Raw genomic sequence first — 72,089 nt, forward strand, 5'->3', positions numbered from 1 at the left:
TCAAAAAATGAGAGATTGTAAGTACCCGTTGGTAGTTTTAAGTGCTCAACCAAGTTAAGTTAGGTCTTGTGTATTTGATCCTTGTATTTAAGTATGCAAGAACTTAGAAACACAAGAAGTCGAGTGGAAGACATAGCTAGCGAGAAGGATGGCACAGAAAAATAACCGACAGGCTCGATGCATCCTAGGGAGGAGGTGCTGCGGAAGAGTACATCGATGAACGAGAAGGACGTGTGCGGTATTCGAGGGACGAGAAACCAGGGAGGAAGCCTAGTCAAGGAGAAGGACGGAATTGGATTTGGGTGAGCTCAACTCCGGATAATCGGAACATCACCCACGCGAAGGAGACCTGGTCTCCCTTGTGGAAGGCACCTTCAATGCTTCATGGAAAGCGCCTTCCAGCCTATGGAAGGTGTCTTCACTAGCCGTTACCCGAGGATAAAGTTTTATCCTTGGCGGATAAATTCTATCCGATGGAAGGTGCCTTGGACCATTTTGAAGGCGCCTTTAAGTTGTGGATAATATTTTTCCAGGGGTTATAACCCCTGGAGTTAGGAAATATTCAACAACTTGAACAACAAGTCTTGTATTATTTCCTAGTCTTTCTTTTGAGCTGTCAAATTCTATAAGAGGTTTCTCCGCCTGCAACGAAGGTGAATTCTAGTGGAACACTTTCAGAGCCTTGGAATAACAACCACTTAGGTGTAACCAAGTTAATTTTTGACCTTCTTACTTCTTTCTTTTGGTTGTTCATTTTTATGTTTAATTTAATTATGCTACTAATCTGAGTTGAAAGATCGAGAAAGATTTAGTTTTATTTTTTACAGACAATTCACCCCCCTTTTGTCTGCCTACCTGCGCCAACAAGCTATATTTTCAAATTTAAGTAGGTGATCCTTTAAATCGGTTGTCCCGTTGTATTCCCCTATCGTCAAGGGTAAGAAGTGGCTTGACAATTTATCCTTTAGTATTTCTTAGGAGAATGATATGCTTATCCATTTGGAAGAACTACTAAGGATCTGAGCCTTTCTTTTTCGTAGATCCCGAATGGTGACATCTCTAGAAGATGATGTTTGAGGCATTTTTGCTAGGCCCATCTCCTTGAATAGCATGCAAAATAGTGCCCGATGATACGAGACCGGTGATGGAGGCATAGGCGGAAGGCTAATTGGTTATGGAGATGCATGCATGAAGCCAGCCATTGGAGGAGGAGGAACCGGTTAAAATACAGTTGGGCCTTCTACTCGAGTCTCTCGTTCGGTGTGAGGGTTTGTCATCGATACAGCCGGGTCATTTGATAAAGGACCCCCGACCTATTGCTACTGTTGTTGCACTAACTTCTGCACTCGGGCAGTTATTAACAACTCCAAATCCTCTTGAGACAAGGTGATTATAGTGAATTATTCAATCTCATCCATCTTTACGTTTCAGATTCAGGTGAACTTCCCATAAACGACACCAAATTTGATCCTGTCTAAAAGCAGTGGAGATGACGTATTGGCAGATGGTTCTGTCATTGATTGGGAGAAGACTCTGAGATGGAGAAAAGATGATAGTTGGCACTCCTTCCTGCGCATACCTCAAAGAGAGTAAAGGGAAATGTTAGAGCGAGAACTAGGGAGGATGTCCCTCCTGACACAGACACTCCAACATTTAAGTCAGTACAGTAACTGAGTGAAAAGTAAAGAATATGAACAGTAGCCTCTATATGTGCATGTAAAAATGTGTAGTAAAATGTTGCCAAGCGTACCTGGTCAACAGAGAGAACCCCTATTTTTATACTGGCCCTCAGAACCTCCGTAATAATGAGGAGTCAAAGAATGTCTAGTGTCAGAATATGCCAGTAATAGAATATATACGACCACCCTTTAAGGAAGGTTCCATTTCATGTATATGAACCGTCTTTTGTAACCTCCGTATTAATGAGGCAGCTAAGAATGTTTGATGTCAAAATATGCCAAGTAATGTCAGACAATGGAAGTTATATGGTCATCCTTAAAGGAAGTTTCTGTTTCATGTATATGCCTTAGTGACGGAATATTCTCTGACGAGTAGCTGTTATTCTCTGATAGGTTGTTGTAATTTCCTGACAATGTTATCTCCTAGAGGATGTCCGATTGGCCTAGTAGTCGACTGGTTGTATGATGAGAGACTATCATGAGAAGTAGGGAACTAAGTCTCTTAAGTATGACCAGCTCTTTGACCGACCGACCATATCCTGAGAGTTAACTTAGCGTTGAGAGATGGGGAGCTACACCCTGTAAGTTCGACCAGTGCTAGAGCCAACCAGCTATATGCTAAGTGCCTCAATGTTAAGAAATGGGGAGTTGAGCCCTGTAAGTCTGAGCTGCTCTTGGGCCGACCGGCTATATGCTGAGAGTTGTATTGTAGGAGCAAGGAGATGTGCCCCATATGCCCAACCATTGTTGGAGCCAACCGATTATATGTTGAGTGCCTCGACGTTAAGAAATGGGGAGTTGAGCCTTGTAAGTCCGACCAACTCTTGGGTTAACCGACTATATGCGAGGAGTTATATTGTTGGAGTGGGGAGTTGGGCCCCATATGCCCGATCATTGTAGGAGCCGACCAGCTACTTGTTGAGTGCCTTGACGTTAAGAAATGAGGAGTTAAGCTCTGTAAGTCTGACCAGCTCTTGAGCTGATCGGCTATATGCTGGGAGTTGTATTATAGGAGTAGGGAGTTGGGCCCATATGCTCGACCATTGTTGGAGCTGACCGATTACATGCTGAGTGCCTCGACGTTAAGAAATGGGGAGTTGAGTCTCATAAGTCTGACTAACTCTTGGGCCAACTGACTATATGCTAGGAGTTGTATTGTAGGAATGAGGAGTTGTCCCCATATGCCCGACCGTTACTAGAGTCGACCGAGTATACTTTGTGTATCTTGGCACTGAGGAGTGGAGCAGTAAGTCCCTTAAGTCCGATCGGCTCTAGGGCCGACCAGCTTCATACGGAGTGCCTTAGCGTTGAGAAGTGTGAAGCTGAGCCCCAATAAGAGTGACTCGTTTAGCTGCATATACTCTGACTTTGACTGCTACCTCACCCTAACTTTGACCGCTACCTCACCTTGACTTTGAGTGTCAGATTATTTTGACTATCAATCTCATATTACCCTTGGGGTCACTCACAACACAACATATCATCTATATCGTATGCACCCTTTTGAATATTAGCTATCGCTAATAGTAACGACATAAATAAAGGGTTGCTAAAGCAGCTTTTCTTGGAGCGGGGACTACTAGCTAGTTTAGGCATGGCTCGGCAAATGTGTAACTTCATTTCGATTTTCTTTTTGCCAAAAATTTCGATGGATGATCAGGTAAACAAAGAAAAACCCTTGTTAATTATTGTGATTAATAATTTATCTTCGGGACGGTCTAGTGGCTAGCGCATGAGGTGTTTCCACCATGAGATTGGGATTCAAATCTTGACAAATGTCTACCTGATGTGCTAGTCATTATTCCAAAGGCTAGTAGTCGCCCGTGATTTATCTGTTGCCCTGGGACGGGTCACGAGTGTATTCACCTTTATGCCACCGTGATTAATAATTTACCAAAAATCCGATCCAACTATCCAAATTTGCAATCTCGATTCTTGATATTGTTCCATCTTTATTGAAAGAATTTCGATGGATGATTTGGTAAACAAAGAAAACACATTGATAATCGTGATTAATTTGCCAAAAATCCGATACAACTATACAAATTTGCAATATCGATTCTTGATTTCTTTACATCTTTATCGAACATAGTTTTGTCAATAATCAAACTAAACAAGGAATCAATGCCCGACTTATTGAAAAACATGAACAATCAATCAATCAATCCATAATCAAATCATTCGTTTCCTAAAACCGGAATTCAAAGTCGAGGAATATTAATGCCTCATCGAACACTATTCATTCGACCTCCAAGAAGTTTCTCCGTCGAGCCTGAGCCTGCGAGAAATTAAAAATGAGTAAAAGATCGACCAAGGAGAAAGCGCCCGGAGGCCTCGGGCTGCCGAATCTGAAGACGCTCCTGTTTTCTTCCAAGAAGGGGAAGCAAAAGAAGGGCGATAATGAGCCCGATGCAAGTGAAGGCTACGAGGAGGAAGCCGTGCATGGTGGCGGGTGGTCGCAGCCGGCGTCGGAGACGATGTGGACGGGGAGATACAACCCGTACGTGTATACTAGCAGTTCTACGGCCGAACATGACGACGCGATGCAGCAGCCGAGGAGAATGATGACGGACAAGCAGGGATACGAGCCGCAGTGCAACATGTTTGAGAGCACCCAGGATTGCTCTGTGATGTGAGAGAAGAACTACGGAAGCTTCTTTATTGAGTTTTTTTCTTTCCTTTGCATGAATTTCGAGGTCATTTATCGGTAGATGTGTTTTAATTATTGGTCAAAAATAAACTTTTTTTAACGAATCGTCAGAAAATTCCCCTTTTTTTTATAATTTATGATCAAAAGCATATATTTATCCTTTTATCCCTAATTTATTGTTGGTCCAAATTTATTTAGTTTGCATACTGATTGATATTAAATTCTATAGATGGTCGGGGCCGGATGGTCGGGGCAAGGCTCTCTCAAGATTTTTCGAGGTCCTAAGTAAAAAAATAAAATTTTAAAAAAATTAATATATATTTTTTATAAAAAAATAATTTTTTTCATTTGAATTTGAGATTGTGAATGACTGATTTAAAAAAATTGATTTATTTTTTAAAAATAAAATATTATTTTTATATAAAATTTAATTTTCTCACTAATATTTAGATAATTTTTTTTAACATGTTAAATTATTTAATCTTTTTGAGACATTGAATGTAAATAAAATTTTATTAATTTTAATTTTATTTTTTTATGTAGCATTTTACTTTACATGATATGATAAAAAAATCTCTATTCATGTTATTATCGAGGAAAAAAAAGAATGAGTTTTTGAGAGTATAATCGTAATTGGTGAAAGAATAATTAAGATTTTTTTTAGAGATATTAAGAAAGAAAAAGTTTATTAGTTTTATAAGATATATAATTAAATAGAATAAAATCTTGACTAAGTGCAATTATGAGGAAATAAGATTAAATAAAATAAAAGTTGACTAATTGTAATTATGAGGAAACAAGGATACTATTTAATGTGTAAATAGGAATAATGAATTAATTAATAAGATGTCATTAATGGATTAACATGGTATTTATTAATATGTGTGCTATCATTAATTAATTAATATTAATGACTCAATTTATTTTTTTTAATATCTATGAGTCAGACTCAATAGAATTTGATCAATCCTTTTTTCTTTTTCGGTCGTTAAGGTGGAGAACTGAACCAAGAATTCTCTTTCTTCATCATCAACCAAATCACTGTTCGCGACCCAGGATTCTATTTTCTCATCAATCTAATCACCGTTCACCCCTTTTCTTTTTCTTATCAATGAATAGATCTCTTTACTTGTACGACTTAGATGTCTCGTATTTCTCGAAAAAGCGATTCGATTGATGGGATTTTGTATGATACTTCTGAGATCGATGAGATTGATATTCAAATATTTCTTCTTAGAACGTATTGATTTGACCTCATAAGCGGAACCACCAACCAATAGCATGTTGCCACCAGAAGCAGAAACCCGTATTTCTTCCAGAAAATCTCCTAATTTTCTAGGCATAGGTCAGGGGTAGGGGCAGGTGGATCTGTGTTTCTTTAAAAAAAAAATCAAATATTTTGAACCTTCCTAGGGATGGATCCATGATTTAAGATTTGGAGACAACATACTTAGTAACGAAAATAATTATTATACGTTGTATTCGAATGTTGCATCCTAAGATGGCGGGAGAGGAGGCAGAAGGTGCCTACAAGCAGGCGGACGAAGTTGATGATGGAGTTGGGGTCTTGGGGAGGTTTCTGTGTAACGACCCGCCTTCTACTGACTAGGCTGTAAGGTCGATCGCTACATTATGCTGTGCTAAATTACTATTGCGGAAATCTGGATTGATTAAAATTTTACTAAACTGATTACTGTAAAATCTGAACTTAATATTCTAGGTGTACCTAGGAGTTGTACACATGCTAGGGAAGATAATCTATGCCTCTCGGATGTCCTGCTAGCTGTAATCAGACATTTCAATCGATCCATGAATCGATTGGGTTGTCGGATCGATCTAGTGATCGATCCAGCTTGATACTGGCACGGAGAAAAACCCTGGATCGGTCGGCTGACCGATCCACAAGCGATCACTGCAGGTGGATCGGTCTCCGACCGATCCAGCCTGATCGGTCGGTAGACCAATCCGATGTCTCACCGATCGGTCGGTGGACCGATCGGTGAGCTTCTTCTGTTGCATCGGATCGGTCGGTGGCCGATCCATAACAGACGCTAACTCTCTTTGGATCGGTCAGCTGACCGATCCAGTGGCACAACCCAACTCTGATCGATCTGTAGATTGATCTGGGTTTCTGATTTCGAACCAGAACCCCTGATTTCAGCACTATTTCGTGCCTCAATCATATTACATGTTCTAAGATGGCTGGGAAACACTCTAACAACCACAACTAACATTCTAACATCATAAAGAACAATGTTCTAAGCATAATAGAGTGCATGGTTAACTAATTCATAGCGGTCAACATACTAAAGTGCAAATTGCTAAAACACTAAAAAGTACTAATGTTTAAACAAAGCTTGCTAGAGTTCCCTAAGATCTTCTTTCCAAGTTCCTGCCCACACACATCCTCGTAGCATTGTCCTCCAGCCTCCGCTAGTCCATCTTTCCTTTACCTTTATCTGCAGTATAAGGAAAAGAAAGTATCTATAAGCTTTCGCTTAGTAAGAAACCATCTACTTCACTAAAACATGCATTCGATGCAATATGCTTTTAAAACAAATGCTATTTAAAAACATGCACTGAATTTGTTAAAGCATGGCATACTGAAGTTACATGACATAAATACTGAAACATGGCATGCATAATAAAATCTAAGCATGGAGCTATTTCATGGTATCAACTAGGAGAACTAAACTGAAACTGAAACTAAAACTGAGCTAACACTATATTCACATAACTAGATTACGAGTTTGAAAGCTATTATCATAATAAGTGAAAATAATAATCATACTGCTGTTTGGGCCCGACAACTGTACTTGCTGTGCGCGCATCCCTAGCTAGACCCGGGTTTGCAAGTCCCGTATTTAGTAGGGTTTACTAGGTTATCTAAACCTAGGGACCGACTATGGGAGCCCATCCCAATGGATATCTAATCCTTTACAGTGCCCCTACTGAAAATAAAATACTGAATCATAGCTAATTAATTTATCTTACTTTTACTAGGCTATCTGAACCTAGAGGCGACTGTGGGTGCCCACCCATTGGACCGTAGCCCCATATAAGCTGTAGCAAGACTAACTAAACTATTTAAATGCTTCTATTGCATTTACTGAGCTATTAGAAATGTCTACTGTAGCATTTTACTGAGCTAAGCATTTTATCGAACACTTGGTGTGCTCCAACTCTCCTCTCTATTAGGGAGACCACCTCTAGGCACCCGACAACGTCTAGAATCTCCAACTGAAAGGAGAAAACGTGTCTGGCCCATCTAGAGGTGCTCAACTAGATCCCTAAACCTGAAAAGGAGGGTTAAATACACCCTATGCGTCGAAAACCCTACATATAGCTAATTTAAAAACATTCAATCGTACGAAAAGCTACTTATACTGCAGGTGAGAGGTTTCTTACCTCGTACGCTAATTTTCTTACAACTCTATTCGCTAGAATTCCGGTGGAGAAGATCCCTTCGACGATCTCCTTGCCTCTATGTGTTCCTCCCGCGGAGGGGAGCTTCCTCGTGTCGAAGTCGTCGCCGGAAAGTGTCCTTGGGCCGAACCTCAGCCTTCCTTGTGGTTGGCGCCGAGAGAGGGAGAGGAGAAGTGGGCGGCGGAATTAGGTTGGGGTGGAGAAAGCTACGATCCAAGAAAAATAACTCTTCACCTAATTATTTCCTATTTATATTAAGTGATAATTCCGGCCCAACTCCAACTTAAATAAAATTGTTTCCCTTTCCTTTCAGCATGGCCTTGCTGGGTTCACTTGGTTACCATGGTTCACCATAAGTCGTAGGACCCAATAGGTCTCGGGTTCAATTCTCACTTAAGCTATTTTCGTTTTCTATTTATTTTTGCTACCTCCGCTACTCTAAAAATATCATAAAAATATTCTAAAATTCCAGAAAATTCATAGAATATTTCTAAAATAGTTTTGAGAATTTTCGGGCGTTACAATCCCCCATACCTTATAAAAAGTTCGTCCTCGAACTTAGAATAATTCTGGGTACTTCTGTCTCATGCTGGCTTTTGTCTCCCAAGTTGCCTCTTCTGCTGTGTGACTGTGCCAAATAACCTTGACTAATGGTACTTCCTTGTTCCGCAATTTCTTAACTGCTTGATCTATTATCTGAATAGGTCGACTGTCATAGCTGAGCTCTTCGCGGATCTGTACCGACTGGGGCTCAATCACCTGGGTGGCATCTGGGGTATGCTTCTTCAGCATAGAGACATGAAATACATTGTGGACAGCTGACATTTCCTGGGGTAGCTCTAGCTCATATACTACCTTGCCCACTCTCCTGCTGATAAGGTATGGTCCCACATATCTGGGACTTAGCTTGCCCTTTTTCCCAAAACGCATTACTCCCTTCATGGGAGCTACTCTAAGGAACACTGAATCCCCAATTGAAAACTCTAAGGGTCTGCGCCGTGTATCAGCATAGCTTTTCTGGCGGCTCTGAGCTGTCTCTATCCTCTGGCGGATCTGCTGTATAGCTGCGGTGGTATCTCTGAAGTTCTAGTTCTTTCTGCTCACCACTCTCATACCAGCAGACTGGAGATCTACACCTCCGCCCATAGAGAGCCTCGTAAGGTGTCATGCTGATAGTGGCCTGATAGCTGTTGTTGTATGCAAATTCTGCTAGGCTCAGATATTTGCACCAACTTCCCTTGAAATCTAAGGCACATGCTCGGAGCATATCTTCGAGTACCTGATTTACTCGCTCCATTTGACCATCTGTCTGAGGATGGAAAGCTGTGCTGAACTTTAACTTTGTGCCCAAAGCTGACTGTACACACTCCCAGAAGTGTGATGTGAATCTACTATCTCTGTCTGAAATAATGGTTCGTGGGACTCCATGTAATCTAACGATCTCCTTAAGATACAACTGAGCTAGCTGTTCCATGGAGTAGGATATCCTGATAGCTAAGAAGTGGACTGATTTAGTCAATCTGTCGACTATTACCCAGATGGTATCAAAATCATTCGTGGTTCTGGGTAATCCCACTATAAAATCCATAGAAATGTCTTCCCACTTCCATTCTGGTATCTTTATGGGCTGCAAAACTCCCCCTGGTCTCTGATGTTCTGCCTTAACCCTCTGACAGGTTAGGCAGGTGCTGACATATCGAGCGATGTCTCTCTTCATCCCAGGCCACCAAAAACGTTTCTTCATGTCCTGATACATTTTGGTGGAGCCAGGATGCATCGCATAGGGAGTCTTGTGAGCCTCGTCTAGGATTTTCCTCTGTAGTTCCTTCTGATCCGGAACACATAGCCTGTCACCAAAATACAACACCCCGCTATCTGATATTCTGAATTCTCCACTTTCTGTTCCTGCTAATCCTTACTTGATTTTCTGTATTTCAGGATCCTGCTCCTGAGCTGTCTGGATGTCACCAAGCAAGGTAGACTCTAATGTCATAGTAGAGAGTTGTCCGACTATGAGCTCGAGACCGAAATATGAGATCTCCTTCTGTAAGGGCGGTGACATGGCTGCTAGAGATAATAGGGTAGCGCTGGACTTCCTGCTGAAGGCGTCTGCTACCCTATTTGCTTTTCCTGGGTGGTAGAGGATATCTATGTCGTAGTCTTTGACCGGTTCTAGCCATCTGTGCTGTCGCATATTCAGATCCTTCTGAGTGAAGAAGTACTTCAGACTCTGATGATCTGTATACACTCTGCACTGAGCTCCATACAAGTAATGTCTCCAAATCTTGAGAGCGAACACCATTGCTGCAAGCTCAAGGTCATGAGTAGGATAGTTCTTCTCATAATCCTTAAGTTGTCTGGAGGCATAGGCGATCACCTTGCCATCTTGCATCAGCACTGCTCCTAGTCCCAACTTCGAGGCATCACTATATATGTCAAAGCTATCTGCGTTCTCTGGTAGAGTCAGAATAGGTGCACTGGTCAATCTCCTCTTCAGCTCGTTGAAACTGTTCTCACAGTCCTCTGTCCACTGAAATTTTCTGTTCTTTCTGGTAAGAGATGTCAGTGGGGAGGCTATCCTGGAGAAGTCCTCTACGAATTTCCTGTAGTAACCTGCTAATCCCAGAAAGCTTCTGACCTCACTGGCGTTCTTGAGTCTTTTCCAGTTGCTCACAGCTTCTATCTTACTGGGGTCTACCATGATACCATCCTTTGAGATGATGTGACCCAGGAAGGACACCTGATCTAGCCAAAATTCACATTTGGTGAACTTGGCGTACAGCTGATTCTGTTGAAGGGCCTGCAATACTGTTTTCAGGTGCTCTACGTGTTCTTCCTGAGTTCCTGAATAGATAAGAATATCATCGATGAACACGATGACAAACTTATCTAAATATTCCCTGAATACTCTGTTTATGAGGTCCATGAAAGTAGCTGGAGCATTGGTCACACCAAAAGGCATGACTACGAACTCGTAATGTCCGTATCTAGTCCTGAATGTTGTCTTAGGTATATCCCCTTCTTTGACCTTCACCTGATGATAACCCGATCTGAGGTCTATCTTAGAGAACACTGCTGCTCCCTTTAGCTGATCAAACAGGTCATCTATTCTGGGAAGAGGATACCTGTTCTTGATTGTGACTTGGTTCAGTGCCCGGTAGTCTATACACAGGCGCATGCTCCCGTCTTTCTTCTTCACGAACAATACAGGTGCTCCCCATGGTGAGTGACTAGGACGGATGAAGCCCTTGTCAAGCAGCTCCTGTAGTTGCTCATGAAGTTCCTTTAGTTCTGCTGGAGCCATGCGGTAAGGTGCTTTGGAGATAGGATTTGTACCGGGAATGAGCTCTATCTCAAATTCGATCTCCCTATCTGGTGCTAAGCCTGGTAACTCTTCAGGGAAAACAGCTGGGTAGTCACATACGACTCGGACCTCTGCTAGCTGTTGGTCCTTGTCCTGACTGGTATTGACTACATGTGCCAAAAATCCCGTACATCCTGAATCCATTAACCTCTGTGCCTTCATAGCTGAGAGAACTTCTTGGCCTTTATCTTGGGTTCTCCGATGAACTCGAACTGTGCTTCTGCTTCGGGTTGGAATGTGACTTTCTGCTTACGGCACTCGATGGAGGCACCGTATTTGATCAGGAAGTCCATCCCGAAGATGACGTCGTAGTCGGTCATATTAATCACTATCAGATCGCAAAAGAGCTCTCTGTCTGCTATAGTGACCGACACTGCTCTGAGCCAGTGCGTAGACGCCATGATTTCTCCTGAGTGTAACGTCGTAAGGAACTGGCTACTCAGTACCTCTGGAGGTACTGCTAACTTCTCAGCAAATGCCCTGGATATGTATGAATGAGTTGCCCCAGTATTGAATAAGACAGTTGTACTTTGCTGTAAAATACTAATCTGACCTGTAACAACTGTCGAGGCATTTGCTACGTCCTCTCTGGTGAGTGAGTAGATCCTCGCATTGGTCGTAGCTGGAGGGGCTTCTAATCTGCCCTGGCTGATATGTGGACCATCTAAAGCGGCCTGCATCTGATGTAACTGAGCTGGCTGGCCTCCATACTGAATTTGCTGTGGCTGAGGAAGACTGGTCTTGTTTGGACACTGCTTGGCCATATGCCCTTCCTGTCCGCATTCAAAGCATTCTCGTGTGCCCTTACGACAAACTCCAGGATGGAATTTCCCACAAGTAGCACACTTTTGATAACTGGGTTGCTTGCTAGCTGGCCCTCCTTTTGGGCAACTCCCTGGTTTGCGCTTGTTGCTGGAGTTCCCTTTCCAGTTAGAGCCATGGGAGCTGTGGCCCTGCTGTTTCTGAGTGCCTGAGCCTCCTTGACCTTTAGCTTCTGAGAGGACTTGCTTCTGCTGCTTGATGCTATTCTGGTAATGCTCAGTGATTAGAGCACTGCTCACTAATTCTTCTGTGGTCCGTGGCCTATGAACGCCACCAGCCACGTTCATTGCTATTTCCGGCCTTAGCATCTTGAGCATCAACCGGATTCGTTCCCTTTCTGTGCTGACTAATTCAGGGCATAGACGAGCCAACCTGTTGAATTTCTTCACGACTTCCTCAACTGATAGGTTGCCCTGACGAAACTCAGTGAACTCATCGTAGTGACGGTTGGTGACCCACATGTGAAAGAACTCCTCAAAGAATTCCTTCTCGAAGTCAGCCCATGTCATCTGGTTCACTGGGCGCTTCGCTCTGATTCTCTCCCACCACATACGTGCATCTCCTGTCAGACAGAAGGAGGCGCACTTCACCTTCTTATGTTCTGGCCAGCCCAGAAGTTCCATCGTACTTTCCAGTGTTTTGAACCATGCATGAGCATCCCATGGTTCACTAGTGCCTGAGAAGTTCTCGGGCTTGACTCTCTGCCACTGGATCAGATAGGCTTCTCTCTGCGTTCCTGCTGCTGGGGCTACTGGTGTCGTAGGCTGGACTGGTGGAACCTCTAAGACCACTGGTGTCGCTAAGTTAGGCTCCGGGGTGACAGTGGGAGTGTTCTGCTGACTAGCCTTTAAGGTGACTATTTCCTGTTGCTATTCAGCCAGCTGCTGCTGTAAGGTCTGGGGGAGGCACTGAACTGCCTGCCTCATGCTGGGGCTCAGTGGATGGTGCCCTTCTAGCTGGGCGTCCTCGTGCCATTTCTAAAAACATGCAGGACATACATGACTAACACAAACATAATAGAGAAACTATTGTTATCATGTTAACTACTATCATAAACAAGCATGCTTTAGTTATCCATAACAGAAAAACAATAAACATACAAAGTGAGAGGTATTCTTACTTGGAAGCTGCAGGTACAATGCTGATGTGTGTGTAGGAAGTATGGAAACTTGGCTCTGATACCACTCTGTAACGACCCACCTTCTACTGACTAGGCTGTAAGGCCGATCGCTATATTATGCTGTGCTAAATTACTATTGCGGAAATCTGGATTGATTAAAATTTTACTAAACTGATTACTGTAAAATCTGAACTTAATATTCTAGGTGTACCTAGGAGTTGTACACATGCTAGGGAAGATAATCTATGCCTCTCGGATGTCCTGCTAGCTGTAATCATGCATTTCAATCGATCCATGAATCGATTGGGCTGTCGGATCGATCCAGTGATCGATCCAGCTTGATACTGGCACGGAGAAAAACCCTGGATCGGTCGGCTGACCGATCCACAAGCTTGATCGCTTCTGTATGCGGCTGGATCGGTCTACCGACCGATAAACCGATCCAGTGTCTCACTGATCGGTCGGTAAACCGATCCAGTGTCTCACTGATCGGTCGGCTGACCGATCAGTGAGCTTTGTACTTCTCTGTTCGCATCTGGATCGGTCGGCTGACCGATCCATAACAGACGCTAACTCTCTGTTCGCGACTGGATCGGTCAGCTGACCGATCCAGTGGCACAACCCAACTCTGATCGATCTGTAGATCGATCTGGGTTTCTGATTTCGAACCAGAACCCCTGATTTCAGCACTATTTCGTGCCTCAATCACATTACATGTTCTAAGATGGCTAGGAAACACTCTAACAACCACAACTAACATTCTAACATCATAAAGAACAATGTTCTAAGCATAATAGAGTGCATGGTTAACTAATTCATAGCGATCAACATACTAAAGTGCAAATTGCTAAAACACTAAAAAGTACTAATGTTTAAACAAAGCTTGCTAGAGTTCCCTAAGATCTTCTTTCCAAGTTCCTGCCCACACACATCCTCGTAGCATTGTCCTCCAGCCTCCGCTAGTCCATCTTTCCTTTACCTTTATCTGCAGTATAAGGAAAAGAAAGTATCTATAAGCTTTCGCTTAGTAAGAAACCATCTACCTCACTAAAACATGCATTCGATACAATATGCTTTTAAAACAAATGCTATTTAAAAACATGCACTGAATTTGTTAAAGCATGACATACTGAAGTTACATGACATAAATACTGAAACATGGCATGTATAATAAAATCTAAGCATGGAGCTATTTCATGGTATCAACTAGGAGAACTAAACTGAAACTGAAACTAAAACTGAGCTAACACTATATTCACATAACTAGATTACGAGTTTGAAAGCTATTATCATAATAAGTGAAAATAGTAATCATACTGCTGTTTAGGCCCGACAACTGTACTTGCTGTGCGCGCATCCCTAGCTAGACCCGGGTTTGCAAGTCCCGCATTTAGTAGGGTTTACTAGGTTATCTAAACCTAGGGACCGACTATAGGAGCCTAGCCCAATGGATATCTAATCCTGTACAGTGCCCCTAATGAAAATAAAATACTGAATCATAGCTAATTAATTTATCTTACTTTTACTAGGTTATCTGAACCTAGAGGCGACTGTGGGTGCCCACCCATTGGACCGTAGCCCCATATAAGCTGTAGCAAGACTAACTAAACTATTTAAATGCTTCTATTGCATTTACTGAGCTATTAGAAATGTCTACTGTAGCATTTTACTGAGCTAAGCATTTTATCGAACACTTGGTGTGCTCCAACTCTCCTCTCTATTAGGGAGACCACCTCTAGGCACCCGACAACGTCTAGAATCTCCAACTGAAAGGAGAAAACGTGTCTAGCCCATCTAGAGGTGCTCAACTAGATCCCTAAACCTGAAAAGGAGGGTTAAATACACCCTATGCGTCGAAAACCCTACATATAGCTAATTTAAAAACATTCAATCATACGAAAAGCTACTTATACTGCAGGTGAGGGGTTTCTTACCTCGTACGCTAATTTTCTTACAACTCTATTCGCTAGAATTCCGGTGGAGAAGATCCCTTCGACGATCTCCTTGCCTCTATGTGTTCCTCCCGCGGAGGGGAGCTTCCTCGTGTCGAAGTCGTCCCCAGAAAGTGTCCTTGGGCCGAACCTCAGCCTTCCTTGTGGTTGGCGCCGAGAGAGGGAGAGGAGAAGTGGGCGACGGAATTAGGTTGGGGTGGAGAAAGCTATGATCCAAGAAAAATAACTCTTCACCTAATTATTTCCTATTTATATTAAGTGATAATTCTGGCCCAACTCCAACTTAAATAAAATTGTTTCCCTTTCCTTTCAACACGGCCCTACTGGGTTCACTTGGTTACCATGGTTCACCATAAGTCGTAGGACCCAATAGGTCTCGTGTTTAATTCTCGCTTAAGCTATTTTCGTTTTCTATTTATTTTTGCTACCTCCGCTATTCTAAAAATATCATAAAATTATTCTAAAATTCCAGAAAATTCATAGAATATTTCTAAAATAGTTTTGAGAATTTTCGGGCGTTACATTCTGCCCCAAAGGAGTAAAACTCAATGGACACGACCAAGTGCCAAAGGAGTATAACTCACATAAAAATAAGAGTGAATGACTCGTGAAAGACTCAATTTGGCCGAAATCTATGAACGCGCAAAAACTTCAAAAGTCTTCTTTGTGTGTGAAGCAAATGCTATGAATTTATATAAACTTATTTTGATTGCTCAACTAATATGAAGAATCATTTTTGGAATCGAATTTCTATGAAATAAATATGTTTCTTTGTTAATTTACTTAAGAAGTTTCATATTTCTTACCAGTATTGAGCCGAAACTCTCTCATGTTTCATTCGGTTGTTGGTAAATTATTTCAATAACACTATTCTGTCTACCCTTTTAAAATGTAGGATTTGTATTCTTTTTTAAGGAAATTATCCTAAGTTCTCCTATAGTATCTTTTAACTATTTTCTAACATCACGTGCTAAAAATAATTTATGAGATAATATATTATAATATAACTTATAATATGATATAGGAAATATTATATATTAGAAAGATTTGGTAGGAAGTGATAAGGAGTAGCTCATTCTTGTTATGTAAATTATATGAATAGTAGGAGGTTATAATTTATACGATCTAGGTTGCAAAACTCCACCTAAATCGAAGAATCTTCGTTGTTGAGCATTGACGACACGATAACAATGACACTAACAACACCGAAGAGCAGCGATGATGGTGGCATTGATAGCAACTGCAGTGGCACGTCGTGGCAACGACAACAAGGACGTTGACTAAAATGTCTGAGGGTGCATAGATGTGGCTTGAGGAAGATTAAAGTTTAGGAGGTTTTACAGGGAGAAGTCACGGAGGAAAAGTTTGGCTATTATTTTTTTTAATTGCAACTTTTGCATAAAAGTTTAATAAATTTTAACATTTATAACTAAGTCCTTTTAAATAAATTGGGCCCCCAGGGGTCTTATTATGCATCTGCTCCTAAACTCTTCGTTTTTGAAATCTCTCGTTCGTCCTTTATTTGTCTTCTTCAATCAACTCCCGATTCATCTAGAGTATGTTCTCCTATATACGTGTTCATCTTCTATTATCTATCTTTTAATTGTCTGTTGTTGTCTCGTCTTATTATTTATGGTTTAAATTTTAATATCAATTCAGTTCCAATTTAAGTACCCAAACATCTTCCTTCTCCATCCAACTATAATTATTGTAGTATATAAGCAACTACCTAATTATAGTTGTTATAACGTTCTTATCTATGCACGTTGTACCAGTTACGATTTCGTAGCTGTTAGGGTCGAAATATGCTAGAGGGGGGGGGGGGGGGGGGGGGTCAATGGCTTGTTGCGCTTGATTGCTTGCTTCTTTGATGATAATATGTAGTGGAATGAACTCGAAGCAAATTTACAACGCTAACACAAAAGATTTACTTAGTGTCCACCTCAAGAAGAGGTGACTAATCCAAAGATCCACACACAACACACTCTCCACTAATAAAACCACTCCTCGGTCGCAACCAGAGGTAGAGAAGCTTCGTACAAACTCACACAATAATATACAACACCCACAAGAAGAAAATACAAATGGAAACTCTTTCTTCTTACTTGTTGCTTGTTGTTGCCTCTTGAACCTTGGAAGTGTAACTATACTTATCTCTAAGAACTAGAGCTGTCAGACGGGCCAACCCGTGGCGGGGCGGGTCGGCCCATGGCGGGCTAACCATTTGGCGGGGCGGGGCGGGCCAACCCGCCAACTTGGCGGGTTGGGAAATTTCCAACCCAACCCATTCTAAGGCGGGTTGCGGGTTTGGCGGGCCAACCCGCGGGCCCATCAAAATTTTTTAAAAAAATTAAAAAATATTTTATATCTTCAACCTTTTACTTCGAAAAAGTTTTCTACAATTAAATGTATACATAAACATGTATTTTAAATATAAATGAATACAAACGAGTACTTATGTTGGATGAAAAGTACTATTTTTATTTGAAAATTATAACAAAGAAAGATAATAAATTGGCTTAAAACTTAGTTTACATGTGTTTTTCAACCCGCGGGCCAACCCAAGCCCGAGCGGGCCGACCCGCGCGGGTTGCGGGCCTAGGCGGGTCGGCCCACGGCGGACTTGGGTTGATAAAATTCCAACTCAACCCGCTTAAATTGTTTGGCGGGGCGGGCCAACCCGACGGGCCCAACCCAAATTGACGGCTCTACTAAGAACCTTTAAGAACTGACTGTGAAAGTGTGGAGAGAGAGCGTGAATTGTCGCTAAGATAGCACTGTAGTCACTAAAGAGGAATCAACGAAGAAGACGCTCGCCAACAACTATAACCTGCGCAATGGTCGGATCCTAATCGATTGAATGACTCTCAATCGATCGCCACATCGATTCAACCTCAATCGCATGATTTCCAGCTCCCCAATCGATCGATCTATCGATTGGAGGTGCCTAATCGATCGGCTGATCGATTGGTAAAGGTTCTATACTCGCGACAATTACTCTCAATCAATCCAATCAATCGGTTGATTGACCTACCTTTGACTTGCCTAAACTCAAGTCCAAGGTTCCCAATTCCAACATCCAGTCAACCGTAAATGTTGGAACCTCATGCCTAGCATCCGGTTAATCTTGACTTGCTAGGACTTCTTCACCAAGTGTCCGATCAATCCCTTTGACCCACTTGGACTTTTATTCTCGTGTCAAGTATCCGGTCAACCTCAACCCACTTGGACTTACCATCTCGTGCTAAGTGTCTACTCCTCCATGACCCACTTGGACTTAACCAGATGTCTGGTCACTCTTGATCCATCTGGATTTTCTCGTTCTAAGTATCCGATCAATCCTTTGGCTTACTTGGACTTCTCAATACCAGGTGTCCGGTCAACCTTGACCCACCTGGATTTCCACGTGCCTGACTTCACTCACCAGGTCTTTCATCTGCCTAACTTCACTCACTAGGACTTTCCATCTGCTTGACTTCAGTCACCAGGACTTTCAACTGCCTAACATTCAGTTAGGACTTTCCTAGTCAAGTATTCGATCAACATTTGATTTACTTGACTCTTCTTCACATCTAACTGGTTAACCTTGACCAGAGGAGAATTGTATCAACAATCTCCCCAAACAGACGATTGCATCTCCAATCTCTATGTATTGTCAAACATCAAAACTCAAATATCAAAATTCAAACTTGAGCCAACTCAAGCTTAGTTATCCATGTCAACCTTGACCTAGGGATATTGCACCAACAGTAGCTACTACAATATTATTGTTTAAGCATGTTGTAGCAACTATAATTTTTTAACTGTTACAATATTCTAGTATAAACATGCTGTAATAGCTATAAAATCATAACTGTTATAATATTTGGATTGTGATATAAATATATTATAGCAGTTACGATTAACTTTTTTATTATTATTATTTTGTAATTTATTTTGAGGTCATTTATAGGAATTAAAAAATATTAGTGTTTTTTTCAATAATATTTAATATTTGAGGCACCCTTTTATATATATATATATATATATATATATATATATATGAACATCTATATTAGATATCTTATTAAAAAAAATGATCTTTAATTTTAGATAAGATAGTTAAAAAATCTATCATTTATTCATTTCCTATACTTTAAATTTAATAAATAAATTCCATTCCTTAATTATTATAAAAAATAAGAAAAAATTAATATATTATGTATTAATAATGGATATCTAAATTTAATAAAATATTTTTTTTTATTTAAATTAAGATAGTGAAGCTGGTACGAATGGTCTCAGTGGATAGTGATGCCCTTTTATTATTTGAGGGTTTATTTCAATTCTTACATCGGCATCGAAGTTAGAATTTCGTCGAGATGGCCGTCTCTTCTTCCGCCGGCGACGACGGCCTCCGACCACCTCCGCAACAGTGCCCCATCTGTCTCCAGTCTATCAAGCAAGAAGCCTATTTAGATCGCTGTTTCCGTAAGTCATCCTCTGTCTTTTTTTTTTCTCTCCCCCAAATTCGATGATCTTGTCGCGTTAGGTTATTTCAAACCCTTTTCTTGAATTGATTTCCTCGTATATCTTACGAGAATGCCTTTCAAGGTTCGTGAACTTCGTTATTTTTTTTACCTTGAATTAGGGTTCTGCTCTTTCTCGTTGTACGCAGCTTTAACTAGAAATCGTTCGAGTTACTTGAATCAATGTGCTCCTATTTAAAGTACTGCGATCGCCTCGAAACTGTTGCGAAGAGATGATTTGTCTGGTTATTTTTTTCGTCAAGCACTATTGAAGGTCTTGATAAATAAGTCCAAGTGCAACAAGTGGATAGTAGATGGTAATTGGCAATGAGTACTGTGCATGTAACCATTGGAATATCAGATTGGAATGATTTGATGTCCATGGATGGTTTTCTATCACTTAGAAAATATGTGATATGCTGGCAATGGAAGAATTGAGATTTATTTGGGACATGAAGTTTGTGAGATTTATTGAGGGATTTATGGGTATGGATCACTGCATTGACCAGTACTGATTGTAAAACTCAGGTCTCCGTAGTATATTGGAAACTAGATAGTGATATCTTGACCAACATTATTTTTTAAACTTGTTTCTCTTTATTTATTTTACAGATTCATTTTGCCATCAATGTATTGCTCAATGGGTTCAATATGTGGGGAACAAAAATTCAGAATCGATGACTTCAATCAAATGTCCTCTTTGCAAGGTCATATATGAATTAAATGTTTATTTATTTTTCTGTATTCTTCCATTACAAACTTTCCAGGAGGGTGTACAGAGTCAAGTTTTATTGAGTTAAAATATATGTTCAAAGTACAACTATATACACACCTCTTCACATTTCTATATATAATTTCCCCTATCATTTTGAGGACTACTTTTGTGGGAAGAAAAAGAAGCGTCAAAGGTGTCATTTTACATTCTCAAACATGCGCGTGAGTAACTGAAATTTAAATATTATTTAATTATAGAAAACCTTACACGGTATAGTAAATTTAGGAGCATCTGTCCATCAGCCATGCCTCTTATTCATAAATAGTAAGACTTTCCAATAATACTGTACCTCAAATTAAACAATATATTGATGAAATTCTTCTTACATTTCATCTCATTTTTTTTAATGTCTGACATTTTTGTTTATAATCATGCAGACTGACAATCTTTCAATTGTTTATGGGTTTAATGGTCAAAACTTCCAGCGACAATATGTGAATCCAAAACTTGAACAGAGGTTGTGGGCTGCATATCTCTTCATGTTAAAAACTTACAAATATTTGTCCTAATACCTTAGAATAAAAACAATAAGCAAAGATTCAAACATTATTAAGTATTTGGTCGATACTATTCCTTTGCTTTCATTGAGCCTAGCATATAAATGCTGCATTTATTGGTTTTGCAGATCCTTTTCAGATGCTCACGAATTTAGAATGAAGTTTTATATTGGTGATAAAGGTGCTTTGTGTGTTTTGCAACTTCTTATTTTCTTCAAGTATATCTTTTTTTTTTGTTCTGTGCACTGACAATCTTCAGCAGGACCAACAGATGGTTTGTTCCATGTTGAACAATATTGGAAGCGGCGCAAGTATCTCCAGAAAAACCCCTGGCTTCAACAATGGTTAATAAGGGAAGTTCAGACTCTTTCTCAGGTATATTATCCCAAATTTCCACCTTTTTTTTTGTTATCTAACATTTAAACCTTGATCATGTTGACTTTTGTTTGTTTATTGACTTGTATGCTACTGTAAATGTATGTCACATTCTAATTCTAAAATCTTCTGGTTAATGTCTACCCATTTTGAATGGGTTATGTTGCTACTGAGTAAACTTTATCTAGGTTAAGAAATCAATGAATTTAAAGATTTATGTTAGTCTGTAAAACTCAGATTAGGGAAATTCTTCAAGATCACCGGTAAGAATTGGGAAACTATGCATTTAATTTTAACTTCACAGAATAGGGTAGTGAAACCTACTTCCACCCCGCCTAGTTATCAAATGAATGTCACAGATTTTAATATTTCACAAGGGATTGAGTATGTATTGCCTATGCACATAAGCTTACAATCTAGCTATTGCACAGATAACTGTACATCGTTCCCTATTCTGGTTGTTTAAGTTGCTGTTTAACAATTAAGAATTTGCATAGTCAATAATTAAAAAATGTATACAGTGAGGGCCGTATTTACACAAATTTCAGATGTACTGTCAAACAAACACAAGTGGGTGTATATATATTATTTTAATTAATCATACATAATAGTAATGCATCAACTGTACTACCTATTTTGCTGGAAAAAAGAATGGCAAATGATTTATCTTTTGTATGTGATGGTTAATCCATCAAAGTATTAACCCTGAAGTTGACATGAGAAATTCTAGAATTCTAGATATGCTCGTTTCAATTTGCATTCCCTGTTTTTACAACATGAGTTACACCTCTTATACTACATCTAATTGGCTGGAGGGAGGTCGGAGAGAAAGGAGAGGGGAAAGCAGAGAGAGTGGGGAGGGGGGGATAGAGGTCGTTCCTTTAAGGTTATCAATTTTCTTGATAAAATTCCACATGTTGTATTCTTGTTCCCTCTATGTCATTACTTGATGAGCTTTCTTGTTGCCTTTTTCTGTCTTCTTTTAAGGTTGACTTGTAGCTTAATTCCTTATAGGATGAGGATGTTGAAGTTATTGTGCATCACATTATTGGCGTTGCTGAAATTTTTTTTAAAAGGTAAAGTGCTAACAATGTGTTTGGCATGATAGTGGTACTGGTTATCTGTTTTTGAGAAGTAAGCTAGATGTTCTGAATTGTACTGTTTTGTTTCCTTATTGTCTCAACTCTCAAGTTCTTTTTCATCTATTTTTTCTCTAACTATGTTGAACTTGCCTAATGATTTGTTTGTTTTTTTTTTATAACAAAAGTCCACTTTTAGTAAAGCATGGAATGACCATGAAATGACTTCACATTCTTTTCTTATCGAATAGATTGTTCTGTTTCACATATTTCACATTCTTTTAGTAAAGCATGGAATTATAGCTTTGGCTGTAATTCACTTGCTTGAAGGAGAGTGATTCAAAATCCCATACCAGTCTTTGCAGAAGTTTTTGCATCTTTTGCTTTGATTATGATTAACAATATTGTTGAAACAAGTTCTGTCTGCTGTTTCACTGATTATAATATTCCAAGAAATGAAGAAAAGGTCTCCAAGTCTCTACTTTTGACAAAGTTGGTATACCATAGCTGTGAAGGAGGAACCTGTCTAATATTCAGACTGGTATCCGATCACACAAATATATGTTCTTATGAACTTATCGTGTCAAGATCCTCCGGTTATAAGCAGATAAATAACTTGTTCAAGGCTTTACAAACTGTGCAGATGGATTGCAATGCTTGCATAGGCTGCAGCTGTCATGATTGATGCGGCATGATTATAATACATACTATCAAGTAGTTTTAGGCTGGCATCTATATGATATGTGCACTAAATGTGCATCTGTTATATATACCCATAGATGCAAATTTTTTTTCTTTTTTTTTTTTTGCTCCCATGGGCTGGCACATATGATTCATGCATGCGCTTGTCATAGATAAGCCCGGGGTCGATGCCTCATCCCCTGCATGCCTACTGTTGTGGATGAAGTCCCCCATGTTTTTACCCCCTTCCAGGAAGTGTGGGGCTATCCTGGGGCCGCCAAGTGACGTTTTATCTTTTTGCCATATAAAAATGCAATTTTTTGACACCTATACAATGATTTTACAATTGTTACAACCTTGTAATGAGATATTTTGATGAGATGAAAATTGTTGGTGAATAGGATAGAAGGCTTAGACATCAAAGATACAAAATGAAAACACATTATACAGTGAATAAAAAAATTTATTGTTTGTATATGCTTTGTCATTTTACTTCACAAGAATTTGGCACCAAGCCCTCGGGTATATTTTCATTGTGACAATTGTATTGTTTTTATCCAAAATCTTTAATACTTTGCATTCCAATTAAGAGAGATCAAGTTAATGGCAATTTGCTGTCATAGATGAAGTCGGTTTGCAAGCATACTGATTCTGATAACAAACTACAATTGCAGACAACAAAATGGGGAGAATAAGGCTACGCCTGAGCAACAACGCATCCAGTTCAGGACTTTACTTTCCGATGCTGCCCGACCATTTCTAGCTGGGTACACTGAGCGTTTCATCAACGAACTAGAGTCGTTCCTGGTTTCAGGTTTAAACGTCGAAGCATATGACAAAGTGTGCATGCAACAAATCAGCGAGCCTTCGTCCAGCGGAAGTTTAGACAGTAGTAGTCCATGCGACGAGACTCTTCAACATGTTTACCTGCCCTATTTTGACGAGGACATTGAAATAGATAAATAAGATTGTTTTAATCAGCAAATGCTGATGTCTTTGTGTATGTTGGTCGGAAGATAACTGTAACGAGAGAAATTGTGGCATCGATTCGAAGACGTAACCAACCAGGGGCGAAAACCTTGTAAAAAAGTTGTTTAGTAAGAAACCGAAAGCACGTCACAAAGCGACGCGTGATCACGTCTAACTCTTCGATCGCATAGGACAACGGGCCCTATGACAAAGAGGCTACGCAGTGTTGACCTAGCCTGGCATGCAGCTGATAGGGCTCAGGAAATTAAATATATTAATTTATTCTATTTTTATTTTATATTTTTAATTAATTAATAATAATAGTAATTGTTCTTACGGTTTTATTTTGGAAATTTGAATGTACTGACTGTTCCGTAATTGCAACTTCCTTCCCGATGCCACTACAGTTCTTTACTCGCGCCGTGCCGGCTGCTCTTCTGCAGTCTGTCTCCACCGCCCTTCCATTCTCTTCCTCGAGTTCGGTCGCTCTCTCTCTCTCTCTCCCCAGGCCTTCTCTCCCGATCCTCCCCCCTCGATCGTCGTCCGATGGCGAGGAGGCAAAAGCGGCGGCGGCGCGGCTCCGCGCCGGTGGCCCTCCGCATCGTGTACCGCAACCGGGTGAAAACCCTAGAGAAGGCGATCCTCTCACTTTTGCCCTGTCCCCCGTCTTCCCCTGCCGAGTGCTCCTGCCGCGGGCGGCGTTGCCTTGGCTGTGATTCCTCGTCCTTTCTCCTACGGAAGGAAGATCCCATCGAGTACCGCTTCCTCCTAACCCGTTCATTTTGTGTCGTTTCCTGCGAAGCACCGGCTCCGCCCAAGGTTTTCTACGATGATACCCCAGTGAGCTTCGTAAGTTGTTACACTAACTTAGTTCTCTCTGATATTTTGTATTATGTTATGCAATGATTGCTTAAAATGCCTTCCGTTGAGGTTTTTGTTTCTTCTGACCGTTCAAAGACCGGCCACTGGGGGCGAAACCAGGATTTTATTCCTGGGTGGGCTAAATTTAAAATAAATCATTATTTTTTTATCTGAAAAAATTTTGTTCATAAAAAAATTAATGCATCATATTATATAACAAGTCTTTCATATCATAATGATAATACTTCAACAAAATATAAACAAATAATTCAAAAAATAAAAATAGATTAAAAGAGTATAAAAGAAATAACCATACAAGGTACTAGAAATATAATAAATTAAGTTCATTGATACTATATTTACTCTACGAGACTTCTCATCAAACCCATCTATTATGGATTCAACATCTAGGCTAGTTAGAAAATATTTGGGTTTTTGAAATTTAGGTTAAATTTGAAGTCTTGGGTATAGAGAAGAGGATATATTGGGCTAGTTAGAAAATTTATCATGGGCTTTGGTATTTAGACTAAATAATATACCCTAATAAAGAGGGGATAATATACCCTTATAAGGAGGGAGCTAGCCTAGGCTAGCCCCCTCTTATGTTTCGCCACTATCGGCCACAAATTTAGACTGAAGGGATACCTTTGTGTCGGACCGTAGGAATAGATGGATGCACTTGTTGGACACCAAATTTTCTAATGGAGGGTGGAAAAAAAAAGAAGAAAAGAACCTCCACAATCTTTTAGTAGCACATCGTGTATTTTTTTAAAATTTCTTCATTTCTAAGTATCTGTCTTTCACCAAGCCTCTTCCGGCTTTCAAAGGCATATATGCTTTCAAGTTTATTCATGGACTATCTTGAATTATTCATGCGTGTGCATCCCGTGCCAAGCTGTGTTGGCCTGGCTATGAGTTGTGTTCCAAATTGAGCATTACCAGGAGCTGGTTCATGCGGGACAGTGGGCACGACATGATATGCATTTTGATCAATTTTATCCTAAATTACCAATTGGCCTTTAAAAAGTTTTTAAAAAAAATTCTAAAATTTTCCTACGAATATCTAAGATTTTTTGTTTTAATTTTACCTTTTCTATTTTTCTGTGTTTTTAATGTTTTATTTTTTATTTTTAAATAATTTTATTTATATATTATTTAAAATTATTATTTTTATATTTTAAATTAACTTTTGGCTCAATGAACCTAACCTTGAGTTGACATGCACACAATTAAGCTGCCCAAGTGTAATGTCACAAGTTATCCTCTGCATGGCCTATGCACGGCGTGTGATATGAGAGGTAATTAGAGGGTGTCAGTTGACTAAGAGGAAGTCAATAGTTCTACTGAGGTGATGGTCAAAGTTAATAGGGGGTAGCTCCCTGACTCCCTGAAGCGCCTAGCTTTAGATCGTCCTTGACTTGGCGCTACAGTCAGCTTAGCGTCGTCCCTGACTCAACGTCACTCCTGGTTCAGCGTCATCATTGGCTCCAAGTCAACAGAAAATTATTCCTCGACTCCATGCCATTCATGACCCTAGATCATCCCCGACTCCACAGTCGGCTTTGTGTCGTTCTTGACTCGGCGTCGCTCCTAGTTCTGCATCATCATTGGCTCCAAGCCAACAGAAAGTTGTTCCTCGACTCCATGTCATTCCTAACCTTGAATCTCGATTCCACAGTTGGCTTCGTGTCATTCCCGATTTGGCGTTGCTCTTGGTTCCATGTTGTCATCGACTCCAAGTCAACAGAAAGTTGTTCCCAGACTACATGATGTTTCTGACTTGGATCGTCCCTGACTTTATGACGTTCCCGGCTCCGGATCATCCCCGGCTTCATGCAATCTCCATATCTATATCGTTCCCAACTCCGCAGGCAAGTTGTGATATCATTGCCCTTGGAAGATACAGACAATGTAGTCGTTTCCTTCCTCGACTCCATGTGATTTCAGGTTTATTCATGGACTTGAATTAATCATGCGTGTGGATCCCGTGCCAACCTGTGTTGGATTAGCTATGGGTCGTGTTCTAGATCGGGCATTACCTAGGGCTTGATCATGTTGGACGGTGGGCACGACATGATCTGCATTTTGGCCAATTTTATCCTAAAATTACCAATTGACCTTTAAAAAGTTCAAAAAAAAATTCTAAAATTTTCCTATGAATATCTAAGATTTTTTTTTTAAAACAAAAATCTACTTTTTCCTATTTTTCTGTGTTTTTAATATTTTCTTTTTTGATTTTTCTATTTTTAATGATTTTATTTTTATATTATTTAAATTTATTATTTTTTTAAATTAACTTTTAGCTCAATGAACCTAAGTTTGAGTTGACATGCACACGATTAATCTGCCCAAGTGTAATGTCACAAGTTATCCTTTGCGCCTGTGCACAACGTGTGATATAGGAGGTAATTAGAGGGTGCCACTTGGCTAAGAAAAAGTCAATAATCTTACTGAGGTGGTAGTCTAAGTCAGTTTCCCGACTCCATGAAGCGCCCAACTCTAGGCCGCCCCTAACTTGGCGCTATAGTCGGCTCCGCGTCATCCCTACCTCGGCATCACATTTGGCTCCATGCAGTTCTCGACTCGACGTTGCTCCTGGTTCAACGTCGTCATTGACTCCAAGTCAACAGAAAGTTATCCCCCAACTCTATGCCATTCCTGATCCTGGATCGTCCCTGACTCCACAATCTGCTCAATGTTGTTCTCGATTCGGCGTTGCTCCTAGTTTCGCGTAGTCATTGGCTCCAAGTTAACCGAAAGTTGTTCCACACTCCATGTTGTTCCTCACCCCGAATCGTCCCTGACTCCAGAGTCAGCTTTGTGTCATTCCTGACTCAGCGTCGCTCTTGGTTCCGTGTCATCATCAGCTCCAAGTCAAAAGAAAGTTGTTCCCCGACTCCATGTCGTTTCTGATCCCGGATCATCCCTGACTCCATGACGTTCCTGACTTCGTAGGCGAGGTGTGGAACTGTTGCCCGTAGAAGATATAGACAACGTAGCCCTTTCCTTTGGAAAACATGGGAAAACATAGTTATTTATTCCGAGAAACATAAGCAGGAATCTTGGAATACGTGGAGAACGTGAAGGCACAACAACAATCCTATAAAAGGTCGCTTGCTCCTGCAAGCGCAGGTGCACGCACACACACCTATACTTCCAAAAACCCTAAATTATGGTTCTCCTTTTTCTTTATTCTCCTCTGTCGGAGACTTACTTGAGCGTTGGAGTGGCTGCGCGGCCGCCATTCTCGTTTCCTTGTTTTCTTCCATTTATACTTCGATCAATCCCTTCACTAGTCCCCATTGTTCCTTGGTGATCGACGACAAAGTCAACATCAATGTCAACTCATTGGTGGCTCGTTCGTCAGCGGTGTTAGGTAGGAGCAAATTGGCGTCATCTATGGGAACACTGAGTTAAGACCTAAACAGACATGTTGATGGCACCGGAAGACCTAACGTCGTCGCCATGGCAATGAATGATTTCAATAAGCTAGTGGTTACCACGGTGTAGGCGGTGTTGCAGGGACTGTCCCAGTCGGCACCTCCAGTAACCCTCCATCATTTGAGATGTCGTCTCAATCAACTGAAGCGCGGCAAGCGCTTCATCAAAAGCCGACTCGACCAACCAGAATGCCCTAGGCGGCGATCCCCACTCTATCGCGATATTGGCCGTGACGATATCATCCTTGGAATCCTTTGGAGAGACCCCCACATTGAGGTCCTTTGAGGGGAAAGGTTTGCCCCTAGCGGAACAAAGGTCCTTCAAGGCCTTTCATTTTCAAAGAACATCCTTCGAGACGAATTACCGCGATACTTCCGAGCAGTGCAAATCGGGGAATATAATAGTACAACCAACCTTAAAGACCACATATGTAAATTTGAAAATGCCTCTATGTTATAGAAGACATCAAATGCCAAGTCTTCCTGACAACTCTATCGGGCTTGGCGCAAAGGTGGCTCAGTCTTTCCGCTTCCTCTATCTGGATATTCGAAGAATTCAAAACAGTGTTCATGCAGCACTTTGCCACCTGTCGGAGGTATCAAAAAATTCCACATGACCTGTTTGCCCTCAAGCAAAAGCTCAAAGAACCCTTGAAAGAATATTTACAGTGATTCAATTAGGTGCCTATAGATGCTCCCTTAGCTACCCGAAGGTACAGGGCAGTGCCTTTCACAAGGTCTGATAGATGAGGATTTCTTTAGATCTCTGGTAAAGAAGCCCCTAGTCAATTTCGATGGTTTACATGCTCGGACAATAAAATATATTTAAGTGAAGGAAGCAAGTCTGTAAAGAGAAAGGAACCTCCTACTCTAGTTTCCACCCCTACTTAGCCGGACCGCAAAGCTCCCCCTTTTCTTTTACAGAATCAGGAACTTACAAATTGAAGATGGCAAAAAGTTGTGCAGACGGTGAAAATTGCCCAGGCCTCTGCGTCTAAGTCAGGTCGAGAGCCTCTTGAGGCGGATCGTTTTTGTGCCAATCATCAATCGGAGACCCATTCTACACGAGAGTGCCAACAGTATGTGAGACAGTTATGGTGAGTGGCTGAAAAATGGAAAGCCAATCAGAATTGGCCGAGTAAAAGGTCTCCCGAGCCTTACCGACGCCCTCGCCACCACGATTGCGATGCCGCTACTGATTGTCATTCGAATCGACAATCTCGCTCGCCCTCTAGTAGGGCTGTAAATGAACCAAGCGTTCATGAACAAGCTTGGTGTTCGTCTTGGTAAGAACTTGTTTATGTTCGTTCAATATACACAAGATTAATTAAACAAACAAGCTTGAACTGTTTATTAAGCTAAACAAACAAACTTGAACACATATGTGTTCAGCTCGTTAACGTTCGTGAATAATGTTTGTGAACAATGCTCTCAAATCATATTCATTAATAAAACTCTTTTCAATATGCTAAATAAACAATAAAATAATATAAATAAATTTGAATTATCAAGCTCAATAACTAATCAAATAACTAAAAGTTTCAAACAATCAAACAAACTTGAATTGAGAGCTCAATAACATCTAAACAAACCAAGTTCGAACTAAGCTCAAGCCAAACTTGAATTGAGAGCTCGATAACATCTAAATGAACCAAGCTCAAGCCAAGCTTCAAACAAGCTTAAGCTCATAAAAAATAAATCAAGCCAAACTTCAAACAAGCTTAAGCTCATAAAAAATAAATCAAGCCAAGCTTGAATAATCATTTCAAAAGCTTGGTTCATTTTAAGCTCGGCTCGGTTACCTTATCAAACAAGCTTGAACACACCAAAGCTTGGCTCGACTTAACTTGTTTACAACCCTACCCTCTAGGAAGCCTCGAGGCTTATACCGATCTTATAGAGAGATGGGTTGAGAGAAGGATAAAGAGGAAAAAGGCAAAGGCAAGATTGATCCTTGAAGGATTGTCCATATGATTTCAGGAGGTTTAATGAATGAAGACTCCACTCAGGCCAGAAAGGCCCATGGCCAAAGATTGGAGAGTTATAGAGTTAGTATCAGTTGGGGAAAAGGAAGGAGCCCCTCAATAAGCTTTGGGCCAGAGATTTGGAGGGAATAAATGCTCCTTATGATAATGCTCTGGTGATTGAAGCTCTCATCGCCAATTATGTGAAAAGAATGTTCATAGACGTGGGTAGTACAGTCAACATCATCTTCAAAAGACCTTCAACCAAATGCAGTTTGATGGGGAAGGGCTTCACCCCATACACACCTCCTTATAGGGATTCATAGGACATGAAGTGTAGTCTGTCCCTTTCCTTGGGAGAAGAACTGCTAATGAGAACTTGGCGTACACCCTTCATTATTGTAAATACGACTTCAGCCTACAACGTCATATTAGGGAGACCGGGGTTGAGTGCTTTCTAAGCAGTAGTCTCCACTTTCCACTAAAAAAAATCAAGTTTCGGTGGCTAGAAAATGCTATATTGATATAATCAGGACCAACTTACGCAAGACCCACTGAGCTCAAGATACCTCTGCAAGTTGTTCAAGAAGTGCCAGGGTCTCAATCAATAGAGGGCCAACATGAAGACGTACAAATCCATCCTGACCTACTCGAACCACCCGAGTAGTTGCAGACCTCCTATTGGAACTTAAACAAAACTTAATCGCATGTCTCTCGCGCAACCATGACGTTTTCGCCTAGTCGTCTAAAGAAGTCACTGGCGTATCCTCGACTATGATGGCCCACCGGTTAAACACGCTTCCGGATGTTCGAAGACGAGAAGACGAAGAAGACAAAGACGACGGACACAGAAGCAAGGATTGTGTGATAAAAGCAATGACATCTCTCTTCAACCTAGTATACCCTTGCTCATTCGATCTGAATAGTTGGATCACTGCAATCAAAATGGCGGGATGGATTCTTGGCTGTTGAATCAAGTGTAAGGATCAAACCAAATCCCAATCATCATTATGATTCGATGGACACTTCATTTTCTGCAAATGATCACATCACATAATTGGATGCAACCTTGGAACTGTACTACCAACACACACCTAGCTTAAGGACCAGGGTAGATGATGCATGCGACGCATTTAATAGGTGTGGCTACATTTAATGCATAATATCGGAGGAGTGGCCACATTTAATGCATATTATTGCCTGAATCACGCATTAGATTTGCCACGTGGTTGAGGCAGTCAAGATAGTAGGAGCTACCTTGTTCAGCCATACAATAGTGAATAGTCTAGTAAGTCGGACTTCCGCCTCCTTCGACTAGACTTGAAGGGGAGACTGGTGGTGCGAGAGGTAATTAGCAGTGTCACTTAGCTAAGAGGAAGTCAATAGTCCTGCCGAGATGGTGGTCAAAGTCAACAGAGAACACCTCCTCAACTCCGTGAAGCGCTTGGCTGTAGGCCGCCCTTGACTTGGCGCCATAGTCAACTCCGCGTTGTCCCTGACTTGGCATCACAGTCAGCTCTATGTCAAGTACTTGGCATCACACTCCTGGCTTCGCATCGTCATTAGCTCCAAGTCAATAGAAAACTTCCCCAACTCCATGTCGTTCCTGACCCTAGATCGTCCCCGACTCCACAGTTGACTCCGTGTCGTTCCCAACTCATCGCTATTGGTTCCGCGTAGTCATTCGCTCCAAGTCAACGGAAAGCGGTCCTCGACTCCATGTCGTTCCTAACCCCAGGTTGTCCCTGACTCCACAGTCGGCTCCGTGTCATTCCTTCCGCATCGTCATCGGCTCCAATTTAACAAAAAGTTGTTTCTCGACTCCATGTTGTTCCTATCCCTAGATCGTCGTTGACTACATGACATTCCCATTTCCGTATTGTCCTCGGCTTCGTGTAATCTCCATATTCGTACCATTCCTGACTCCGCAAGTGAGGTGTGGAGCCGTTGCTTGTAGAAGATATGGACAATATAGTCGTTTCCTTCGGAGAACGTGGGAAATGCAACCATTTATTCCAAGGAAATGTGTGTAACATAAACGGTAATCTCAGAACATGTGGAGAACATGAGGGCACAACTACAACCCTATAAAAGGTTGTTTGCTTCCACAAGCGCAAGTATGCGTGCACACATCTAGACTTCCAAAAACCCTAAATTACGGTTCTCCTTCTTCATTCTCTCGTGCCGGAGACTTGAGCATCGGAGTGACTATGCGGAGAAACCCGACCATCATTTTAACCTTCTCTTCCTTGTTTTCTTCAATTCAGACTTCAACCAATCCCTTCACTAGTCCCCATTGTTCCTTGGTGATCGACGACAAAGTCAACATCAACGCCAACTTGTCAGCAATCTTAGGCAAGATCAACATATTTTGCCTAGACCAACACGACAGCTAAATGGGTCAACTAGGATAGTGCCGGGCTTGAGCACAACTTGTTGACACCACTATTGTTGTCATTCAAGGCAAACTATCTTAGTTATCTTCTCCATTCTATAGTTCTTAGTAATCTACTTATGGTCACATGCCTCTTCTTCCTTCCGTTCCCTCTTTTTAATTTTTCCTTTCATTTTCACGACTTAGAGTCACAATGGTCAATAGGCATGTCTCACAACATCGTTCTTTAGGCCAGTAGTAGTAAAGGTGATATTAGTTGTATCCTTGGGGTACAAGGGAAGAGAGCTGGCGTTGATGTTATGAAGATGAATGATCATGCTGCAACTACTTTACTGATTGCCCAGTTAACCTAAAGGATTATCATTTCTTTTCATCAAGCCATATTTACCACACAAGTATTTTGGTTGGCTACATACTCTATGCAAGATTGTATCATTAGTAAATACTGGTAATATACTTTGCTCATAGGATTTGACATTTTCATCCATCTAGTGTTACACCCTTGGGCTGTAATCCCATATACATAAAGATACCCCATCGTAGTCACAATCTACTAGTGTAAGTAAGAACATCTTGTACAAGAAAGGAAAATGCTTTAAGTAAATTATCTTTTATAAAAGAAAGGACATAATGCTGTGTATAAGTAAAAATGTTGAATGATTGATAATTATGCAAAATTGATTATTTGACAAAATCAATTTTTAGCACTTCTTGAAACTCTGTATGCTGAAATGAACTGGGATCTCAAGACATCATGCTGCTTGCAAAATGGAGTTCTAAGGAAAACACAGTGGAAACCTAAAATGTTTGGTAGAAAAACATGAGAGATGTATATGAAATTACAATATTAAATAAGAGCTTAAGGAATACTTATTATAATTAATACTTTAACATCAGGACTTCAATTGAGCATATAATTAACATTTGATTTTTATATCATTTGCTAATGACCACACATATTTATATTCACTTTGATTGATTTACATATATGTTTAAAGAAAATAAATTTACTAAAAAGTGAATTATTGGAGCCTTGCCCACAGTGCTATTTAGTATCATTTGACACGTAAATATGAGTTATAAAAGTTGACATGATTCATTTACACAACATAACACGACACAATTTTATGTGGTTGGGTTTGAACTAAACACGTCCAGGTTTACCCATTTATAAATATATAGATATTTAATTATTTATATTAGTTAATTATAAATATTAATCTAATATATAAGTTACAAATATATAATACAATAACATAAATTACTATGTAGTTTGTATTTAAAATTTGTCTATGTTTTTTAAATGGATCACATCACATGATCCGGTTATGATCCATCTACCATATTTGATTAAACGGGCTATAATTGAGTCAACTTGTTTATAAATGTGTTAACTTGTTTATAAATGGGTCTTATGTAGGTTGAAATTTTTACCCATTTGTTAAATAGGTTCGTTTCAGATTTGGTTCAAAAAGGTTGTGGTTCAATGAGATACAATCCTTTTATGATTTGCCAACCCAAATTGCTACCCAACATGGGTTGAACCCCTTATCGATGACAGTGTTTTAGTGTAGCACACTATTATATCATGAGTAACACTTGATATAGGTACCTTGCGTGGGAGTGTAAATGCCCTGATCTTATGACTAGGCTTGTGGTGGAAACAGTAAATATTCCAATTATTTTAAACTTATAATCAGATTCTATGTAGGAGACCGCTTAATGGGTAGGAGAACTTGACTAGTTTCAATCCTTATTTTGAGGGCTTCAAGTCTATAATGGAAATTCTGATCAAAATAGTAAATGGAGTTTCAACCCCTGATTTATGAAGGGCCCCTTTCCTTCTCCTGTGAGGTGAGATTATGAGGATGTGTATTTTTTAGTTAATGCTTTATATGGATTGCAGAAACGTAGTGTGTGTAAAGTCCTATGCTGCATGTCAATAGGTTCTATGATTTTGGAAGACATTTATTCTTGTCTAATCATCTATTATTAGATGTTTTTTTTTATGTTCACTCTTCAAGCACTGCTCTGTTTACAACTTATAACTTTTTACCTTGGTTTACTGAATGGCTGCATCCTGATATCAGGAGAGCCTTTGCTGCACTGTCAGGAAATCTCTTTGCACTTCTACCAGTTCACTTTATAATCCAAGTTGGGATTGGCTCTTATCCAGAGTAAGTATCCAGTTACCAATTACTGTTTCTTATTTGGTATAATTGGTTACTTGTTTTGTTAAAAATACCCACTGCAATGTGCAGATAGGCAGCCAACTTTTGCTATTTCTCCTACGATTTTCGTCAATTTTTATCTCTCTTCAAAGAGGAAGTTATTATCAGATCACTGGGCATCAAATGGACAAACTCATTAAAAAATCGAAATCAATGAAGAACACTTCATTATCACGCAGTCAGCAGCCTGAATTGCCTGAGGTCACGCAAGACATGGTATTACTGACCCTCTTCTAAAGAAGTGACATTTTACAATACAATCTTCACACAGTTTTCACAACTATTCAAACTTCTACTGTAATTGCACACTTTCCCAATATCTTCTCTTAAATATAGTGACTGATACCCATGACTGCAGGTGATTTAATGCATTGGAGGATTGGGGTGTTTAAGGGGAATGGAAGAGAGAATCAGTTAAAATGTGTTATTTTTCCTTGCATTTTCGATTCTAGTTCTCTGTCTCTCTGCCTCATTCCCTCTCAATTTCAATTTTCTACCTCTTTTTTTTTTTTTTCTTTTTCACTCGTGTTGGTATTGTATTATGTGTTTCTGTTCATCTTGTCCTTTTTTAACCATTATTTTTTTGTATCATTAATTGTTGTGGATGCTAGTAGACTAGTTAGACTACTGTCAGACAGTTGGAAGATTGATCAAGTGCTAACCCCAGATTTGGACAGAATTTAATCCTTTATCTCTGACCATCAATTTTCTCATGGTATGAACAAAAGATGAGAATCACCAATTGAAATATTTAGTCACGTTTCACACTATATTATCTTGTGTCAATTGCATGGATAATTTAATTAATAATGATGTGAACTAGACCATAAGAAATCACCAGTGTCTGAAAATTCTTAGTTAAGCAATTAATGATTTTATTGACAAAAAAAATACAACTGTGAATGTGGATATTTGGTTACATTCAATATTCTCCTGCATTGATAAAATTTAGTCAGTATAGAATGGGGCTGATTGATGTGAATTAGAACCTATGATGTCACCTGTGTCTTATATTTCCTAATTTGTCGATCAAGATTGATGAGCAGTAACTGTGGTAATTTTTAGTCGCTTTTGGTCATTAAAGGCTTTATTTTTTTTTGGTAAATTCTTTACCACTTCTCCACACTCTGGTTTCTTAGATTAGTCATATAATCTATTTTATTGGAGAGAATAAAATGGCTTCCATGATAATGTTTAGCTTTCTATATTTGCCTTAATGACCTATATCCTACCAATCAAAAATCAAAGGTGAATTCTTATATATTGTGAACTTTATATACCTAAGTTTATTTGGCAAATTCAGGCTTTCGTACAATTTTTTTTATTGATTTCTCTAATGATCTAGGCTTACACTAAGAACAGACTGAAGAGAAAGCGATGTGAAATTAATCAAAGTTCATATGCCAGGGATGATATGCTAGATCCTGATACTTCATCTATTAGTACTTATGGCAAAGGTATACCCAACTCTGTTAACCAAACCACCATGTATAAGTCTGAAGCATTTCAATTTAACAGAAAATCTGCTGCAACTTGGTAGTGACATTGGACCCAATTGTTCTGATAATCCCAATAATTCTTCTGGACTATGTTCCATTATGAAATCCAGAAAACACAGAAGATTATTCAGCTGGCAACGTGGAAAAAAGGCTAAGGTTCTTGAACAACATATAACATCACCAACTGAGAAACTTTATCCTAGTCCTAGATCAACTACCAGTAATCAGTTTAAGGGGCAGTCTGATATTGTTCTGCCGAAGTTATCTATGCAACTTCAACATTTGAATAATTTTTCACAAGTTGAGGCATATGATAATCAAATTACACAAAGTGACTTTCCAAGAGATTTTGGTTACCCGAAGCAGGATCTAAATCTTCAAAACCTGGTTAGTTTCTGCTCTTTCAATCTTGTCCTTTTTGAATTTTTATTGTTGGCTAGAATCTCAAGTAGCATTTGCATTTCAGTATACGTTGTAATGATTTGGTTATTCACACTTGTACTTGCACTAAATTGTTTATAACCTCTAATAGTTAAACTCTTCACCTACTCCTATATTTGTGTTGGATATTGACACTTTCAATGGACACCAATATTCTTATTGATTACATGTAATTTTTTATTAATGTCCATGTTTGACACTTGTATCACATCCATGTTGTTCAAGTGTCTGCTGATTCAGCGGAGCTCATATTTCCTTGAATTCCATGCATGCTTTCACTTGGAGTGTTCCTAAATAGCTAACCAAGTCAGCATCAGTACCTCATTTGAATCACTAAGTTTCGTACAGTGTTAAAGGAAAGGAACTTTTGAACCTGTTTGGAATTACCTACTCTCAAATGAAAATTACGTTTGTCAAGTCAGTCTAGCAAAAGGTTGCTCACTTCATAAATAGGCTGCAAAACAAAGCAACATTTTGGTAGATTGACTTGGACAATATCAGAATTGAAATGCAAGTCAACACACCATGTCAAGGCCTTCTTGGTTAATTTAAAAATGATCTTGGAAATGGTTTTAAAGGGTTATTATATTCTCCTAATTCGTATGCTAGCTTCTTTTCATGCAAAGAGCTTAGATGTTCACAGACTTTGTTACATTGAGACACATTTTATATTGAGAATGTAGCCTAATATATTTGGTTGCCAAATATTGTCTATTGAATCTGGTTATTCCTGTTATATAATATCTCATTGAAAGCAACACAACTATGCTTCATAGTTTGTACAAGAAATGTTGTTCATGCTTTTTAAATCTTTTGTTAATTCCTAAGGTGAGCAAAATTAAGCTGAGCTGTAATTGTATAATAATAGTTACTTGTATTTTCATCTATTGCTGGGATTCAGTAACTGTCGTTGCTAATGAAAAAACTACTTCTATTCATATGTATTCAGTGATTGACTCACATCAGGTGTTAATGTTCATCCATATCTAGTTGCACTTTGTGCTTAATTGACTAGTAAATCGATCAACAGATTCCTTCCATGTGTTTTTATTGCTTGATGATAAAATCTTCACAAAAGGTGGAAGCTAGAGATCAAATAAAAAGAAGCTACATCTTCTACAATAGTTCCTCAACATATTCAGTTTTCCCTAAAGCCCGTATCCTTTATTGTGTAGATCCACTACATTCTTTTAGAATATGTTATTTCTTTTTGCTGAGAATTTTGGTTGTCTTTATATTGCAAGGTTCTAATACGTTATAAATTTTTTATTTTTTGTTGTATTTGGAAGGGGAGCCTTGGCGCAATGGTAAAGTTGTTGTCATGTAACCAAAAGGTCACGAGTTCGAATTCTGGAAACAACCTCTTGTAAAAAGAAGGATAAGGCTGCGTACAATGGATACTTCCCCGAGACCCCGCATGGCAGGAGCTTCGTGCACCGGACTGCCTTTTTTTTTTTTTTTGTTGTCTTTATGTTTCAACTCACACAAGTGAAAGAATTGATGCATTAGTTCTATTAGGCAATTAGAATCGACCATTAGTTCTAAATGCTTAAACTCAGGTTAATATTATAAATTTTCTCTAACTCATAATTCTCTTGTAAGTCTAAATTTGGGGTTCACAATTTCTCCCACTCAAGGCTAGGCTTGATGTTTGTGTCAAGTCTTAAAGTTCATCTCATGCTTTAGAATAATCTCTAATGAGACCCAATGATACACCACCATCACACAAACAATCCTGTCACTACATTTCTCTAGGATTAGGTTTGCTATGATGCCAAAATGTTACAAGTCTCCTAGACAAGAGAACTAGCTTGTTGATCATATTAACCTCACAAGCCTCCGCATGGGACCATACTGGTGTATTATGATTTATAACTGGTGCCTAGGTTTATTATTTTTCAGTCTTTTATCTTTTTACTATTTCTGTATGGTATTATTGGAGTAGGTATTGAGATTAAAAGGTTTCAGTAAAAGAAATTTAACTCCGTATTTGAATTCTAATAGTGAACAAATAACCTTGATAATCATGAAATTTGTGCAGGTAATAATTTGGAGATTTTGGATGTATTATTAAGATGGAATTGATGAAGATTCCACTGTAGCGTATTAAGTGGGTGGTTGAAATGAAAAGAAGCTTTGGAGTCTTGTATGATCGCCACATGCTCCTTAAATTTGGAAAAAAAAAATTGATTGTGCTAGAATTGTCAGGGACAGTAGGTGAAAATAATTCTTGGAGGGATGGGTATTTGGATGCGTATGCTTGCTATATAATTATCATTAAATTTATTTTCATGTAAGAGCAATTAGGTGTAGCTCCTAGTTAGGATGAAAATAGAGATAAGTTGATATGATATGCATAGATTTAAAGTCTACCGATCAATTATGAAGTTTGAGATGTTGAATCAATTAGGCTGTGTTTGGTTAGGCATAATGTGATCAAGCTTGTAATATAATTAAATTTGTAATGTAATGTAATTAATATTACATTACTATGTTTGGTGAAAGAGTTGTATACTATGATTATAAGGGTGATTACATTCTTTTATTTAGTGTTTATTATTTTTTATAAGGAATGTAATTCATATTATTATAAAATGACAAAAATATCCTGTGACCTTTGCCCGTGACGAGTGGCGGCGGCAACGGCCAACGGCAAAGGCGACCGACGGCGGCGACGACGACCGACGACAACTGACAGCGACGGTGGCAACCCATGGCGGCAGTGATCGGTTGGTGCAAGAAATTGACTAAGGGCATATTTGACATATTAAATCTTAGGGTTGGAATGCAATCCAGATTACATACTATCAACTTTGTAATCCAGATTACAAAAGTTTATTATCTTTTGTAATCCAAATTACATTACATTATATTACATTACATTACATTACAGGTTTAAAATTGCATCAAACAAAGTAATCAATCTTATAATGTAATCCTGATTATATTACAAGGTTGATTATCCCTCACCAAAGGCAGCCTTAGTGTAAGGGGTGAGGAGTATATTGAGGTTATAAAAAGCTGTAGTTAATGGACCCAAATTGATTTAATTGATCTTAAAGGCAGTAATGATATAACCTTAGATAAAGCTCATTGGTAGCATAAGGTTGATATTGCTGATCCCAACTACTTGGAACAAATATCACTTTAAAATGCTGATTTGAATTCTTAAGATGTAAATTATTTCCAACTTTGATCTTGCTACCTCACTCTCACATTTTTATCCATAGGGCTTTACTCTTCTCCTCTTAACTATATTTCTCATAGTTGCTATTCTGTTTTTTTTTTATGAGATTCATGTGAACCTAGGCTCGTACTTATGCTTGAAGAGATAAGTGATTTTGGTGAGGTTATGTTTTTCTGTTTCTGTTTACTTCAACATTCAATCTGTGGTTTAAACAGTGTACTATACCAACAGTGCGATTGGTCTACCAAATGTGTTTTGCATTGTTTTATTTAGTTATAATTTCAAACAGTCAAAGCTCAACTTACACCAGGATCTAAATTCTAACAAATTTCTTAATAGTTCTGAGTTTCTGGCTTCATTTATAAAAAAGTAATAAAACTAGTTATCCTTGGTATTTAATTTGAAAGTCTCCTTTACACTATATCTTAATGTTCTTTTATGAAATCAATGAAGGGGTCAGTCACACAAGACTAGTTCTTTTCTGTTCAATGAACTATTTAGAAATTTGTATAATCAGGCGGGAAGTCCATAGTTAAAAAAAGTCTAGTCATTTTCTCATGTATTTTCCTATCTCAATATGTTAGGCAGGAAACACTTATAAATATGTTGATTACTGTATCATGTTAAAGTGGGTCCATTGCAAATTGCGTTATTCTACTCAAAGTATATATTAATGCAAATAAAAATTTCATTTTCTCAAAAGATGGGATTTCTAAACTCAGTTCTATAACCTTGGACAAATTTAGTATGATGATCTAGAAACGAGCATAGATTGGATAACTGAAAAACCAGTGTCTGATTATGAGCTCTTTAGAATTGTCGACTGCCAATTTGTTTACGTAAAGAACAAAGTTGCAAGTTGGCTGATGATATCATTTATTGACAGGATTTAAGCTCCATGACTAATAGTTTGTTGTAAAATTTGTTTCTTATGTAGTGGGCATGCACTTTTGCTGAGCTGCATTATTATGATGTTGAGTATGATTTTGAGGATTGCAATTCTTTCTACATTAATAGGTGAAGGATCTATGCTCATGATCAATGATGGTTAGTTAGTTGACTCACTAGAAAGGATATATTAATCACCAGTGATGAGAGCTTCAAATTTATTTAATTAATTGGTTTTGATATATGATGATTGCAATGCTGTTATTTTGGCTACTGGATATTGTGCAGTAATTCTATGTTGGAAGAAACTTGACTTCTTGATGACATTTAGACATCCTTAATCAACTAAAGCCAAATAATTCTGGTGCAATTACTCTAATGAAGCATATTTTTGGGTTCCCCAATGGATGCAAAAACTTTGTAACCTGTCTAGATTCTGGTTATGGCTGTGCATTGAAGTCCCAATGCTTGTAAGTTCTGCATGCTACATAAGTTACATTTTCTTATTAGCTTTAGTATATTGTGGCTTTCTGCTTATCTACTAAAAGATATCAGTAAATGTTCGGATTAGCATCCACAAGTGTTTTTTGAGTGCTTTGGTATATTTGGTTTGCTGATTTTATTGCACATTGGAAACAATTTCTTACCAATTTGGAATTACGTATAAGCTAAATTTAGCATGAACTTTGAGATCATAAGGAATCTAGAACTTTTCTATTCCAGAAGTTTATTCTCATATTTTCTGTTTTGTAAAGGATCTAGCACGGGAAAAAATGTATGATCAAATTTTTAGCTAATACTTCAAACTAACACTAATATGTGGTATCATCTATTAATATATGACTACATTGTATTCTCTAATGGTCAGACCTGTCATATGCTAGAGTTTGAACAAAATTTAGATAAATTAAATAAATTATGAACATTTTATTCATTGTAAAATTGTTTTAACAAATTATGTCTAAAATTGTTGAATCAGATGGCAGGTGTAATTTATCAAAAATTGTATGCAATATGTTAACTTCAGAATGTGCTAGATTTGAAAATATGATTTCATGCTAAATTCATATTCAGATTAGATTTTTCAAAAATAAAAAAGAATATCATGCTAGTAGTTAAAACCTCTAAAATTTCTGCCTGATTTAGCGTGTATGATTATACCAGACTTTCAATATGTAGTCCAAGACTGGTAGTTAAGAAGCCTCTCTATATTCTTTTGATCTTTATTGAGTAACTTCTTTCTTATATTTGCATTAAAATTATCTGACTCCATAATGGTTGCCTTTTTTTATTCTGCCCTGGATGTGCCAAATCTTTTTTAATTTCTTTGTAGCTGTTTTGGATGTCTTATCTATTGTTCCTCTTTTATGTTTTAATTTCATCATTTACTTTGATGCATGTACAATCAGTTGTCACTCTGGTATTAGCTTATTGAATCGATAATTGCAAACTCATGTCCTGCTAATAGAGCCTTTGGGTTGAATCTAGTAATTATTAATTTATAATTTAATTAATATAGGACTAGTAGGGACTAGTAATAAAAAGACAAGACATCTGAAGCCTATCTTACAATCTTTGCTTCCAATTTCATTGAACATCTATGGAGATGTATCATCTATTCATCTTTGAATTAGTTAGATACATCTTTTGTTACAATATATGGTTCTAATATACTTTCGCTTTGGTTTTACTTAACAGTTAAATTAATTCCACAAATAATTTCTTGTCCTATTAAAGCAACTTCTTGCAATTTGTAAGGCTCAACCTTTATCCATGTTTTTCATGTCATAATATTTCCCTTGATTCTTAGGTATCATTCACTTTTACACTCTCTAAAGTCTCTTATACGGAATGCCCAGCGTTGTCAGCGTAATAGGCTGTTGTTCAAACATTGCCTTCAGATTTTCAAAGAGCACACTAGGGATGATAACAATTCAAATTCTCAGGTTTGTATTTTCGAGAATGCTGCTGTTAGTTTTGAATTGTAATTCATATAATTAACTTGATCCAATGCTTATGCCAATGCTAATTGAATTAAGGGTTAAGCATCATTTTTAGTTGTCTTATTAGTGTAAGTTGGGTGAATGGTGACATTTTATCTTCTACTACTAATTCTTAAATGGTCATTTATGTCTAATTTTTTCTGTTTAATATTCTTGATCAGTGATGTCATTCTTTTCTTGTTGATGTGTGTTTAACTCATATTGGAACTCTCTCTCATGCATTGAACTTCAATACCACATCTTGTTGTGCCACCACACTCCTATTGACTACATGTAAATTTTTTTCATTGGTTTATTTAATACCAATAGCACATGAGCAGAAGATGAGAGTTGTAGAGATGAGGATGCTAAAATGGATATGTGGACATATGAGGACAAAATAAGAAATGAGAGCATTAGAGAAAAAGTTGGAGTTGCATCTATTGAGGGAAAAACTCCGAGAGAAACGGTTAAGATGGTACAAACATGTACTTAGATGATCGATAAATGCTCCAATTAGGCGATGTGAAACTATAACAAATACGCACATCAAACGAGGAAGAGGAAGATAAAAAAAAGACTTGATTAGCAACAATAAAATTAGATAAAATTTATTTAAGTATAGATGATTCTATAATAGAGCATAGAGTCCAATAGCGTAGAAAGATTCATATAGCCGACCCCATCTAATAAGATAAGACTTGGTTGTTGTTGTATTTAATTCCTATGTTAGATTTCCCTCAACCTTAATCAACATGTCTCTCCTCATTTGTGCACTTGTCTCCTTAAATACTTGTTGCAAGTGCTATGAAATGATTTCCCCTACTTGAGCTCACTGTGGGATTTGTCATGTCCCACATAAGTTAGGTTTATCGAGAGGTAAACTTCGCTTGCTACGTGTGGTGTATAGAAAAGTTGGAGCAGAACCCAATAAACCTACACATTCCTCAAGGAAAATTCAACTCAAAATGCAGCTGCTAATGATACCCTACACCTAGAAATAGACCAAGGAGATAAATGATAAGAGAAACAATTGATTTGCCACATCTTAAATTGTTTCCATTTGTTTTAGGTGTAAAGAGATTAAATTGGTTTGCTATTGGCTATTTTACAACAAAAAATTGAAACTTATTTTTTTTTTGGAAAAATAAATTTAGCAAAAAATATCACTACAAAAAAATAGTAGAAAATAATTTTGTCTTGATGTAGTCTCACTAATGAGACACAAATGAAGGAATAAAATCTTCTACTTCTACCTATCACAATGACGGAGGATTCCATTTATACAAGAAACAACTCCTCATTCGTAACAATATTTATTGTTGCATCATAACCACAAAATAACAACACTAAAAAAATACACAACCGAAGTAAACTTTATTATGTTTTTTGAAATAAAGTAACAAAAATAAGTGGATTCGTGCTAACAAAAATAAATTTGCTAAAAATAAAAGTATGTAAAGCTAATGAAACAATTATTCATCGTGCAACTTGAAAATAAAATGATAGCAAGACACATTTCAAAGGCAATTGCATAGTTCTTTAAGCAAGATGTAACTTGAAATGATAAGCACACTTCAATCATATGCACCATTATAAGATTTTGAGATGTATATTTGATTTATTGCAATGCAAGAAGCCAACATCCACCTTATCCACTAATTTCTACAAAAAGGTCATACATTGACCCCGGGTAGCCCACATAGTCACCTCACAGCCATCTATAGAGAGGTAAATCAAGAAATTGAGCAGGCCATTACATGGGAGGGTATTTCTGCCGGCTTCGTCGGGAATTGACCCTTGCCCATTTTTGCAAATCTACCATACGGTGACCAACTCGACTATGCCTTGGGGGCATGAGTGATCCACTAATTGATTGCACACCAATTGGTGAATTTCGGCCTAAATAGTGTGCCCAATTGACCCAACATGTTTAGGTGAACTTGTGCTTCAAATCGGTATGAATAACATCATCAAAATGTCCAATAGTTCGTGATTAACTTGGGTGGTTATAACGTAAGAGTCACAACTGAATGAAAGGGTGTGAGTGGTAATTAAGTGTCTAGAGTGAGGTTTAGATTCACTTTCAATTTAATTAGGAATTCACAACATGCAACATGTTATTTATCAACCTCCAAACGTCATTATTCTTCTTCCTTGCTAATGAAACTTCAAATACTGAATTTTTGCACTACACTCTATTGAGCAGATTTCAACAACCTTGCCTCCAAGTCAGGTGGATCTTTGGATTCATCCTTGGCAATGCAAGTTGAATAACAATGGATGATTTTGTTGTATCCTAAAGGAAATTCACTATACCCCCAATCACACACTATTGGTGGTGGGGCCGAATTAAGCCTTAAGGAAAGCTACTACGCTAATTGAAATTGTTGATTACTACGAATCAACAAATAATTATTTTAATCTTGCAACAATTTAAAAGACCTATATGTTTAAAGGGGGAAAAAAAAGTTTTGTAAATACAATAACAATAGCCAAGCAATTATCTAATTAAGTGGCGTTGGCTATATAGATTCTTTAGTGCCATCGGGGTAGATCCCCTATTATATTATCATCTATATTTAAGTGAATTTTATCTTGTTTTATAGGTGCTTACCAAGTCTTCCTTAATCTTACTCTTCCTTGATTGTCTAACTAGGACATTTATTAAATGCCTAAATACATATTCATACTATTTTAAATGTGTCTCTTGGAGTTTTTCCTCAATAGGTGCAACCCGACTTTCTATTCTAATTTTTTTTTCTTGTACATCCTTATATGTCCGCATATCTATCTTAAGATTTTATCTCTACGACTCATCTTCTACTCGTATGCTCGCTTCATAGCTCAATATTTAACTCTGTATAATATAGCAAGTCAAATTGATGTTTTGTAGAACTTTTCTTTTGTGGAAAATCAATCTTGGCAGATTTATTATTTATTGTAGATTTGATTTTATTTATTTGTCCTATTGATTCTTTAAGTAGGAGTATGCGACTTGTATATAGAGGATACACGAATATTGAAATAGAGAAATATTTTTCTTGAAAACTTTCATGGTATTAGAGCCACCCTAACCCTAAATCTAGTTCTGCCCTGCCATTGCCTCCTGCTTCCATCTCTTTCGACCATAACATCTCTTCCTACAGTTAATCATGTCGAACTTCGAGCAGATTGCAGCAAGCTCTACTCCAAATCTCCCCACAATGTTGCGATTCCCAATTCAACCAAAAACTGGTTCAATTACCATTCACAAACTGAATGACCACAATTATCTTCCGTGGTCACAATCTATAATGATGTTCATCAGCGGGCCAGGAAAAGATGATTATCTCTAAGGTGTTCCAAAACTAGGAATAAGCAATCCGGAGTATCGAGTCTAGAGAGCCAAAAACAATCTAGTTATGTCATGGCTAATCAGTACTATGAATGTAGAAATTGGTGAGATTTTTCTGTTGCTAACAACAACCCAAGATATATGGGAGGTGGTTTGGGATACTTTGCCAGTCAACATTGTTGAATTATTTCACATTGAAAACACTCTCCAAGATTTCAAGCAAGGATAGTGACAACTTATTTCACAACTCTCACTGACTATTAGCAATAGGTGGATCTCTTTGAAACCTATAAGTGGAAATGTTTCCAAGATCAAATATATTTTAAGAAATTTGTGGAGAACAAGAGAATTTTTAAGTTTCTGATGGGACTTGAGGAGTCCCTAGATGTAGTAAGGGGCAAAACCCCGGCACAAAACCACTGTTAAGTCTTAGGGAGGCATTTTCAGAAGTTTGAAGGGAAGAAAGTCGTATGCGGGTAATGTTGGGACATCCAAACCCCGAAATTCAACCTCTCAAGTCAACTTAAACAAGTGCTTCAACTGCCTGGAATCCCACTTACAACATAAAAAAGGGGCATCCTTGGTTTGACTACTGTCAAAAGCAAGGACACACTAAAGACAATTGTTGGAAGCTTCATGGGAAACCAAGATATCGAAGGTCCTCCTATGTCCACAAAGCAAGGAAAAATTATGTGTGACTAACTTAGTTCCTTTCTCTAAGGAACAACTTGATATTCTTCAACAACTTAGTTCCATTCAGAAGGCAAACATATCGCATCCATCAACAATGCATACATCTCCCCACTCTTCTTGGATTGTGGATTCTGGCGCTTCAGAGCACATGATAAGTGATAGATTACTTTTCTCCACTTTTTTATTAATTGACAAACCTCAATCAGTGCGTATAGCAAATGGGACATATGCTAAAGCGGTTAGGACAGGAACCATTCATCTCTCAAGCACATTAAATCTCAATGTTGTGCTATTTGTTCCCGACCTTGATTGTAATCTTGTGTCTGTTAGTAGATTAAATAAGGATCTCAGATGTGAGACTAAATTTTTGTCTAACTCTTATGCATTTCAGGACTTGAGCACTAGGCAGACGATTGACAATGCTAAGTGTCATACAAGCCTTTACTTTCTGAATGTATATCTACCCTCATGTCATTTGGTTAGTCAAAAATATTAGTTGAGTCCTAGTGATCATTGTCAGTCCAATAAAGAAAGTGATATTATGATGTGACACTTTCGACTTGGTCATTCTAATTTTTCATATCTATGGTATTTGTTTCCCTCACTCTTTATTATTAAAAACCCAAGTTTGTTTCAAGTTTGTCAACTTGCAAAACATACTTGAAACACTTACTCTCTCGAACTATATAAGCCCATGCATCCTTTTTCTCTGATCCATGGTGACATCTGACTATCTGAGGACCATTTTGTACTCTGAGTCTCACATGCTCAAAGTGGTTCCTCCTCTTGGTTAGCGATCACACTAGACTATGTTGGGCATTCTTAATGAAAGACAGAAACTAACTTCATGTCATGGCCAAAAACCAATTCAAAGTTAATATTTAAATACTCAAGACCGACAATGCCAAAGATTTTTTTTCAATTCTGATCTTTGCTCATATCTCAAATATCATGGAATTGTCCAACAAAACTCCCGTGTTGATATACCACAACAAAATGGTGTGGCTAAAAGGAAAAAATCGTCACATTCTTGAGGTGGTCTGATCCCTACTATTTCAAACTAATGTCCCAACTACTTTTTTTTTTGGGGAGAAGTAATCCTAACTTCTACATACCTTATCAATCGTCTGCCTTCTCGAGTCCTCAAATACCAAATTCCATTGCAGACACTACAAAACATATTTCCCCAATGTCACCTTATCTCCAACTTTCCTCTCAAACTCTTTGGTTGTACAACTTTTGTACACATTCATTCTCAATATCGAGGCAAGCTTGATGCTCGGGCTATAAATGCATCTTTCTTGGTTATTCCTCTAATAAAAAAGGATACAAATGTTATTCATCGGTCACTAAAAAGTTTTACAATACTATGAATATTATGTTCTTTGAAACTATCCCTTACTACTCTAATACTACAATTCAGGGGGAGAACAATACCAATGAATTGCAATATTAGGAGTGGGCATCCCTTATTGAGCCATCATCATTTGAGTAATCTATTCAGCCTTTCTCAAAGACTAGTGATTCACCATCGCCAGACATTAATAGTCACCCTCCTCCTCCTCCTCCTGAAAGAAGGGCATGTACTACCTCAACATTGCCAAGAGAATTCCCCAAGCCAAGTTGAACCTGAATGACAATAGGAGACAATAGATTGCCCATAGTTGGATCTACATTAAATCTACCAATTACACACAAGAAAGCTATAAGATCCTGCACTCAACACCCTCTTCATAGTTGCATCTCCCACGTGAATCTATCGCCATCATTTCATGCATTTGTGACTTCTTTAGACAAAATCAATATTCCTAACTGTGTTTGAAACTCTTAAAGTTCCTAAATGGAATAAGGCAACTCTCAAGGAGTATAATGCACTAGAAAAGAATACCACATGGGTGATAACAAAGCTACCACCAGGAAAGAAAACTGTGGGGTGTAGATGACTATTCTCAGTTAAACAAAATGCAGATGGAACCATAGATAGGTACAAAGCATGCCTAGTGGCAAAAGGATATACTCAATCATATGATTTTGATTATCAGGAGATCTTTGCACCAGTAGATAAATTCAACATAGTTCATGTTCTATTGTCCATTGCTGCCAACTTGGAGTGACAACTCTGTCAACTCGATGTTAAAAATGTTTTCCTTAATGGAGACTTGACTAAAGAAGTATGCATGGACATCCCAACTGGTTTTGAGACGAGTGATACACATGGAAAAGTATGTAAACTCAAAAAGGCTGGGCTGAAAGGATAACAAGAGCATGGTTTGACAAATTAACAAAAGTCTTAAAGAATGATGGATACTCTCAGTCACAAGCTGATCACACTTGTTCATGAAGTATTTCTCAGATGGAAAAAACACAATTCTAATTGTGTATGTTGATGCATTGTCCTTATATGAAATCATGGTGATGAAATTGGAAGACTCAAGTCTCTCATGTCCAAAGAATTCAAGATCAAAGACTTGGGGCATTTAAAGTATTTCTTTGGAATGGAGGTAGCACGAAGCAAGAAAGGCATATCTATTTCCCAACACAAATATGTTCTTGGTCTGTTGTGTGAAACCGGAATGAGTGGGTGCAAGCCAGTTGAAACCCCTGTGGATCCTAATATGAAGTTTATGCCTAGAACTGATGAATTAGCAATGGATAAGGGGCAATACTAGCAGTTAGTAGGTAAGCTGATTTACCTAACCCATACACGTCCGGACATAAGTTTCTCAGTGAGTCGAGTGAGTCAGTTTATGAGTAATCCATCTATAAATCACATGGAGGCAGTGAATCATATATTGAAATACCTAAAGAAAGATCCAAGGAAGGGTCATATGTTCAAGAAATTAGGTAGCATATCTTTAGAAGTATATACTAAAGTTGATTCAGTATGATCCCCAAATGATAAATAGTCTACATCAGGATATTTCTCTTTCGCATGGGGAAACCTAATGACATGGAGAAGCAAGAAACAAATTGTGGTTGCTATAAGCAGTGCAGAAGTTGAGTTTAGAGCACTAGCCTTAGGTATTTGCAAGGGGATATGGCTAGAGTGGCTGCTAAATGATATCAAAATTGAGACATCAGACCCTATTCAAATCATATGTGACAACCAATCAGCTATCGCAATTGCCAGGAATCCTGTCCACCATGATCGTACCCTATGTTACATGGATACAGATACGGGTATCGTATCGGATACAACACGGATATGACGATACGAAAAATTTTAAAAATATAAGACACGATACGGATAGGATATGACGATTATTAAAAAATAAAAAATATTATATATATATATATATATATATATATATATAGCTAATATTTCTAATTTGCTAAAACTTATAAAGTTAAAAAATTTTAGAGCTTTACCTTGGATTCAAAGAATGCGTCAAACAATGAAGAGGTGTATTGCTTTTATTCCATCACTCCACTAGAATATTATGAACAACCTCGTAAAACTTTGGATCTCCACTATGAGGCCTCTTTGAGATAGCAACTCTTATTTTTTCTATCATTTCATCCCGCCACTCATAGACTAAATGAAGACAAGGTTGATCAGTGTTTGCTTTCCTTAGCATCTCATAAATTGGACTTGTGAAAACAAGTATATAATCAATTTTTTCCCAAAATTGATCATCCAATATCTTGTACTTCACTACTCTAGCCTTCACTACATCATCCTCCTTGTACAAATCCCATCTTTCACTAATCACCATGTTTTGAAGACATTTCTTGATTTGTCTGAACCTTTTAAGCATAATGATCGTGGAAGCAAATTGAGTATCTGCAAGTGATAGCATCTTCAAGTTTGAGTTATCGTTGAACATTGATAATCTCATATTGTGATTCATGATAAAATTCTTGATCATTGAAGCATCATTTGCTACTTCTGCTATCCACTTGCACTCATCAAAGTCTTCTTTGTCTTGTAGAGAGTCAGTTGGTGCAAAAATATTCTTCAAAGCGAGATTCAATGTGTGCACAACGCAAGGAGTCCAAAATATGTGTGGGTACTTTGCCTTAATGAGTAACCCGAGCAGCTTTGCAAACAGGAGCATTATCGGTGACCACTTGGACAACATTTTGATGCCCCACTTCATTTATGGCATTAATGAGCAACTTAGAGATGAAGCTTTATCCTTGTACTCACCTTCACAATTTATCGTCTTCAAAAACATGGACCACTTTCACACACAACCATGATATTAATTAGCGGTCTTCTTTGCACATCCGACCACCCATCACTACAAATACTAACTCCCTTTTGTTTCCAAGCAGCTTTTGTTGGCTCCAAAAGCTTTCCAATATGAGTTTTTTCTTTTTGAAGAAGTGAAATTCTCAATAAATTGTATCCAGGTGGAAGATAACCTGGAATTGTTCGTTGAGTAGCCAAACTGAAAGCACGAACATAATGAGGATTCCTAGCAATATTGAAAGATAATCCCCCGGTGTAAAATAACCTTGCAATTTCAGCGTGGAGCTCATCTCTAGCATTCAAGTTAAAAGTTTTTTCAAGCAGACCAATTGGTCCTTTCATCTTCTTTGTTGGATTATAATTTTGCAAAATAGTGAAATACCACTAGAACAAAATGAGGATTTTGAAGCCATATTTGATGATGCAGATGACGAAGGCAATGGAACTTCTTTCTGTTTAGAATTCTTCTTTCTCAATTCCGCATCATTAATAAGTTGTTGCATATGCTTCATTTGATCCATTGTAACAATCGTACAACCTGCAATTCCAGCACCTTTTTGTTTTAACAGGTGTGCTTCACCCTTGAATATGATCCTTTGCACACTTTATTACATGACCAAGTGACATTTCCTCCTCCAACTGCCTTTTCCACCTTGGTTACAAATTTCCACTAAGGAGAATAATCATCAACATCCTCTTGTGTTCTCTCATTTTGAAAACTTTCCATAGGAAATAGGCTGAAAATAACAATTAAGAAGCTGCGGAGAGGGGCCTATTGTTAAACTTACCAAAAGCAAAAACAAATTTGTGATCTCAGAAGAAAAAACAAAAAGTAAACTTACCAGAAAGAGGGCAGCGACGGGAAGCAGCGGTGGGCTTCTACAAACAACTGCGGGTTGTTGCTGAGCAATGGCGGGCTTTTGCGAGAAGCGGCGGGTTGCTGTTGAGCAGGGGCGGGTTTCTGCGAGTAGCGGCAGGCGATGGAGAGAGGCGGAGAGTGTAGGCGAGCAGCGGAGAGCGCTAGCGAATCGCGGAGAGCGCAGGCGAGCAGCAGAGAGCGCAGGCGATGACTGCGCAAGCGACAATCGCGATGAAGGAAGGTCGCGTCTCGATGAAAAAGAGAATTGGGAGCAGGGAGAGTAATTTAGGATTTTTTTTCATTTGAATAAATGTCCTCATAATTTTATTATTTTTCAATTTTACCCTCGAAATTTTTATTTTTTTTGCAATTGAGCCCAAACGTGTTCGGAAACGTGCCCCATCTGTGTCTTAGTTGTATCTGACTGGTCAAAATTATAAAAAGTCAATGACACGGTTTTAGCCGTGTTCGACACGCGTATTTGCGTTTCATGTCCGTGTCCATATCGTGTCCGTGTCCGACACTTCTAAAAAATTTTTTTTGGAAGTGTCCATGCTACACTGATTGTACTAAACATGTGGAGATTAATCGGTATTTCATCAATGAGAAAATTGAAGATAAGTCAATCACCTTTAACTACATTCCATCAAAGCATCAAGTAGCTGACATCCTAACCAAGGCCTTGTTCAGACATAATCTAAGTAAGATGAACACGATCAGGGTTACGAAACATCTACGACCTAGTTTGAGAGGAGTGTGGAAAATCTATCTTGGCAGTAAAATCAATCTTGGTAGATTTATTAGAGATTTATTATTTATTGTAGATTTGATTTGCTGTAATTAATTAGGAGATATTCTGTAATTAATTAGGAGATTTTGATTCTTTAAGTAGGAGTATGTGACTTGTATATAGAGGATACATGGATATTGAAATAAAGGAATATATTTTCTTGAAAACTTTCACCTTTAAGTTTTAAAGATACCTTATGATCACAAAGAACATTTGACGCCTTCCTTCATTCAAACCATCTTGCTAATATTTTATGTAAAGCATTTTTATTAAATCCCTTCATCCTTTTGCAAAAACGATTTTAAATACATCAAACTTTCAAGTACAAGTCTCTCGTCATCTCCTATCTTAATAATTGTCTTATTACGTCTACTATTACTAAACTTAAAATTTATATATTTTGTCTCTACTGAACTAAGCCTAAAACCTTTTAACTTCCGACTCACACATTATAACTAAAATAATGTCATTTGCAAACATGCACCATGGTAACTTATCGTGGACATGTCTAGTGGGTTCTTCCATAATTAGTGTTAAAAGATATAGACTTAGAGTTGATACTTGATGTTGCCCTATTTTTATAGGAAATGCTTCGGTTAATACGTATGAAATATTCACTCTTGTCATTACATCATTATGTATTTCTTTAATTGTCTTAATATATGCTACACTAATACCTCTTCTAGAATTCTTCATATAATTTTCTTTGGGACTTTGTCATAAACTTTTTTCTAGGTTAATGAATATTAGTTTTAAGTTTTATTTTGCTTGATACTTTTTAATTAGTTGTCTAAAAAGATGTATAACTTTTACCATAGACTTTTAAGGCATGAATTCAAATTAATTTTAGTCACAGTCTCCTTCCTTAATCTTTTATTATTTTTCCTCCAAGTTTCATGGTATGCTTCATTACTTAATGCTTCTGTAATTGTTTTTATATAGGAGAACTAAAGTACTTACCCTTCATTAATGAGACCTTTTTTTTTAATATAAGGTTGAATAATTTCGGAAGTCATTCAATATCGTGTTTCCCTAGTTACTTCCATACCTCTATTAGAATATCGTCTGGTCCGGTCTGATCCAACTGCTTTTTCATTTTTTATCCCATTTAGTGCTTGTTTTACTTCTGAAATTTGAATTCTTCGATAAAAATTTAAATTTTTATACTCCTTAACTTACTTTAATTTCCTAAGCTAAGTTGGTCACCTAACTCTTTATTTAAATGTTGATAAAAATATTCCATTCATCGCTCCTTTATTTCCTCATCCTTCACTATTACCCTATGGGATTCATCTTTAATATATTTTATTTGGATAATATCCTTTATTTTCTTCTCTCTCGCTTTAACTATTCTATAGATGTCTATTTGACCTTCTTTTATATCAAGCTATCGATATAAGCATTGGAAAGCTTTATTCTTGTTGCACTTATTGCCTTTTTAGCTTCGTTTTTGGCTACTACATGAGTTTTCTTCATTCTTGCAAGTATATGGTAACTTATAAGTTGTTTTTTCCCTTCAATTTCACTTTTTGGTGGTGCATATCCTCTTGGCTCATTGAGTATGTCTTGGCCACTATTTTTAAAATTTTAAGTCATCTTATCTCATGTTGTATTAGCATTTTTCACAATATTTGTGTTGTTATCCTCTCCTTAAAGATAATTTGTTTCCTATAATATAACTTCCACTACTTGGTCCTAGGAGCTATGCAGATTTTTCTTCTACTGATGTTATGCTTGAGGCACATATCCACTAATCTATGTTGGGTGGTTAAGAATTCTCTATGAATGACCTTGCAATCTTTATATATTTTTCTACCCCTCTTTTTACTATAAGAAAGTCAATTTACAACTTATTGTTCCCACTTTTGGAAGTAACTAAGTGTTTTTTCTCTTTTTGAAAAATGTATTAGCATTTATAAGTTCATATGTTATCACGAAATTCAATATAACTTTTTCTTCTTCATTTCTTTTTTTGAAATATCGGAAACAACCTCTTGCAAAGCAGGGTAAGGTTGCAAACAATAGACCCTTCCTTTGGACCTTACATTGGTGGGAGCTTCATGCACTGGGCAACCGTTTGTGCTTGAATTTCTTATTTCTTTTTTCGAAACAATAGCCCTCATGCACCTTATTATATTCTTCATTTCTTACTCTTACATACTTATTTAGATCTCCTTTTGTAAAAATCATCGGAATTTTTTGTATTATCTCATCTAAGTTTCTCAAAACCTATGTTTGACGTTTTCATCTAATCCTACTTAAAGTGTATATATGTTAATTTCATTAATAGTTTATTTTGCTACCACTAATTTGAAAGTTATAATCTTATCTTCCTTCCTAACTACTTCTACTACTTCTCTTTTAGCAAACTATTTACAATAATACATACTTTATTGCTCGTTTTACTTTTTCCGGGGTACCATAATTTAAAACTTGAGTTCTCTATCATTCTTTCCTCTACTCATATCTACTATCTTTATTGCTTTGCCGATGAGTGTTTCTATGTCCCATGTTTCTAATTTAAGACAATTCAATGTAAGGTGTGAGAACTCTTGCATATTTAACACTGCGCCTAAGTTTTCGTAAAGATGTAGCAGTGCTTGCCAAAACTTGCAGTCAAACCTTGTAACACATTCCTTCCAAAGTAACAACCTAGCATTAGCGTAATAATTTGATGGATCCACACATAATATTTGTCTATGTTTTAACGTTGGTTGGCAACCTAATGCAATCCTCGTTTATTCGTGCTTGAGACCAGCTATGACAACTGTGGGAGGATTTAAAATAATAATAATAATAAACAAGGATTGAAGAATGAAGGGAGAAAACTGGTGCTAGAAAAATAAACACCACGTTTTCTGTAAACATACAATCATCAGAAGGTATGTACTTTAATGAATTGCACTCTCCAGGAAATAAAGGCCGCACAATCTTCCTTCAGTAGGCTGCCATGCATTCCCCTATTTGTTTAATTCCCCTTGTGTGTTGTATTACGTTGCAAGTGACCTTATTTTAATTTCAGTGTTATAAGTTACAGTTCTGTTGTATAAAAGTAAATATTCTTCAGAAGATTATTGTTGTAACAAGTACTGATCAGATTTCTTCTATCAAAAAGAAAAAAGGGTGGTCAGGTCCCCAGCAAGTTTCCTTTATTCAGATGTTTGGTGAGGCCCAATACTCAGATGTTGAACTGATTGGATATTATTCAAAGCACCATCAAGTTGTCTCTTTTATATGGGCTGTATGCAGATCCATAGTTCCTGTATCACTGCTTGGGAACTCTTCTTGTTGGAGAGCTTTACAGAAAAACATTTCAAAGTTTGTTGAATCTCACAGATACGAGACCTTTCATCTGAAACAATGTGTTGATAGAGTTAAAATATCTTCTTACCCTTTTTTATCAAAAGTTCTTTCTTCTCAGTGCTTTTGTAGTGGTAACAGTACATCTGATTCTAGTGAATGTGAAAGAATAACAGACAGGGAAAGTAACAATTCAAAAGGGATGGCGGTTGGAAATCTTTTCCTAAGTTGGATTCGTTGGTTTTTTTCAGAAATAATTGTGCCTGTCATCGCTGCCAACTTTTATGTTACTGAAAGGGAGTCCAGAAAATATGAGTTATTCTATTATCCTATGCCAGTTTGGAAAAAATTAATTGGACAAACCATTACTTCTTTGGTTGGTGAGAAGTTTGAGCTAGCAGATGAGGCGTTTATTAAGCGTATCATTGGTAAAAGATCATTTGGTTTCTCGAAAGCTAGGTTTGTTCCAAAAAGTAAATGTTTGAGAACTTTGGCAAATCTAAAATCATCATCCAAAGTAAAACATTCTAGACATCCTAAGTTCCTCCTTAATGCTATCAAACAAACAGCAGCAACACAGCAGAAAAATAGGTTTTGTCATGAAACAGAAATTCAGTATAATTCTGTGAATTCTGTGCTTAAAGATGCACTCTCAATTTTGAGAGAAGTGATGGCTGAGAACCCAGAAAAATTAGGATGCTCTGTATTCAATTATAATGATGTCTATCGAAAAATTTGCCATTTCTTAACTGAAGTAAAACTTAGATCACAAAAAACACCTCAAATTTATGTTGTTGTTGTTGATGTATTAAAGGCATTTGATTCCATTGACCAGGAGAAGTTATTGAGCATATTAGAGAATATTATTGGCAGCAATGAGTATGTTATGAGAAAACATGCAAAGATATGCTATCAGAAGAAATCTTTAAGGGTCCTTTATAAGAACATTCCTTATGGCAGCAGTTGCACTTCTGTGGTTGATCCTTCTGCTCAAATATCCTCATACAGCAATATTTTGGTTGATCAGGTACTTTATTTTGCATTTTTCTGTTCTGGATTGATTATATAAATAGTATGACCTCATGTATTTTTCATAAGTCATGTAATCTTTTACTTTCCTGTTTTGTTTTATCACTTATAGATTTTTTTCCATAGCTTCTTCTTCTAGTCTACAATATTTGTGTGTTTGATATAATTCTGTTGCTAGAACTCGAAGTGTTATAATTATGAGTCATCTTCTAGCAAAAGCATGCACTTTTATCAGAAGACTATACTAATTTCTTTTGTTAGACTCTTTTATTTGTTTTTTGTATACTTCTTTCATGTTTTTAATAAAGAAGACCATATATCTGAGGCAAGTCAGGTTACTAATGGTGATAGGGAAAAAGTGAACATATTCAGAGAAAGGAGATTCTCCATCTTCTACAAGAGCATTTGAAGCACAACATTTTGCAAATTGAACGCAAATTTTACTTGCAGAAGGTTGGAATATCCCAAGGCAGTGTGTTGTCACCCCTTCTTTGCTCATGTTATTATGGGGACATGGAAAATAAAGTACTTTTGCCATATCTTGAAATGAATAACCAATGTTTGGTTGCAACCAGTAGCAAGCAAACAAGCAATGCCACTGATGGGGAGCTGGCTACCAATAGTGTATCATATCATGTGCACAAAGATATATTGGATCTCGGAGACTCAAACTTGTTTGATTCTAATGAACATCGTGCTACAAAAGCTAATGGTCTTGCATTTGATTCCAAGGATTTGAAATCTGGAGAAAATTTGTTAATAAGATTTATTGATGATTTTCTATTTTTGTCTACTTCAAAAGATCAAGCACAAAAATTCTTCAATCGAATGAGAAGAGGATTTCATGCTTACAATTGTTCATTAAACAAAAAGAAGCTTGGGACCAATTTGGATATGATGCAGAGTGACCATTTGATTAAGAAAATATACGTGGGTGAAGATGGTATACCATTTGTTACATGGAGTGGCTTGCTTCTCAACTGCCACACACTGGAAATCCAAGCAGACTATACAAGGTAACCTGTTGGTTATATTTTCTTATAGAACCAATTCATTTCTTTAATTCCTGATGAGTAAATTGTCTAAATGTTTCATGCATCTCTTTAATTTATGAAATTGGAAAACAGGTATTTAGATACTAATATGAGATCCACTATGAACGTGAAAGCACATACTAAGCTTAGCTATCATTTGAAGGCAAAGTTGTTTCACTTTGCGCAAACAAGATGCCATCCCATTTTTTATGACTCCAACATCAACTCTCCTTCTATTGTCGGTTTGAATGTATATCAGGCATTTCTCCTATGTGCAATGAAGTTCCATTGCTATATGAATTGCATAAAAATTGTGATCAAGTTGAATCCAAGTTACTTGCTGAAGATAATTTTAAATTCGTTCTGGTAATCTTCTATCTTCAAGTTTTAATATTTCGGCAGTTTTGTGGCTTATAATAATAGTCCTGGATGTCTATAGATTCTTTATGACAATATTCGTGTGTTATCTGAGTAATGCATATCAACATTGGAAAACTTTTCTTTAGCAGAAAATACTTGTTCCTAATCTCGGAAGTTTGGCTAACGAAAATGTACATTGTTATGTTCATGATGTATAAAAAAATGGCTTTCTATTCTTGTACTATTTATTCTCATTCTCCAAAATAATGGGGTTTTAAGGATATCTTATAAGGACAATTATCTTTTCAAGTGAATGAAACGTTCCAATGAGAGGACAAGTGGGAGAAATGAAAAGTGTATTTGTAAGATTGAATAAAGTCGTTCATAGTTTTTTCTTTGAGTTTACAGGACAAGTTAATATGCCCATCCTTGGCATACTAGGCCATCCTTGTAAAATAATGTCTCCCTACATGTCAAGTGTCCTCCTAATGTTGGAATACTAGGCGTCCTTATAGAATAATATCGCCTTTTTCTTTTGAACTTTTAAACGAAAAGAGAAGATAACCTACTGATACATTTTACTTAGCTGTAATATACTTAGTAAGAACATTGGAGATGGAAGACAAAGGTTGTTTCACAACTACAAAATAATCCTTGCTCAATCGAGCTACTGAAAAAAAGGGATAACAAGAAACATATATTCTGGGCTACACAAGAAAATCAAAAATTGACATTGCTACAATAGGAAGATGCAACCTAACTTGAGTTATAGGACTAGTTTGTGTAGGCAAAAGGATAAAGGGTTGCTACTGCCTGACGAAGAAGGGAGTCACTGTTGTTGGCAATAGAGGAAGAAGAGGCTTGTGGTATTTTTGTTGTTAATCGAGGCTGCTGTTGCTAGACTGTAGATGGAGAGAAGAAAAGGATGTGGACAGTGTTCAAGGGCTGCATGAGAGAGAAAGATAAGAGAGAAAGGGCTTGAGTTTTAATGTAGATCGAGGGAAAGAAATGTGGGGTGGGTGTTGTTACTTTTATGGAGGCATCACTCTTTTCTTTAGTGTTGTTTACATTAAACAAACCAAATACACCATTGCTGCCACAATATGTACTATATATCTATGGGAATGGACCTTTCCTAACAGTTTTAGCTTGTAGGAATACATACATACTATATTTATATGCCATCCATAAGTCATGAATCATTATCTTGGCTTGATCTCAGATTGTTCTCGTGTTATGAATTGTTAGAAAAGCATTCCAAGTTGCATAAGTGTACTAAAATACCACGTTGCATATTATCAGGCAGTAAAATGCTCTGTATATGGCTACATATTGATCACAAACACACACACTGACACTATATATGCATTATGTGAGCCAATGTGCACTATAGATGGTCAGATGTGTGACTGAGGCCAGTTTTTGACAGTATTTGAAATTGTTATGGACATAAAACTATATAGGTTATGCAGGTCATAATATTGTTAAACTTGGCTCAGTGATCTGATGAGGTTTACAAATATTGTGCATTTTACATGCTCCTGTTAGCACTTGTCTTGTAATAAATCTAACTTGTCCATGTTCCACTAGTCGCATGTACAAACAGATCAGGAAGTTGATGTGTCGCATGTTGCACAGCTTCAATATTCGTGCATCGTTTGTGCTTGAGAAAAAAGATGTGATTTGGCTTGGCCTCGCTGCATTTACTTGGATTCTCCAAAAGAAACATTCGCAACACAAAAAGCTGCTTTCACTCTTGAGGTCAAGGATGGAGACCTACGGAAGGGTTGAAGATATGTCATCACATTTGAGATATGCAGTTGATGAGTCCCATTCTTCCTGTTTCTCAAAAATTAAGTTCTGATTTACTCCTGGTATCATTTGAAGTTGATTTCAAACAACTGCTCATTTAGATTTATATTCTCTTCGTTTATGAATCCATTTTCCTTCGTGTCAAATCGACATTAAAATGTCGATATGCCCCTGACATTCCTGAATTGCTCTTTTTCTATAGTGATGTTTTTGATATGCCACAGCTATGCATTCATTCTTGTAGCATGATATTAAATTTTGAGTCCTTTGTTTGAGTTGATCCTTTGTTTCTTTATGTTATATTTCCTGCATCTTACATTGATGAAGTTTTACATTACGTGTTCTTTCACTGTCTATTGCTTTGAAGTGGTTGTTATAATTTTTGGCTCTCAAAATAAAAATGTCTCCTAAAATTTTTATTTGTTGTTAAAATGTCTTAATTATCGCCTGAATTATTCATTTTAGGGTATTTTATAAAGTGAATAATACTAGAGGTGCATTGTTAAAATTATCCTAATACATAGGGCAGTTGAGTTGCCTTATATTTTTGATAATTCAGGTATTCAGATTTCGCCAATCCGGGAGATCCTAGTTCGTCTATCAGATAAATTCGGAGTACACATTATGTACATTTAGTAGCCGATCTATCTCCATGTTTTCTTTGGTTATAGCTGAAAAGGTAAGGTTTTTTTTTGTTTATTTGTTTGAAAAGAAAATAGTGTTATTTAACAAAAGTTAGGGAATGTTCCGTAATGATAGAAATAAATAAATATTAATCCTTACCTTAAATGACTGTTAACATGAGACAATTTCAAGTCTCTCAGAACTTTAACATGAGGCTTTAGCTTTAATAAGAGACTTGTTTGCTTTTCTGCATTTTACTTTTGTGATTAAATCTTGTGTCTGAGAATCTCTCATGTCGTCCAAATATTTGAATGCCAGCTTACTTTAGGAAGGTACACATTTCTGTGAACAGATGAATCTGTCCTAGGGTTCTATCTTAAATAGATTTTGTTTCAAGCTGAAATATGAGGAAACAGATGCTTGTGGAGTTAAATTAAAGTGTCAAAAGTATTATTCAAAAAGGAAGGTTAATAAATGCAAGTTCTTTCAGTTTTGGTGAATCTGTGATATTTTTCTATGATTAAATTATTAATTTTTTGCCCCAAAAGAAAATTATTTAACTTTTAGACCAGGTGCCAGATCTTTACCATAGTCCAAGGATAATGTTATGGTTTCCTTTAGTTAGGTCATCACTGTTGAAGCAATCTAGGTGCTCTAGGTTTTGATGTTTGGGCAAAGGTTTAAGTTAGGTTTATTGTTGTATTTGATATGTATTGTGAGTGTGTAGGATATAGGTACAACAAGGAAAACCCAAGTGCGATCTTGATAAAGGAGGAAAGTCCAAGAATGAGTCTTGGAGGTGTAAGTCCAAGCATGTAGTCTTGGCAATGTAAGTCCAAGTGTGACTTGGCAATGGATGAAGTCCCGGAGGTGAGGAGCCTCTTGGCAAAGGAAGACCCGACAATATAGACAAGGCCGAAAGAAGCTCCAGAAGGCAAGACGTGAAAGATGGGGAGACATCCGAGGGACGCGAGGCTGATGGAGGAGGCTAGAAGGCTAGGTCTAGGTTGGTCGGGCGAGGACGAGTGCATGAGAGATTGTACTCAGAGTAAAATCCTAGTTTTAGGGTTTTACTATAGCGTTACTGTAGCAGTTACTGTAGCAGTCGACTGGTGCATGGACCAGTCGACTGGTAACGGGCAAATCAGGTTGCTGATTTGTTCCAAGCTCTATAAGAAGGAGCTTGGTATGGCCGGTCAAGGTGACGAAATTAGACTTGGTTAAAGCCTAATTAGTGGTCACCAAACGTGCTCAAGGTTCTCTTGTGTCCAAGTGTTCTTGGTTGGTGTTGTGGTGAGGTTTCTCCACCCACAAGGAGTTGCTTGAGTAGCCGGAGTTTGCCGGGGGCTAATCCACCGAAGGATCGGGATCGTCCACCTTACGGACAATCATGGAGTAGGAGCAAGTTATCTCCGAACCACGTTACATTGACGTGCATTGGTTTGCATTTCTTTTCTTTGTCTTTAGCTTTCATATTCGTATTTAGTTTCGTATTATTCCGCTGTGCAACTAACGAATACGTAGGAAGCCATCGATTTAGGTGAGACGCTATTCACCCCTCCCCCCCTCTAGCGGGCACATCGGTCCCAACAAGTGGTATCAAAGCGAGGTCGCTCTTCTACGGACTAACCGCCAAGAGAGCAAGAAGCTAGAGGAAGAAGAAGATGGAGTCCGAAGGACCGCTCGGATGGGATATCCGAATTCCACCTCCGTACGACAAAGAAGACTTTAATTATTGGAGGAAGCGGTTGGACACATGGTTCCAAATGGATTGGAACCAATGGGTTGTCTTGAGTGACCCATTTGAAGCTCCTACGGACAAGAAGGGTAAACACCTCCGACCTCGGCATTGGACCGAAGAGCAACGAGAGCAATCGGAGGCGGACAAGGAGGTAACGAGAATTTTGCATAATTTACTACCTTCTAATATTTTGTTGAGTGTAGGTGAAACCACAAATGCAAGTGATCTTTGGAAAAAGATCATTGCCTATCATGAATACCCTATAAAAATCCAAGGAGTGGAAGAGCCCAAGGAGAATGACTCATTGGTCCAAGAAGAGAAGGACCAATCCGATGTTGACAAGAGGTCAACATTCGAGGAGGAAAAGGAAGAGGAGGAAGAGAAAGAGAAGGAAGAGGTGGAAGAGGAGAGATCTTCCACATCCTCAAGAGATGAAGAAGTGGAAGAGTCCACATCTTCAAGTGAAGAGGAAGAAGAGAAATCCGAGGAAGAGGAGATCTTGGAAGCTCAACCCTCTACCTCAACTACTAAGAAGAGCACAAAGGACCACATCAAATGTTTTGAGTGTGGTAAGATGGGGCACTACAAGAGTAGGTGTCCTTCGCTCAAGAAGGTAAAGGAGGTAAACTCTAAACTCACTAAAGTTAATTTAGAAACTAATGTGAGTTATAGGAAGAAGAAGAAGAAGGAGAAGAAGAACATTAGGTGCTTTACATGTAGTGAGTGGGGTCACTGCCACACAAAGTGTCTAAGGAGAGGAGAGCTCAAGAAATTGGCGCACTTGAAGAAGTGGGAGAAGAAGAGAAGCTTCAAGGGTAAGGGAGGTAAACCCTAATTTGAATGCTAGTTCAAATTTAAATCATTATAATGCTATTTATCATGAAAATAGAATGCATGATAAACCTAAGGACAAATATATACCTCCTCATGCTAGATCTACCATACCTAAGGTTAGGAAGGTAGATAACTACTTAGGCAACAATTCTAAGGACTTTAGATATAAGCCTAAGTCTAGCAATGCTCATAAGAATAAACAAAAATCCAAATCTATGGATTTGGTAAGGGAAAACCAAGTCTTAAGGTCAAGACTTGATAACTTAGAGAGAACCTTAGCAAGAATGGAAAACTCGCTTAAGGGGCAAAGTGAGCACAACCTTGGAAAAGCTAGACAAGAGTCATCCAATGGCTATAGAGGTTTGGGATACAAACCCAAAGTCAAGAAAGATGTGACTTCCTTTCATAGGGTTCCATATAGCTATGGATCCAAACCTAGGACTAGTGGTCAAGTTAAAAGTACAAGGGAAGTTGTCCCTAAGAGTACTTTTGCAAAGACCAATGTGACTAAGACTTCTAAGAAGTCCAATAAAGTCACAAATAAGGTTACAAGGGGAGTTAGCCCTAGAAGTGACCTAGTGGAAGTGACCAAAGCTTCTAAAAAACCTAGAAAGGTCCTTAGGAAGATATCTAGGGAAGTCATCCCTAGTGAGTACCTAGAGCATCCAAGGAGCATCAATAGATTTTGGGTTCCTAGGAGCATAGTCTCTACACCCTATATGAGTTTAGAGAGTGTCAACTCCAATTGGAAGGGTAGTTAACTCAACTTTGATAAAAGTTGACACTTGAAAGCATTTTCAAAGTTATTGTTAACCTTTGAAAATGAAAAGGATTATTAAGTGTACTCTTTAAGAAGAGTAAATTGTGTCAAAATTTGAGGATTTTAGTTTAACTTAAATTGACACAAATATGAAAATACAAGGAATATAAGTTGGGATCTTGGTCTCCTTTTGATGGGTTAAGGGAGACTTTTAACCTTAATCCAAAGTAATCACTATTTGGAAGGACCAAGTATGTCAAATCTTAAGGAATTGAAATACATGTAAATTGGCACACTTGAAAATGATTAGAAATGGCTAGTTGAGATCTTAGCATGTTCTTAAAGGATTAAGAGCAAAATTAAGTCTCAATCTAAATGTTTGATCCTTAAATAGAGTAATATGTGTCAAATAAATATTTGAGAATTGAATTCTTAATTTCAATTGGCACAAATAGAAAATGGATAAAAGAAATGTCAAGTTGGGTTTTGGCATTCTTTCAAGAGATAAGCAATCTAGACTTAATTTTAAGGTTTTAGCTAAGGTTTACGGATACTTAGATAGATGATCTAGGTATATTTTATTTATGCTAAAATACCATGATTGATTGCATATTATATGTCATGACATCATGTGTTGCATTCATTTTATTATGAAAAATATAAAAATATCATGTCATGTCATACATACATCATGTAGCTATAGCATGCTTCGCTTTTGAAAATTACTTATTTTGATGTATGTCATTAATCATCATGCAGTATGTCAATTTCCTTATAATTAAGGACAAAAGACATTTATTATGTATGGAAGTGTCCCAACAAGAGGGATCATATCAAGTGGCATCCTAGATGGATGATCATGATTTTTACAATGCCTAGATAGAGAAGCATGATCTCTTAGTTTAGGGCAAGACCAAATATACATCTCACAAAGAACTATAAGGTGACTTGTATGTGTTTTAATACACGTTAGATACAAGTGAGATGTTAAGATGGTGAACTAAACTCAAGATGTTGATCTAGTGCATCTTGTTGAGTTTTAGGTTTATCAAAACACATAGTTATGTGTCTTCCAATCATTAGGAAAGCTAATGTACAAGTCATGTGCATTGAGTTCAAAGAACGTGGTTTGATATTTGTTTTGAAAAAGATTTCAAAATACTTTTGAAAAACCTTGGTGAAGACTATCTTTTGATAGTAATCATCATTGGAAAGTTAGACACAAACTAGAAGAAAACATTGAAGTTTTCAAGAGTTTTCAAATTTGTGTCAATCTTTGAAAATAGGAACTATTTTCATAGAAAACTATTTTTCCTTGATAAAGTATACCCTAAATAATGTCTACATGAGTTTTCATGATGAAAACAAGTATGGATTGGTTAAGAAAAATCAAAGTGAAGTTTCGGTTGAGGTTTAGTTTCATTATTGAATTTTGAACCTCAAAACTTCGAGTTTTGATTTTTCTAATTATTTAGAAATCCCAAGTCATTGTTGGTGTAATGATAGAAGTTTGACCATATTTTTAGGGGGAGTTACTCTTTGAAAACATAAAAATCTTTTAAAAGACCAAAAGGAGGTCAAGTGTTAAGGTAGCACATGATATTGCTATGGGAGTTGTTACCAATAACAAGGGAGAGTTATCCAAGGCCAATAAGAAGGAATATGCTAGGGTAGCATATAATTATAGCAAGGATAAGGTGTCCAAGATTAAAGACAAGAAAAAATTAACCAAAGACAAGGTGTCTAAGGTTAAGAAGGAGAGTTTTGTAGGCCAAGTGTCACCTGGAGTGCACCGAAGTGGCCTAGTCATAGTAAATGAGTCACCTAGGGAGGTGACTAAGATTAAGAGCTCAGGGGGGGGCTCAAAGAGTCTTTGGGACATATGGTAAATGATCTTAAGTGAACCAAGATGTGCCAAAGGGATTAGAGATGGATTTGAGTCTCTATTATACTTGGTTGGCATAATTGGGTTGAGTTTCATGCATAAAAATATGACATTGGGATTATATTGCATGAAAATTAGTTTTTGATGTATATATGCCATATAAAATAATTCTAGGGATGCATTATGATTTAGTATGAGCAGATACATCAAGAGGAAGCCAAAACTAGGACTTTAGGTCAAGGTTCAATTGAACCATGTAACTAGTTTTGGATTTTGTGTCATTCTTGGGATTGGTGATAGATACATTTTGTAATATATTTTTCCCAAGTAGACAAGGGTACAATAGACCTCTCCACAAAATTTGGGAATTTTTGGAGGTCTAGGGAATTTCTGGTGCATTTCTGAAGTTGGCCTGAAAAGGTTGATTTTTGCAGAAATAGGGTGCCAGTCGACTGATACAGATACCAGTCGACTTGTAACAGTATTTTTGAGCACAGAATGTTTCTGTGAGCTCATTTTGTTGATACCAGTCGACTGGTGTCGATACCAGTCAACTGGTAACAGTAGATTTCGACCACAGAATACTTCTGTAAGGTTCTGTCGAAGGGGACAGTCGACTGGTACCTAGTTCAGTCGATTGATACCAGCCTAAAAGTATTTTTCAACGTTGTTCTTGACCGTGTCAACTCATTTAAATGTATGAGATCCATGGGGAATAAATACATGAGTTTAGGGTCAATTTGGATGACATGTTTTCAACAATTGGGATATTGTTCGAGCTCTTTTTGATGTATGGCAAAGGGGGAGAAGTCTAGGTTTAAGTGGGAAACCTATACACCTTTGCAAGAAATCCTAGCTCGAGGGGGAGCTTAAGTGAAGGGGGAGCGATTGTTTAGGCAAAGGGGGAGAAGTTTACCTTTTTGGAAAATCCTAGCTCAAGGGAGATCTTGGGTGAAGGGGGAGCCTAGGGATTTAGGTTCCATTATTTATGCATGAGTTGATTTGCATATTTATTTGCATATGTATTGCATTTATGTTTCCCTAACTTAAACAGGTTGTCAAACATCAAAAAGGGGGAGATTGTTGAAGCAATCTAGGTGCCCTAGGTTTTGATGTTTGGGCAAAAGTTTAAGTTAGGTTTATTGTTGTATTTGATATGCATTGTGAGTGTGTAGGATATAGGTACAACAAGGAAAGCCCAAGTGCGATCTTGATAAAGGAGGAAAGTCCAAGAATGAGTCTTGGAGGTGTAAGTCCAAGCATGTAGTCTTGGCAATGTAAGTCCAAGTGTGACTTGGCAATGGATGAAGTCCCGGAGGTGAGGAGCCTCTTGGCAAAGGAAGACCCGACAATATAGACAAGGCCGAAGGAAGCTCCAGAAGGCAAGACGTGAAAGATGGGGAGACATCCGAGGGACGCGAGGCTGATAGAGGAGGCTAGAAGGCTAGGTCTAGGTTGGCCGGGCGAGGACGAGTGCATGAGAGATTATACTCGGAGTAAAATCCTAGTTTTAGGGGTTTACTGTAGCGTTACTGTAGCAGTTACTGTAGCGTTACTGTAACAGTCGACTGGTGCATGGACCAGTCGACTGATGCTCTGTAGCAGAGAGCCGTTGGGTTGGCACCAGTCGACTGGTGCATGGACCAGTCGACTGGTAACGGGCAAATCAGGTTGTTGATTTGTTCCAAGCTCTATAAGAAGGAGCTTGGTATGGCCGGTCAAGGTGACGAAATTAGACTTGGTTAAAGCCTAATTAGTAGTCACCAAACGTGCTCAAGGTTCTCTTGTGTCCAAGTTTTCTTGGTTGGTGTTGTGGTGAGGTTTCTCCACCCACAAGGAGTTGCTTGAGTAGCCGGAGTTTGCCGGGGGCTAATCCATCGAAGGATTGGGATCGTCTACCTTACGGACAGCCGTAGAGTAGGAGCAAGTTATCTCCGAACCACGTTACATTGACGTGCATTGGTTTGCATTTCTTTTCTTTGTCTTTAGCTTTCATATTCGTATTTAGTTTCGTATTATTCCGCTGTGCAACTAACGAATACGTAGGAAGCCATCGATTTGGGTGAGACGCTATTCACCCCCTCCCCCCCCTCTAGCGGGCACATCGATCCCAAAAATCACTATAGTGACAAAAGACGAATACGTTCATCTCCGGTGCTCATGTCAATTTGTCCCAGGATTAACACGGAGGAGGTAAATTACGGACGGTTACTAGTCTTTGGAAAAGTGACTAACACATAAGAGAGATATTTAATTCGACTTTGTCGAGATTCGAACCCCAGATCTCATGATAACAATACTTTATGTACTAGCCACTAGATCTTCCTAGATCTTCCTGAGGATACTAACTAGGCCACCACTATCACTCACGGTTAGGCAGTTCACCGTATGAATCGTGGTCATTCTGTGAGTTTGCAAACTCCCCGAGAGTTAAGCTTTGTGAGTTTGTCAATGAATGTTATCGGGTGTTGTTAGTTTGCCACAGAATTTGATCATAGCAGAAAGAAAATTTGTTATATTCGATTTTAGATGGACGTGAAATTGAGCACAAATGGTCTGCAGATAAATTTTAGATTTATCTTTTTTTCTACTTTTACATAAAGCAAGAAAGAAAATCTGTCTCAACTTTTTTATAATCTCTCTTTTTTCCATCTTCCAGAGTAAATAACGCAGTCAAGACGTAATGTTTTCTAAACAAACAAAGATCATGCGATGATCCGAGTTGACAATATTTTCTCCGTAACTTTACAAATTTGGTTTTTCTTCACTGGTTTAGAGTTTCTTGCTAGTTGCAATTTTTTTTTTTGATTCTTTTTATTAAGGAAGACTAGGAATGATTAGGTAGTCTATTTATCTTGTTTAATTCCGTATTTGACCAAAATTGGTGAGAATTACTTCACATGGAGCAAAGTTGTTTCAATGGTAGATTAAAATCTCAAGCCGTTTTATTTGATATAGGCAAAACTTTTTGTTTTGTCTGATATAGGCAAAACTTTTCGTTTCACCTATGGACCATCTTTGACACATGCAAACCTCTAGTGTTGGCGTGCCCTGAGACCCCGTGGACACGTCGTGCAAGCTCGACGATGCTTCTGGACGCATTGCATGAGCTTGGTGATACCTTCAGACACGTTCAAAATCATCGCAAAACACTGTGAAATAGGAGAGTGATGCATTCGGACATGTCGCACGAGCTCGATGACATTCGGACATGTCGCACGAACTCTAATTATAATTTAGAGTTTAATTATAATTAAATAAGTTTAATTAAAGTTTAATATATCTTACTATTTTATTAAGAATATGGACCCTTTACTAACTAACTCTCAATTAATTTGGGGAAGCCCAAAATTAAATTACATTAATGTCATTTTTTTCTTTTCACACCAAAAATAATTTCAAAGCTTATTAGTAATTTCCACATACGCATTAATCAAGATCTAAAGTTCAAGATGTTGGCGCAGCGGGGCTGGCAAGAGGGGAGTAAATTGCTTACAAAATAAAAATTAACTCCTCGTCCTTTGGATTTGATTAGTAACACAATAATAATAATAAAAACTGAAGTAAACAACTTAAAAGAAAAACGTAAGAAGGCCAGAAATTAACTTGATCAGTGTTAGAATTGGTTCACTCTGATTTGTGTGGTCCTATGTCTGTCCAGGCAAGAGGAGGTTTTGAATATTTTGTCTCTTTTATAGATGATTATTCAAGATATGGATATATTTACCTAATGCGCCGCAAGTCCGAGTGCTTTAATAAGTTCAAATAATACAAGGCTGATGTGGAAAAACGATTAGGTAAAAGTATCAAGACATTACGATCTGATCGTGGTGGCGAATACCTCTTAGGAGAGTTTAGGAATTACTTATCAGAGGCTGGGATTCAATCCCAATTGTCTGCACCTGGAACACCCCAACAGAATGGTGTAGCAGAACGAAGGAATAGGACTCTTATGGAGATTGTTAGATCGATGATGAGTTATTCAGAATTACCAAATTCGTTTTGGGGATATGCTCTGGAAACAGCAGTATACGTTCTGAACTTAGTACCTTCTAAATCAGTTTCTTCTACTCCCATAGAATTGTGGAATGGGCGAAAACCCAGTCTAAGACATATTCGGTTTGGGGTAGTCCGGCACATGTGCTGAAACCAGATCTTGATAAGTTAGAATCTTGTATGAAGTTCGCGTGTTTGTAGGATATCCTAAAGGAACGAAGGTGGTTTATTTTATAGTCCTAAAGACCGGAAGGTCATTGTTAGCACCAATGCCCGCTTTTAGAAGAAGACTATATAATGGATCACAAGCCCGAGTAAAGTTGTTTTAGAAGAACTTAGAGAGGACATGTCTACTTCAAACAGGACAAGATGAAGTACCACAAGAGAGCAACACATGTCACACATGATGCACAACCACAAGTACCTCGTCGTAGTGGGAGGGTTGTGAGGCGACTGAAAGATTCATGTTTTGGGAGAGTCTTGGACTTGATCCGGGTAAACATGAACCTGATCCCTGGTCATATAATGAAGCACTCCAAGATATAGATCGCATCTTGGCAAAAGGCAATGAATTCGAAATAGAGTCCATGTACTCTAATAAGGTCAGGAGCTTGTAGAACCACCGATGGTGTAAAAGCCGTTGGATGCAAGTGGATCTACAAAGGAAAAGAGACAGACGGAAGGTAGAAACCTTCAAAGCTAGGCTTGTTGCGAAAGGGTACACTCGGAAAGAGGGAATCGATTATGAGGAAACCTTTTCACCGGTAGCCATGCTTAAGTCTATCCGGATACTCTTATCCATTCTGCTCATATGGATTATGAGATTTGGCAAATGGATGTCAAGACGACTTTCCTTAATGGAAGTCTTGAAGAGAACATCCATATGAAGCAACCGAAGGGTTCATTGAAAAGGCAAAGAGCATCTAGTGTGCAAGCTTAATCGGTCCATTTATGGACTAAAGCAAGCTTCAAGATCTTGGAACATCCGGTTTAATGAAGTAATCCAGTCATATGGATTTATTCAAAGTCCGGATGAGTCTTGTGTATATAAGAAGTGTAACGAAAATGTGGTGGTATTTCTTGTACTATACGTAGATGATATTTTGTTAATTGGCAACAATGTCAAGGTATTATCAGACGTAAGGGTATGGTTGTCCAAACAATTTGATATGAAGGACTTAGGAGATTGTGCACACATTCTTGGGATCAAAATTATAAGGGATCGTACGAAAAGAATGTTGTGTCTGTCCCAAGCTTCATATATAGATACAATCCTTGCTCGTTTTAGCATGCAGGATTCCAAGAAAAGTTTCTTACCTTTTAGACATGGAGTAGCTCTATCTGAAGAAATGTCTCCAAAGACATCGAAAGAGATAGAGGACATGAAAGCAGTTCCTTATGATTCGGCTGTAGGAAGCCTAATGTATGCAATGCTATGTACGAGACCTGATATCTATTTTGTCGTGGGCATGGTCAGCAGATATCAGAGTAACCCTGGACAAGGACATTGGACTGCGGTAAAGCATATATTAAAGTACCTGAGAAGGACTAGAGATTATATGCTAGTTTACCAAGCAGACGATCTGCTCCCTGTGGGTTACACGGATTCAGATTTCCAATCAGATAGGGATAACAGTAAGTCTACATCAGGCTATGTGTTTACTTTAGGAGGTGGAGCCATTTCATGGAGGAGTGTTAAGCAGAAATGCGTTTCGGACTAAGTATGTAGCAGCCTCTGAGGCAGCTAAAGAAGCAGTATGGCTCAGGAACTTTCTAATGGACTTAGATGTGATTCCTGGTTTGCCCAAAATCATCACAATTTATTGTGATAATAGCGGTGCAGTTGCAAACTCGAAGGAACCACGAGCCCATAAGGCAAGTAAACATATAGAGCGCAAGTACCACCTGATACGAGATATCGTGAAGCGAGGAGAAGTTGTCATCGCCAAGATTGCATCAGCAGATAACCTGGCAGATCCTTTCACTAAGGCCCTTCCGGCGAAAGCTTTCGATCGGCATGTGGAGGGAATGGGAATCGGATGTATGGTAGAAGAT

General features: G+C 38.0%; 2 protein-coding genes across 3 annotated transcripts; both read left to right on the forward strand.

Annotated features, from left to right (window-relative positions):
• Window positions 1–19,298: 19,298 nt before the first annotated feature.
• Window positions 19,299–23,913, forward strand: LOC122017701. 2 transcript variants are annotated; one of them, XM_042575373.1, is made up of 7 exons: window positions 19,299–19,483; window positions 20,134–20,228; window positions 20,674–20,753; window positions 20,922–20,974; window positions 21,065–21,168; window positions 22,183–22,244; window positions 23,603–23,913. In XM_042575373.1, exons 1-7 carry the CDS (start codon window positions 19,375–19,377, stop codon window positions 23,892–23,894), a joined length of 795 nt encoding a protein of 264 aa, XP_042431307.1. In that variant the 5' UTR covers window positions 19,299–19,374; the 3' UTR covers window positions 23,895–23,913. The 2 variants fall into 2 exon arrangements, with proteins under 2 accessions (XP_042431307.1, XP_042431306.1); XM_042575372.1 differs by having other exon boundaries at window positions 19,301–19,483; window positions 21,056–21,168.
• A 359-nt stretch (window positions 23,914–24,272) lies between these two features.
• On the forward strand, window positions 24,273–60,472 carry LOC122017565 (telomerase reverse transcriptase-like). The gene is made up of 12 exons (XM_042575213.1): window positions 24,273–24,746; window positions 34,648–34,734; window positions 34,819–35,004; window positions 36,134–36,245; window positions 36,307–36,674; window positions 37,759–37,885; window positions 41,135–41,273; window positions 42,614–42,749; window positions 55,775–56,986; window positions 57,340–58,004; window positions 58,116–58,388; window positions 59,973–60,472. Exons 1-12 carry the CDS (start codon window positions 24,444–24,446, stop codon window positions 60,244–60,246), a joined length of 3,882 nt encoding a protein of 1,293 aa, XP_042431147.1. The 5' UTR covers window positions 24,273–24,443; the 3' UTR covers window positions 60,247–60,472.
• The last annotated feature ends 11,617 nt before the right edge of the window (window positions 60,473–72,089 follow it).

The sequence above is a fragment of the Zingiber officinale genome, chromosome 8B (genome assembly GCF_018446385.1).
Source record: "Zingiber officinale cultivar Zhangliang chromosome 8B, Zo_v1.1, whole genome shotgun sequence".
NCBI lineage: Eukaryota > Viridiplantae > Streptophyta > Magnoliopsida > Zingiberales > Zingiberaceae > Zingiber > Zingiber officinale.

Excerpts from the sequence above, each read along its gene's own strand:
- LOC122017565 (XM_042575213.1), top strand. The coding sequence starts at position 24,444 with ATGGCGAGGAGGCAAAAGCGGCGGCGGCGCGGCTCCGCGCCGGTGGCC. Across the intron at positions 24,747-34,647 it reads ATGATACCCCAGTGAGCTTC|GAGAGCCTTTGCTGCACTGT; the intron begins GTAAGTTGTTAC and ends TCCTGATATCAG. Across the intron at positions 56,987-57,339 it reads GCAATATTTTGGTTGATCAG|GGAAAAAGTGAACATATTCA; the intron begins GTACTTTATTTT and ends TAATGGTGATAG.
- LOC122017701 (XM_042575372.1), top strand. The coding sequence starts at position 19,375 with ATGGCCGTCTCTTCTTCCGCCGGCGACGACGGCCTCCGACCACCTCCG. Across the intron at positions 19,484-20,133 it reads CTATTTAGATCGCTGTTTCC|ATTCATTTTGCCATCAATGT; the intron begins GTAAGTCATCCT and ends TTTATTTTACAG. Across the intron at positions 20,975-21,055 it reads GTTTTATATTGGTGATAAAG|GACCAACAGATGGTTTGTTC; the intron begins GTGCTTTGTGTG and ends AATCTTCAGCAG.